The sequence below is a fragment of the Leuciscus leuciscus genome (genome assembly GCF_965113295.1).
Source record: "Leuciscus leuciscus genome assembly, chromosome: 4".
NCBI lineage: Eukaryota > Metazoa > Chordata > Actinopteri > Cypriniformes > Leuciscidae > Leuciscus > Leuciscus leuciscus.
The window spans coordinates 20,111,806-20,180,555 of record NC_138728.1 but is presented as its reverse complement, the minus strand read 5'-3'; the positions used below and the strand labels follow the sequence as shown (position 1 = coordinate 20,180,555).

Here is a 68,750-nt window from a genome sequence, read left to right as displayed (position 1 = left end):
AGGTTTAAGTGTATGTCAATGTAGAATGTATGTTGGATGTTGTAAACAGTAACTACAGAGGGGTGTACTACAAAGTGAGGTTAATGGGTTAGCTAGGTATGTTGAGCCAAAAGCCAGAATTTTTTATGTCACAAAGGGGGCTCTCTTAACCTGGCTATATCACCATGGTAACTTATGCTGCACACTCTGAGGTTATGTTCAGAGTTTATGATTGAAATCGGCTATAAAACGCACCTTCCTGTCACAAATCATTTTCCTGATGATAATCTCTATGACCAATATATATTCTCAGCTGAGGGAATAAGTTATATATGCAAACTTGCTGAGCCGTACGTTAATGCCACTAAATTAAGTCCTGCAAGTACAGTCCCACAAACTTCATACACCACATTGCCATGGGACCCTACATGCATTCAGTTCATGATGCAGATTATTTCCCCCATTTGTTTCTATTAACACTTTAAATTTTACACAGGATATCATCCACAAACTAAAAGAAAAACCGAAGGCTCAGCAACTACAGATCACTATGGATGATCTTTTATGCTTGGTCCTGATTTGCTGCCATGACTATTTTACACTTTGCAGCTAATAGAAAACCGATTAGAAAAACTGATTAGTCTATTGTATTTTATCAGATAATATTAAATCAATACAATTAATTTCACTTTGATTTGGTCAAAAACTAAAGTGATTTTCATGCGATGGTCTGCCGAATATTATTGCATTATTTATCGCAATATTCGCAATATCGCATTTTGTTTTAAGTAGAATACTGCATTTTATGGGTTGTTTTCGACATTTAAAGGTATTTTAACAGGTAAAAAGGGCTGGATTGGTTGGTACACAGCAAGTAAAATAATGCAGAGTCATAAGGATAATTGCAAAAGAGATCATGCCTTTATTTTATATATAGCTCATCTATTTTATAGATAGTTGTGCGCTTAACTTGGTCTAGATTAGCAATGGTTATCATAAACAGGCACAGGTCATGTCTTGTTTATATACTGCTGTAAGACACGGCTAGCCATGGTAGGACGTTAACTGACCAGGCTAGTCTAAAGAGCTACAACTTACCTAAAGTTACCCCCGAATCAGCCCCTCGCTCGTTATAACTTAAAAAGGACCGGTTCGTGGCTAATCAAGCCATGTCTATTTAGCCAGAAGGCTTAGCTAGCTATCTCTATGCTAGTTAACGTAAATATGGCTAACGTTAGCGTAGTTCGCGTAAGCTAATGTTAATATCTTACCTTGAAATGGCGACCGGGATCTCTTCTTATTTTGTGAATCCATTCACGGCAAAGAACAGGATCTTTGGGGAAACGATGGAAGGTTTGACCTGTATAGGATTTCTTTCTTTTGGAAGAAGTACATTTGGGAACACAACAATGCGGCAGCATTGTAGGCAGAGTGCGAATTACCCCACCATAATTGGGGGGTACTGCTCCTTTACTTCTTTTATGACCATCATGGTCCACTACCATATCAATCCCCACCGTGATCGCCTAGTGCAACATGTGTTGTGCAACACACATACAAGGTTTAAACATGCGACAAACTGATAATCAGTAGGCTAGAATATCTCATTGTTATTATATATCCAAAAGAGAACTGTTGTGATCAACTCCCAAAAGTTCGAAGTTAAGTGCACTGAAATACCATTCTAATTACTAGTAAAAGTAATACCTTTACAAGATGCCTATTGCCTATTTCAGGGTTTTTCCTGGTTCAAAATGAGGTGGAGGTGGTAAAATCATAATAATGTATTTTAATAATAAGATAATTAAATGTGTATTTTTTTGTAGATCATCATATAGCCTAATGTGTTTCCCACATTTTTTTGTTGGTGGAGCTTGGTATCTCTAGGGGGGTCCGGGGTAATGCCCCAACCCCCCCCCCCCCCCGCCCGTAAGAAAACTTTGTACATTTTAAAGATAAATTCATTAATCTGGTGCACTCAATTGAGTCACCCGAATCCACTATTAAAAATAAATAATCCACCCGCAAACCGCCTATATTTAGATATCTGCATCTGATCATCACATTACAATTATTCAAATTCTCAGTGTTAAGCATGATAATATGGTAACATATCACACTGAAGTAGGCTGATTTAAAATGAACATTTATTTAAAATAAAAGTTCTTCTTTTGGCAAAATTACATTTCCTTAATAGCCTAAACAGAGGCTTTACTCCCTTCAAGCTTAAATTGTCAATGTTTCATTACATCACTGTTTGAAAAGACTCAGAATAATTTTTTGTACCTTTATAAAGGGCATTTTCCCCTAATTTTATTAAATGTATGCTCCATCTTTCATTTCAAATTCTTAAATTTGATAAATATATTCAATTAAAATAATTTGACAATAGGCTGTTACCAATAAAATTAAATAATTTACATTGAAAAATTATAACTGTATTAAATTAGATTATTTTAAATATTTTTGAATATACAAATAAGGAATGTTGAAAAGAATGATACTTTATGAAACTTTAGCGTTTTGTCATTCAACGTTGACACTTGCTTGAGAAGTTGAAGTCGTTCTCTATCTCCGTTGCTTCTAGCCACGGTGGTTAAAAATGGTACGGTCCACAATAGGGGTGTCTGAAATCGCTTTACATTAAAATGTTCCTACAGTGAAAATAGGAGTTGACTTGTATTGTAACTGTAATTATATTTTTTCACAATATCAGAAAAATTATCTGACCCCCCCAAAACTGATATTTCTACCCCCCAGTACCCCCTGTAATTCGAACTATGATTGTAGGTAACGTTATGACAGTACGTTATGACAGTTGGCCTACAGAGGGCCAACGTTACTTCCGTCCACTACAGCCTCGTTTTGGTTTAAGATGGTGATGTAGGTGAATAAGGCGAATTCCGGAACAGATGAAAGGTTTGTTGTCCACACAGGTACCGCCATGATGACAGATGCCCGCTGCGCTCTGTCACTGAACTTCCGGTTTAGAGTGTACCCCCTAGCCTCGTTTTGGTTTTCAAGATGGAGGCGCGGTGAATAAGGGGAATGCAATGCATATTTTTTCGAGTAGTGCAATTCAACAAGCTTTTTTGTTTCAAAAACATTTGTCATTATTTTACTTCCATAGTGGAACTAACTGATCACAGTTTAGGTGAATATTTTTAACACAATTTAAATCTTTAAATTGCGCAAACACTGCCTGTAGAAAGTTTGTGCACCTCAAATTTAGTTTGTTTTCGGCTGCTGTGAATGTTAAAATTTTTTAGCGTGCTTTATCAATTTTAATCTCAAATCGCTTACATTGTATCCCTTATGCTGAATTCCTGCATCAACTCAGTTAACCAAAAATAACCTGCAGGGAACGTTCTGGGAACGTTCTCTTTAGGTTATAAAAACAAATCCAAAAAATAACCTGCAGGGAACGTTCTGGGAGTGGGAACGTTCTCTTTAGGTTATAAAATAATGCCCAAAATAACTGGCAGGGAACGTTCTGGGAATTAGGTTACAAAAAAAATTACCATTTTCCCCCAAAAAATAACCAAACAGGAACGTTCTGTGTTAACTTTTGCCTTAATGTTAAAATATTTGTCATTTACCTGACCAAAAGTAGTTTTTTTTCTTCCAAAATATCGGTAAGGATATTTGAAAACTTAAAGAAATATAGCTAGTATTACACTGATGATTTTACACAAAACCAGATAACTAACCAACACTCCGTATATAAATGATCAACTATCCTGTCCATTCAGTTTATTGACAGAACAATTGAATTCACATTAGTCATGAAAATTGGTTAGACGTCTATTACATTTTCACTGACAGCTCAAATTATACCTTCTTTTATCCTAGGCATCAGGGCTGTGTTTGGACGACTATTAGACGTCTTTTGCCGGGCTCCATTACTTACTTTCTTTTGCCGAAGGTGCCCAGTAACTTCTCAGGCTTGTATCACCCTGTGACAGACATGACTTGCCTGCTCTCAAGCCCTGCCTCTAACAGCATTTGATCTGCAGTGCTTCTTAAGGAAAGGTTGGTGTATCCTTTGGAGACTGTCTCGCTGATTCGTGGAAACATGTTTTCAAGATAGTTCACACCCATCAGTTCATGGGAATAACGTCAAGCTCCTTCTGTGGGGCTTTCAGTGGATGAAGATAGAAGAATATGCATAAGGTGGGCATTTGCTGATGTACCTACTTTGGGAAACTTTTAACTCGGCAAAGGGGGTTGGCAAACATGAATCCTTAGTTGCAATATTTTTTGGGATTGGTTGGGCTTTTTGTGGTTTTTAGTGTGCATTATAAGACAAGCAAATATATTCATTACCATATTGGTCTTTTTAATGACAAATGAATGCTTTCTTAACTCTCGATTTCCTTCACGCCCTCTCCTAACCAGGTTCAGCTGAATGTCAAACCAGACATTGCAAACCAGCCCGGCTGCTGTCTGGTGACAGATATGGTGAGTTACTAATGAATACTTAGAACTGACGTCTTTCCCAGCCTTGCTAAACCTTTTTAGGACTGCCCTGAATATGCCGTTGGATTATTTTAATTCTGATTGCCCAATGATGCTATATTTTGGATATATAGAGGTTCAGTCCAAAAATAAAACTTGACAGTGAATGAGTTTCAAATGGTGGCATAGAAAGCTTGCTGCTGGGTATTTAAAGCATCTGCCCCCTTCTCTCTCTACCTTGTCCACAGACGTCGTTAATCATTAACTGGCCAAGCTGGGTTTTTTTCTTTGTTTTTCTTTTTTTATATATTAGTAGACACTTGTTTTTGCATCTGGCTTTTTTGCGCTAATACTTGGGTTGATGATAAGTCAGATTAGATCTTTTCAAAAGCTGCTTGCTGCACACTGCCCCAAATCTTACGACCAACTGCAATTTTCAGACGCCATCTTTATTTTTGTAGCTCAACTATCATCGAATGGAAAGCACAGAATTGTGGGATATCAAAAGCAAGGCAAGTTTATTTATATAGCACATTTCATACACAATGGCAATTCAAAGTGCTTTACATAGAAGAAATTAAAATAATAAAAAGAAATAAGAATAATTAAAACAGTTTAGAGAAATAAAATAAAATACAGTACAGTACAAACAGTCGGACGAACAGTGGCACAGTGCTCATTCAGTAAATGCATAGCTAAACATAAGTGTTTTAAGTCTGGATTTGAATGTGACTACTGTAGGAGCACATCTGAATCTCTTCTGGAAGCTGGTTCCAGCTGCGGCTGGCATAATAGCTGAAAGCAGACTCACCATGCTTAGAGTGAACCCTTGGTATTTCTAGCTGATATGATCCTAATGATCTGAGTGATCTGTTGGGTTTATATTCAGTGAGCATATCTGCAATGTATTGAGGTCCTAGGCCATTGAATGATTTATATACCAGTAATAATACTTTAAAATCAATCCTAAATCTAACTGGGAGCCAGTGTAAAGACCTGAGGACTGGTGTGATATGTTCATATTTTCTGGTTCTGCTCAGAATCCTAGCGGCAGCGTTCTGTATGAGCTGCAACTGTCTTATGGTCTTTTTGGGAAGGCCAGTGAGGAGTCCATTACAATAATCCACCCTGCTGGTGATGAAAGTATGAACAAGTTTCTCTAAGTCTTGTCTGGAAACAAAGCATCTAATTCTTGCAATATTTTTCAGATGATAGTATTCTGATTTAGTTATTGCTTTGACATGACTACTGAAACTAAGGTCTGACTCTAGTGTCACACCAAGATTCCTGACTTGATTTTTAGTTGTTTGACCCCTAGAGTGAAGGTATGCGTTCACCTTGAGAACTTCATCTTTGTTTCCAAACGCAATGACTTCAGTTTAGTCTTTGTTTAACTGAAGAAAGTTTTGGCACATCCAACTGTTGACTTCATCAATGCATTGGCACAGGGAGTCAATGGGGCTGTAATCGTTAGGCGATAGGGCTAAGTAGATCTGTGTGTCGTCTGCATAGCTGTGGTAAGCAATTTGGTTCTTTCTCATTATTTGGCTCATTGGGAGCATATACAGGTTGAACAAGAGTGGCGCAAGAATTGAGCCTTGAGGGACTCCGCATGTCATGGATGTCCACTCAGACTTATGGTCTCCTATATTCACATAATAACCTCTCCCATCTAAGTATGACCTGAACCATTTTAGGACTATCCCAGAAAGCCCCACCCAGTTTTCCAGCCTGTCAAGAAGTATGTTGTGATCGACAGTGTCAAATGCAGCACTGAGGTCGAGTAGTACCAGCACGGATAATTTGCCTGAATCAGTATTTAAGCGAATATCGTTTATTATCTTTATGAGCGCTGTCTTTGTCCTGTGGTGCGGTCCGAAACCAGATTGAAAATTGTCAAAGTATCCATTCGAGCTTAAGAATTCGTTCAGCTGATTGAAGACAACTTTTCCAATGATGTTGATGTTTTAAGGTGCTGTACGGTTTCTTCCAAAATTTTGCCATCAATTTCTTTTAAATCAGACATAGTAACTACTTTCTCAGGTGGTCTGATCTGTCTGACCCCAGCGTAACTCAAGGATGTGCTGATCACCTTTCTGATATTATTGATTTTCTCAGAGAAGAAAGAAGCAAACTCACTGCACTTGCTGTTTGAGAGCATTTCACTGGGAATCTGGCTTGGGGGATTTGTCAGTCTCTCTACAGTAGCAAAAAGAGTGCGTGTTGTTTAAATGGCTGTTTATAATATTTGAGAAGAAAGTCTGTCTAGCTTTGCCTAGTTCCATATTGAAAGCATGAAGGCTGTCTTTGTAGATGTTATAATGGACTACAAGTTTTGTCTTCCGCCACATGCGCTCTGCTTTTCTGCAAAATCTATGCTGCCTTCAAAAATCAATCAGATGAAGGTATCCCAGGAGACAGGAAGTGAATATGGCAAATAACATTGTATTTGAATGTGCCGTGATGCCTTCCTTCCTTGGAATGTGTCCTCCGAAGGCAGCATTTATCAGTTTTCAGACGCAGCCCTTGACTACATGATCAAAACCATTTGATAAACCACTAAAAGTTTCTTTCCAGCACATGTAAGTCTTCCAAGATGTCTGTTAAAAAGTGCTTAATCTGGAAAGCATCTGTCTAAAAACATCTGATAAACATTTTTAATCAATTTATTCTCTAAATAAAACTTTTCTAAAAGGTTTTTTTCTAAAATGTTTTAGAGACATATTGATGATGAGCAAACGCTATAAAAAATCTAATCGCATATCAAATAGGCATCTCTGTGATGGGTGATGTGTTTTGTCATTGATCAATATACACATAAAGACCATGATGTAAAAACAATATAAAAAATTTATTAATTTTCTGATAACTAAAGGAGTAGAGTGGGGTAAAGTACAATAGATGGAGGTTGATCAAATATGTGCAATTGAGATGGTATTTCATTGACTGCAAAGGGAAAAGTCCTTAACAGGAGTCTGTTTGTGGGAGGAGCTTGTCACATGTTGTCTGCACCATGGGCGGAGCCTGTTTGTGGTCGATTTGTGTCATTCCAGACATGTGTCTGTTGTGGGTTTGTTGACTGCAATGTTTGGTTCAGCTGATCAGTGTGCAGATGCACCAACTGTACAGGTATGTAGGAAGCTTCTGGACTGTCTCTTTCTCGATGTCTTAACCTGTGGGTTAGAGGGTGAAAACAATTCAATAAGAAGCTAAAAAATAAATAAAAAAAACATTCCATAATAGATTTTATAAAACATACCTCCACCTCCACCAGATAAGGAATACACCTGCTGCTGCCAGGCAGATGATAATTATGCTTGTAACTCCAGCTACTTTTGCTGAGTGTTAAAGAAAGAAAGAAAGAAAGAAAGAAAGAAAGAAAGAAAGAAAGAAAGAAAGAAAGAAAGAAAGAAAGAAAGAAAGAAAGAAAGAAAGAAACCATTTTTAAAAAAATACAATGAAGAGCACAAAGTGGAGAAATATTGAATATTATTTGTTTGAGGAAATAAACAGCAGTAAATGGCACTCACATGTGTAATGCCCAATGGTGGCTTCCGCTTTTTCAGTTACTAAATTAAAGAAATTTTAATGGGTTAGTTTGTTAAAAAAAAAAAATTATGTTATCAGTTCCTCACACTTATGTTGTTCCAAACCCAAATTACTTTCTTTCATTCAAAATTATGAATAATGTATGCTTTTGTGGAAAAAGCATGAACAGAGCATGGCCAAAAGCTGTAGAGCTCCAAAAGGATGAACCCACCATAAACATATAGCTCTTATTATGTCTTCTGAGGCCATTTATCAGCTTTCTGTGACGGACAGACATATTATTTTTCGCTTAACATCTTCTCTCTATTATATATTTAATCTCATGAGCACTTACTTATGTTTTTACATCCAGTGTGATGCATTACATGCAAGAGCAAATTATGTCAAATGTGTCTTCATCTTCTATGTTTTAGGCTATGTTCACACTTAGCGTCTTTTTTGACAAGAAAAAGTTGACAACGGCGTTTTTTTAGCAAAAAAAAACGCTGGCAGCGTTCGGTTACAAATAGCAGCCGAGCGCGTCTTTTGTTGCTATAACAAGAGCTGGAACAGTAGCCTAGTGCTGTGTGATGCAAAAAATGTCGAGAAAGAGAAAGTTGGCTCTTGCGTTGGCTTTTGAAGTTACCGGGGAGGAGAATGTCGGTTCACAAAGACGTTTGTGGGTGCACGACAGACAGTTGTTCTTGTTGTTATGGAAACGTCAGGTCTCGCTACTCGCTTGTCATTGGTCAGCTGTCAAAAAGGCGCTTGACGTAGGGCGTTCTTTTCAGAAAAGTTGAACTTTTTTCAACTTAAAAAGACGCTCTGAGCTGCAGAAAAAGACGCCGGCGGTGGCGTCTAAAAAAGCGCTCAGGACTTTTTTGAAAAAACGGTTTACTCCATAGGGTTATAATGTAGAACAGACGCTGGCAGTTTGAAAAAAGACGCTAAGTGTGAACATAGCCTTAATATGCACATATGTAATTTACATTAAATAGCTATAGCAGAGGGGAAGATTTCCCATGAATAACAACTTGAATTTCTGTCTGCTCGTGTGTGTCACGGCGGGTTGCAGGAAGGCAGACATATATGAGGATATATTTTAAATTCAAAGGTTTAATTTAATTAAACACAGGACAGAAGAACAGGTAACAACACACACTTAATATAACGGAGATCAGACAAAGACTGACTGAACAGACGGAACTTAAATACAAACACAGATGACATTGATTAATGGAACACAGGTGATACAGATGATGATGATTAACTAAACACTGAACCGAATGCTAATGCCAAAGCCAAATGAAAACAGGAACCAAGCAAAACACAAACTGAAAGTCCAAATAAGCACTGACACGTGACAGTATGGCTTCTGAATACGATGCGCGCATACGATGGACACTTTACTATCACGTGAGGCCACTGGAGAATAGGGCTGAAACAATTAGTCGACATTGTCGACAAAATATCTTTGTTGTCGAGTAGTCGTTTGATCTCACATGCTAATTTAAGGGCCTGCAATATCGCGATTTGACCGCTACGGCGCTGTAGCGCTAGAGTGTATTGCAGTCGTTACAAATGCTATTGCGGTACAAGAAAACAGTACGATATGTTATTGTATGGTAAAGCATCTAAGTGTAGAAAGTATGGAGAAATGATTGATGTTGTACAACAGAGTGTGGGTAGATGGAATAATACTAGGGAGTTGGAAGGAGGCTATAATAATTCCAAAAAGGAAACCCGGAAAAGATGCCAGTAGACCTGGAAGCTATAGACCAATTGCCTTGACATCTCATATCTGTAAGATAATGGAATGTATGGTAAATGAGAGGTTAACATACTTCTTGTAGGAAAGAGAAATGGTGGCTTCATATCAAAGCGGTTTCAGGAAAGGAAGGAGTATTATAGATCCAGTGTTGGGGCTAGAAGATGAAATAAGGAAAGCTCAAGTAAATAAGGAGACAATGGTTGCAGTATTTTTCGACGTGGAAAAGGCATATGATATGTTATGGAAGGAAGGGTTGCTAATTAAATTGAACTTAATGGGTGTTGGAGGGAGAATATTTAATTGGATTATGGACTTTTTAAATGAAAGAACTATTTAGGTGAAGATAGGAGCAGAATTATCTAGCCAATATACTGTGGAGAACGGAACACCGCAGGGGAGTGTAATAAGTCCAACTTTATTTCCCATTATGATAAATGATGTATTTGTAAACATTCCAACTGATATGGGGAGATCATTGTTTGCAAATGATGAAGCATGTGGAATATGTAGTTAAGAAAATGCAAGATGGAATTAATCAAGTCGAAAAGTGGGGAACAAAATGGGGATTTAAGTTTTCAGTGGAAAAACTAAAGTTATGTTCTTTACAAGAAAGAAAGTCAGAGAATGGTATTTGAAATTGTACGGAAATAATTTAGAGAGAGTTGAAAGAATTCGTTTTTTGGGAGTGTATTTTGATGTGAGATTAACATGGAGGGAGCATATTAGATATGTAGTTGATAAGTGTAAAAAAGTTCTAAATGTCATGAGGTGTATTGCAGGATTGGGGTGGGGAGCTGAGGTAGCATCGCTGAAATGCATATATATAGCCTTAATAAGATCAAGGTTAGACTACGGAAGTATTGTATATGGTTCAGCAGCTAAATCTGTGTTAGCAGACTTGGATGTAATACAAGCTCGGGCTTTAAGAGTGTGCGTAGGTGGTTAGAACCTCCCCAGTATGTGGTCTCCAAGTTGAAGCAATTGAAATGCCATTGTGGTTGAGGAGGAAGCAACTGGGGGCTAATTATTGGGTCAATTTAAGAGGGCATGGAGATAGTCATCCAGCAAAAAGGGTGCTTCAGACATGCTGGGAGAAGGAGACAACACGAAAAAACAGGTTTTGGGTGGACAGGGGATCAAATGGCAAAGGATACAGGGGTATATGATAAAGAGTTTGGCACAAATGTGGCGTGGCCTATTAGACCTGTCTGGGAATTAGAAATACCATGTGTAGATTTGGAATTACTTAAGATTAAATGCAATACTAAAAATGCCGATTTAACTAGTGTATATTATAGCTATAGGGAAAGTAAGTATTAGGAAAGTATTTAGATTTTCACAGATGGGTCAAAGGACATGCAAACAGATGCAACAGGATCTGCAGTTGTTGTTCCTAGATATCAGGTGGAACTTAGTAAAAGAACATCTGATTGTCTGAGTGTCTTTGCAGTTGAACTGTTTGCCATATTGATGGCGTTGGAATGGACAGAACATATTAATGAGAATGAGATCTTAATATGTAGTGACTCTATGGCAGCTCTTATAAGCATGAAGACAGGTACAACTAGAAGTCACCTAGACCTGCTGTATGAAGTGTTATTTACGAACTCAAGAATAGTTAGGCAGGGGGAAAATGTGGGTCCCTGCACAATCAGGAATTCAGGGAAATGAGAAAGCGGATAAGGTGGCAAAAGAAGCAGTTAAAAAAGGAGATGTTGAAGTCAACATTAAATGATCAAAATTTAGAGGGGAAAGGCATAGTGTGGAGAAGTACAGTAAATCAACAATGGCAAGAGAGCTGGGATAATGAAACAAATGGGAGACATTTACACGAAATCCAAAGCAAAGTAGGTATATCAAGAAGTAGGGGAACAAACAGGAAAGAGCATTGAGAATTGGGCATAGCAATCTTAATGGCACACTTTTAATTACAGGAAAACATCCTACAGGAATGTGTGTACAATGTCAGGAGGCTGAAACAGTAGAACATATTCTTACAACATGCAGGGAATTTACTCAGGAAAGACAAGAAATGATAACAGTTAAAAAAAATAGGACGGGTAGATAATACAGTTAAAAGTTTATTGGAGTATGGAGAAAGTGTGGAGGGTAGGAAATGGATATTTGGTTTTCTGGGGATGACTGGATTAGATAGGCGGATTTAGTATGAATGAAAACAAAGGGTAAATAAAACCGAAAGGTGGCAGTAATGCAACTCAAAGGATGCCAGCTGGCGTAAAAACCCTAAGAAGAAGAAGAAGAAGAAGAAAACAGCGCGAATTATGACGGAGTGCAAACGAATCCGAACTACCAAGGTGTGTGAAAGTTTCACAAAACTTCAAACCAAGTGTGCAATACATGCAAGGTGGAACTTGCTTTTCACCGGACCACAACATGCATGTTAAAGCACTTAAAGAGGAAACACCCCGGCACAAGAGGAGCCGGTGAGAGGTGAGTGTTCTCCAGCTGGAGCTAAATAACTAGCAGTAAATCTCTTTATTAGAGAATGCAATACTACTAATAACAGTAATAATATTAACAGTAATAATATAATTGCAGTAATGTGATGATTTATTTTTGCATAGAATAAAGCTTGATCGAGCTTAGGAGTCAGGGCTGTTTTTATTATTGTAACACTATTAACGTTAGGTATCACAGGCTTATCACTTGCCTGTATTTTGTTCCATATTCATGAAGACTTACAAAAGGAGATGTTATGAAGAATATCATGCCAGTTACTTTTTCATACTGTAGGCCTAAATTAAAAGGTGAATGAGAATGTCTCTGTCAGATCAATTGTCATGTCAAATACTTATAATAATTGTTTGCAGATTAAGTTTGTCTGTAATGTGTAATGTGATAAATTTTTGTTTATTTTGTTTTCTATTGAAAGAGAACAGAATATTTAAACAATGCTTAGAGAGCATTTGTGTGTGATTTGAGTTGGACAGAAATCTGAAAACTTAAAGAGAATGACCTGTTTAGTTGGCTCAAAGTTCATTAAAACAACCATTTCAAAAGCTGAAGTGATTTTCTTTATATTATAGTTAGAATATGTATAACTCAGTGTTTTAACTAATTGAAAAAGCTGAATAATCGTTCCAAACTTACTGATTAGTCGACGAAATAATCGACGATTAGTCGTTCTAATAATCGTTAGTACGTAATTAAAAAACAAACATAATTTTTGCGCTCGTGAAGTAATTACTTATTCAAAATAAGTACCTACTCAAGAAAGTATGCGATTTCAGAAGCAGCCATACTGTTGTAATAAAAATGAAGCTGGTTGAGATAATGTCTAGAGCTGTAATCTAGGCTACTTTGAAGAATCCCAAATATAAGAGTTTGTATTTGTTTAACACGTAGTCACTGCATAATACCTAATTCCATGTATGTGATTTTATTTTTAATGATTTTACTATTATTCTAATCTAATACAATAGAATAGAATATAAAAGTTAGAGGATATTGACTCTATGGATAACTACAAGCAAAGAAATTACCTTCAGAAACAGTTGAGGTGTTCACACATACAGTGACTCCTAATAAAAATGGGAGAAGGACAGAATTACAACGAGACTGAGTTTTGACAGAGTGAGTGCAATAACATGAGGGTGAGAGAAGTTTGGCATTATTATTATTATTATTATTATAGAAAAATCTGTCAGAAATATTGCAATAGTGGTGATTAACTCTTTAGTTCATGGATTGAAAGCCAACATGTTGTGGTAAATAAAGCACCATGGTATAACAATACTACGCATGTTTTAAAGAGAGAAACCCGTATTTTAGAGCGTAATGGAAACAAACTAATTTAGAGGTCTTTAGAATCGCGTGGAAAGACAGTATGTCACGTTATAAAAAGGCCCTAAAAGCGGCCAGGGCTGAGCACCTCCGCAAACTAATAGAAAACAACCAAAATAATCCAAGGTTTTTATTTAACACCGTGGCTAAACTAACAAATAAACAGACGTCACCCGAACAAAATATCCCGTTACAGTTCAGTAGTAATGATTTCATGAACTTCTTCACTGAGAAAATAGAAAGCATCAGAACCACAATTGTAAACGTTCAATCTTCAATCGCGCCTTATAATTCAGCTTCAATTATCACCCCGCAAGAACAATTACAGTGCTTTACAACTATAGAACAAAAAGAGTTAAATAAACTTATCACTTCATCTAAAACAACAACATGTTTATTATATCCTATACCAACTAAACTACTGAAAGAAGTGTTACCTGTAGTGGAAGAGCCTCTCCTCAATATTATTAACTCGTCTTTATCTCTAGGTCATGTTCCAAGAACATTTAAACTGGCAGTTATAAAACCTCTCATTAAGAAACCACAATTAGATCATAATAATCTAGCAAATTATAGACCCATTTCAAATCTTCCATTTATGTCTAAAATATTAGAAAAAGTGGTGTCCGCTCAACTGGGCTCTTTCTTGCAACAAAATGATATCTATGAAAAGTTTCAGTCTGGATTCAGACCGCATCATAGCACTGAAACTGCGCTCGTTAAAATCACAAATGATTTACTTTTAGCTTCTGACCAAGGCTGTATCTCAATACTAGTTTTACTTGATCTTAGTGCTGCGTTCGATACTATAGATCACACAATACTCTTAGATCGACTACAAAATTATACTGGTGTTCAAGGACAAGCACTGAGCTGGTTCAAATCATACCTATCTGACCGCTACCATTTTGTCTATTTAAATGGAGAAAAATCGATCATAACTCCAGTAAACTATGGAGTGCCGCAGGGATCTGTGTTAGGCCCTCTGTTATTTTCAATATATATGATGCCACTTGGAAATATTATAAGGAAACATGGAATTAGTTTCCATTGTTATGCTGATGACACTCAAATATATATTTCATCAAGGCCGGATGAAAACGCTAAATTTTCCAAATTGACAGAGTGTGTTAAAGATATAAAAGATTGGATGACGCGTAATTTTCTTTTATTAAATCCAGACAAGACAGAGGTAATACTTATCGGTTCAAAAAACCGCCCACAAAACCTCGCACAATACAACTTTAACATCATAGGATGTCCTGTTACTTTATCCGCTACAGTAAAAGACCTGGGTGTTATACTCGATTGCAACCTGTCTTTTGAAAATCATATTTCATATGTTACAAAAACAGCCTTTTTCCACCTTAGAAACATTGCTAAGCTACGTAATATGCTATCAGTTTCTGATGCAGAAAAGTTAGTTCATGCATTCATGACCTCGAGACTGGATTACTGTAATGCCTTATTAGCTGGTTGTCCTGCATCCTCAATAAACAAGCTACAGTTAGTCCAAAATGCCGCCGCTAGAGTTCTTACGAGATCAAGAAAATATGATCATATAACACCGATTTTATCATCACTGCATTGGTTACCTATAAAGTTCCGTATTAATTACAAGGTATTGCTACTGACTTATAAAGCCCTAAACGGCTTAGCTCCAGTCTATTTAACGGATCTTCTATCGCCCTATAATCCATCGCGCTCTTTAAGATCACTAAATTCAAGGCTTTTGGTCATACCTAGGATATTCAGAACCACCAAAGGAGGGAGAGCATTTTCACATTTGGCTCCAAAACTCTGGAATAGTCTTCCTGATACTGTTCGTTGCTCAGACTCGCTCTCCCAGTTTAAAACTAGATTAAAGTCGCATCTCTTCAGCCAGGCATTCATATAATCCTACAGTTCAAACTACAATCCGGCCTCTAGCTCATAAATGCCAGAGGAGAACTGGCCCCCGACTGAGCCTGGGTTCTCCCAAGGTTTTTTTTCTCCATTAGGTCACCTGATGGAGTTTTAGGACACCATTAGGTCACTTGATGGAGTTTTTCGGTTCCTTGCCACTGTTGCCTTTGGCTTGCTCAGTTGGGGATATTTTGGGGATATTTAATTTAATTTTATCAATCAATAAATTCCTCTTGAAACAAACTTTGTTGTATTATTTAAATTGAATACTGTGAAGCTGCTTTGATACAATCTGTATTGTGAAAAGCGCTATACAAATAAACTTGACTTGACTTAATCGACCATGTCAAAGACTTCTTCATAGTGTTAGTCCTGTTAACATCCAAGGGGTAATTTCATTAGGAATGTTTAAAGGAGCAGCAGCAAAAAAAAAAAAAGAACAAAAAAAAAGAGCAATTTATTGTAAAAGTTAGAAAGTAAAAAGTAAAACAAAAAAATGGTCATGAAATATGAATGTTTTGGCACAATACTTTACAACAATACAAGTGGACTTCATTAAAATAATAATAAAATGATGGCCTAAATTATAAAAAATGTAGGTCTACGATATGATCCCTTTAAAGGTATAGTTCACTCCTAAGTAAATACTCACCATCATGTGAGAATCCACTTACTTATCACAGGAGGAGAAATTTAGCAATGTATACAGCATTTTTGAAAAATTAACACTATATGAGTAGATGACCATGGCTGACAAAATAGCATCATAAAATCAGTCAATAAGATTCTTCTTCTAAGTCTCATGAAGTCATATTTTGCTTTATGTTAGGAGCAGCTTGGATGTTCTGCTGTTAATAACTCTCCCTCAAAAGTAATTTAAAGGTCCCATGACATGAAAATTTCACTTTATGAGGTTTTTTAACATTAATATGAGTTCCCCTAGCCTGCCTATGGTCCCCCAGTGACTAGACATTTTGATAGGTGTAAACCAAGCCCTGGGTATTGTAGATTTAAAAATCATGGTTTCCCCTTTATGGTTGAATCACGGAAGCTACACCAGTTATCTTCGCCAAGAGATTCAATTTATTATGTATCATGTGTCAGACAGAGAGAAACAAGCATATAAGAATAAGGCTACATGAGAGGTCTTCATCCCAGATTTCTCTGTTCCCCATTTCTTTATCTTCTCATCCCATCATACTAGATGTAAATGGTTTCTCTGGCTTTATGTTTCTCTGCCCTCATACCTCTCTGTCTCTAAGCCTATACCCCTACTTCTCTGAGGTTATGCCTTAAGATAGAGCTTATATACATTACAGAGCAGCTTCCTTTTAAGGTAACAAACTATGTTGCTTATGCTTTAAAAATGGAACGTATATGTCATACGAACACATGGCACAATTCACTTCCATATTAAGAAACTATCTCTGTTGTTTACATCTGCATCAGTTGAAAACATGTTACATGCACACCCTCTACAAAATATAGCTCAACCACCTGTCTCATGTGACATGATCTTCACAATGTTCCATGCTATCTATAGTCTCCTCATGCACTGAACACATGCATAACTCTGGCTTGACAAAATACATTATGAAATTATAAATAAAGGAAAAATAATACAAATACATAACATTAAACAGTAAATTTTTAGTCTTCAGTATTTTTGAGAAAATGAAAGCTCAGACGGGCGAATCTAGAAATCTTCCCCTTATGTCGTCATAAGGGGAAAGGTTACCTCCCCTTTCTCTTCTTTGCCTGCAAAGAGAATTTGGCCCGCCCATGAGAAAATTAGCTGCGCGAAACGCGATATCATGGCATCATGGCTTGCAAACGAGCGAAGCATGGCAGTTGCTCAGTGTTTGGATGTACAAATGAACACAAAAGTATTTTTTTTTTGTTCCTTCATACGAGCCTCTGAAGAACCAGTGGGTTATGTGAATTTCTGATGTGTAATTGTTCAAGTTCAGACAGATCATCTTTCTCTCAAACTCGTTCAATACTGTTTATGCATCAGTAAATCAAGCCAGTGACTAAAATATCAACTTCACATCGTTTCTCTTGGTTGGATGAAAATAATCTTATTTAAACTGTGATTAAAATATATACAGAAAGCGATCAAAGAACAATCCCTTTCCAATCGCCCAAGCTGTCAATCACACAGCGCGAGTTTTTCTGGACACTTGCCAAAACTCGTTATGAAATCAATGACTCTGTTACGCTGCACAAGGAATCTCTTACTGTACTTAGCCTACCTCATGTTTGCATTGGTGAAATCATTAGTGAGAGTGCAGAAACTGCGTTGCAATGATAAGATCTTCATTAACGCGATCAACGGGCTGTCGTCTGCTCAATGCTCATCACTGCAACCTTTTATGTGATGGGAATAGATCTAAATACTTAAACTTCTCAAGATGTGTTAATCTCGATAGCTGTAATAGTAAAAACGTATAATAGCTATAATAGTAAAAGAATTTGAGAGAGTTCCACATTTAAAGGTGCATTAAGCAACTTTTCATGTTAAAAATACCCGTTTTCTAACCCATACATGCTTAAACAATTGCCTGATGGGCTGAATGAGCCCTTCTCTGATCACTGAGATTGTCTCTATAATCCTGTAAAGTAAAATAAATAAGAGGGATTCGGGCCGGAATTTTAGACTGGGCGTGACGTCATGCGCGTTCACGGCACGCTCACCTGGCTGTCTGGCAGGTTTGTGTATTCGCCGCCATTCTCCGTAGAAGATGGATTCTAAGAGACCGGCTTGTAGTTCATTTCAAACACCAACGCAAACTCCACGTAAGATAAAAAAAAGAAAACTTTTGTCCGTGAGCGTGCACACTTCTGGCTGCAGTTTCGCTTGCCGCCAGAGGGGGCATAGTTCTGCAAAAACTCAGAGACTTGCACAATGCACCTTTAATGCTAGCTATTTCATATGCAAGCATGTCAGCCAATCACAGCAGTGGGCGTTTACACTGAAGTCTCACAGCAGATATGCCCCTTCAAACAGTGCTTTCAAATCAGAGGCTAAAACCAGGCTAGGAAAAATGCCTTTTATTTCAAAACTATTACACAATTTTTTATCTTAAAAACATACTAACATTATAAGGGCACCCCAGGAAACATTATAAAATAATAAAATAATCCATGTCATGGGACCTTTAATAACATTCCCTAGCTCGAAAGTCAAATGAGTTTTGAAAAACATGATGGTGAGCAAATTTTGGGTGACTTATTCCTTACTTACTGGGATCTGCAGTGTTTTTGTCATTGTTTATTTAAGATTTATTTTTGCCTTTATATAGTATAGCTGGAAAGAGGATAGAAGTGAAGTGGAAGAGAGGGGGGATAGGGTTGGGAAAGACCAACAACACTGCTACATGTTGGAGCCAATCCCAGCACCAGGACACACATCTTTTATAATTCTAAGGGGGGTTTGCAGTTGAAACTGGGACATTTCCCAGTGACCATTCTTGACGTGTGATGTAGCTAGAAAAAAAATTACGGACCTCACAATCTACGAATCAGGCAATCCCGTGTGAAAATGACACCACCACATGACCCAATTACAGCGACACACTGCCTGGATAGCCAAATCCAACAACCGTGCAAAGAAAATGGAGCTTAAACGCAAATAAGGAGCAGAGAGGGAGTGGAATAAAAAAAGGCCACAAATGCAGCAAGGTGCTAAAAAATCACAGCCATGTTTAAGGGAGCAGGTCGATCAGAATTACCTACACACACGCTGCACACATCTACAGCATGGCTAGCTATCACCTAATAAGTCCACTTTGTGCAAGCGATGTTGCAACATCTTAGAAAATGACAAACTAGCACACTGTTTGAGATATGGGGATACAGTATTTTCTAATAAAAAAATTTACCAGGAATTTCCATTTTAAGGACTCAAATTTAAGGACATAAAGTCTTACATGGTACAAGAAAGTCGGAGCACTGCCCACAAGGCCTAACTTTTCGTTTCAGTTGTGTGTGGTTAGTTATATACATTGCAGGTTTTGCAATATGGAGGTACATTTTTTCTGCATAACAGGAAGTAAGATCTAGTCTGGTTTACATCCTGTTCTGCTTCAAATTAAAGTTCAACTAAAGTCTTCATATACCAAAAAATATTTCATCTCAGTAATCACTAAATAATGACTAAACAATCCCCACAGGAGTCACTAAACAAGACGAAAACTATTTTGATTTTGAAAAACATATTTCGATTTTAACTACGTAGAAAATTGGCATACAGTGTGCTCAAAAGGATCTATTTACTTTTATACTTTCATTGTTAAAAATATTGAAAAGCAGATTCAAAGGACTTATGTAGATCAGGCAATGGTGCAAACACACACACAAAAAAAAGAATTACTTTAGTCTCTTTTAACTAAAAAAAATATATTCTTGTCAGAATATCCTCTCAAATGCAGGGGTTGGCAATGCCTTTGGCTGATTACAATTACCATTGCCATGATTGCCAGAGAGTGCACTCAACATCTTTTTCATATAGTTTAGGCTACGTTCATACGTTCATAGTTTAGGTGTGTTTGCATAAAAAGGAGAGTCAATGGCTTAATTTAAATATTGACAATTTCAGCACTGCACCAACTAAACTGCATTGTAGATGGTTAGTTAATAATAGTAATAGTAAATGGTAAGTATTACAATGATGTACCATGTGCAAAAGTGGTGCAACTATTTAGTGAATTTTACTGTATAAGCATTAGTAGCTCTAGCTCTATCATTTATGTTTTTCCAAACCTCTATGACTTTTTTTTTAAACTTGTTGTGACACATCTTGCAGTAGGAAGTTTGAATATGTGCATGAGCTAATAAAGAGCTTAACAAATCTTGGTTATTATTTACTGTGGAAAAGAGCAGTGTGAACATTCTTCTAAACTTCTCTTTTTGGGTTCTATGGAAGAAAGAAAGTCATGCTGGTTTGGAACAACACGAAGGTGAGTAAATAATGACCGGATGTTATTTTTTTAGGTGAACTATTCCATTAATGTTAGTCCCATGCATTTCAACCCATCACAGTGAACGGCTTCACCTGTTTTTGTAGTGAAAGGGCTTGACGGGGTATGTGATGATGTTGTTGTCATATAATCTCTGCTTGTGAAGCTGCTGGATGTTGAATTTGTTGAAGTAATTTCATTGGTTGTTGTAAAAGGCTCTGCCTCTTTTGTGGTGCTCTTCAAAGTTGTCTGGTGTGTAGTTCTTCTTGTTTTGTTTGTGACAACTTCATTTGTTGTTGTCAAAGTTATATGCCCTGTTGTGTGTCATATCATAAACATAAATGTGGTTCTACCCAAAAATATCAACACATACAAGCATAATATAACATATTTACCTGTGGTTGGCATGCTTGTGCCAAGAACTGTGGGATTCTTTAATTCTGTTCTTTCTGTGGTGGATGTTGTAGTCTCTGCTGAAGCAAATAAATAATAAAGGACACTTTAGTCTTGAGCCAATCTTGGTAAGTCATAGGGTTTAAAAGTATTGTGTGCAATTTTTTGTTGTTGTTAAAATACGTTTTAGCATAAATTACAAACTTCACTTTTCACTTCAACAACAGACAAAGAAAGACAGGGAGGAATTGGTACTTAAGATTGTACTTACTTGTCACAGGTGGCTTTTTGGGATCAGCTGCAAAGAAGGAATAATAAAATCACCACATTGATCATCTGATTTCTGTTAGGATGTAAAACTAAACCAATTTATACATTTTAGAATCATCAGAGGAAAATGTGATGTTTCCTAATGGTGACGTGAGTGGTTGCCAAGGCATTGTTATGAAATTACTAAGGTGTTCCAAGTGTTTTTTAGCCTGTCGTTATTGTCGTTATTTGTTTTGAGTGGTTTTCAAATGCCAATTCACTCTGCACCAACAGACGGCAACCAATGACAACGGTGACATGTAATCTGGTGACTGTCGGCATTAGTCGATGCAGTGTGAATTAGCCTTAAAGAGTTAGTTCACCCACATTTTTTTAATTCTGTCATTAATCACTCACCCTCATATCGTTCCAAACTCTTTTAATGAAACCTGAGGGATTTCTGTCCCTTCATTTACAGTCTATGCAACTACCAATTTGATTCTTCAAAAAGTTCATAAAGAGATTGTAAAACTAATCCATATGAATTGAGCGGTTTAGTCCATCGCAAAGAGACACGATCGCTTTATATGATGAAAAATGATGTCGCAATGTTTATATGTGAATAAAAGTCTAAATTCAATCTGTTCATCATATATAGCAATCCAGTCTCTTCAGAAATTTGGACTAAACCGCTCAATTCATATGGATTAGTTTTATGATTGTATTATGAACCTTTTTAAGTGACAAAGAGGTAGTTGCGGGGACTGTCAATGGAGGGATAGAAATCTTTCAGAATACATTAAAAAGATCTTCATTTGTGTTTCAAAGATGAACAAAAGTCTTATGGTTTTGGAATGACATTAGGGTGACTTCTTTTTTTTCTTTTTTTTTTTTTTTGGGTGAACTAACCCTTAAGGTTCAGCAAAAGTGCTCTAGGCCCTGTTTACACCTGGTATTAAGATGCATTTTGGTCGACGCTAAATACAGGTGTAAATGGCGTCTCAAATGTTTTGAGGCAGTCCACTTTCGATAAATTCCAGAGGTAGATTGCTTTCGTAGTGTAAACACTCATGTGGAATTGAACATTTGGTTGATTTCGAACAAATCTATAGCCAGAAACTTTTGACTCGAGTATTTTACTTTCAGCGGTTAAGAGTGTTGAGAAAAATACACTGCAGAGGAGGCTAGTAACAAATCATTGTAGATATGTAAATTATGTGATGTTAGTTTGAACTGTTACCACTGATAATGTACCAAATACCTTAATTAAGGAGAGTGGAGATATTGAATATTTGATCACCAACAAATTTGCCAAGCTACCATTCGAACAGCAGCTACATATTTTAAAAAAGAAAGAAAGAAAGAAAGACTCCATGCCTAAGTTGGATATAGGCTACAGAAATCAGCTTCACTAAATGTCTGAACGTGCTCTTTTAACACGGACATTTAAAGGGACAGAAGGATGAATTTTTGCTTCAAATGACAGGCTAGGTAATTGAAATTATATTTATATTATTTTGCAGTAAATGTGTAATTTTCTGTACATTTTATGTCTAAAGTAAACCATTTTAAAGGCACAGTATGTGAGATTGACAACTAGCGGTTGAAATTGGTACTGCAGTCCAAATTCAAAATAATGGAGAAACTTAAGGACACGCAACAGGAACGATCGCAATTGACTAAGAAAGGCGAGGAGATCTCTGACCCAGTTTTCCAGTCTGATTTGACAGATTTTGCAGAAAATTGTATAGTGTATGATGGGCACAGACTCTGATTAGTATTTTGATAATTCAGTGGCTTTAATTATTAATTTGCCAAAACAACTAAGAAAAAATTTTTTAGAAGTAATCCATCTAGTATCTAGATCCTCGCACATGACATTCAAAGTAAAAAATAAATATAAAATAATAGAAGTCGTGGCCACAAATTAAGAATTCTGCCCCATTATTTAATCATTTGTTCCCTCATTTTATTTATATAGTGGTCATGATTTAGCTAAAGTAAAAAAAGGGAGCGGACATGTCATGAGCCCTGGACATCTCTCTGCAATAAGCAAGAATCTTACGTATGCACACAAGGGGAAGCTTGGTATCCCAGTACGTGGTGCCATCTTCCTTTTTTTTACAGGTGATCAGGTTGGATGTTCCTGCTTTCCTCACGTATCCCTCTGCACACCGAATGCGAATTCTCGCTGAAACATTATGTTTCTCATTAAAAAGAACTGCGTGGCTGGAGACATTCCAGGGTTCACAGAAATCTGAGACAAAGTAAGGATAATGTCACAAAAATATCACACATACAATCAAAGAAACTCAGATAAAATCCCATTAATCATTATTGCATTGATATTATAAATAATTGATTCTCTATAATGTGCACAAAGCAAGATGCACAATCCATGTTAACGGAAAATACCAGTGAGTTTATGGCATAGTTTCTCTCTTTTTCCCCTTTCAGTTTTTCTTTTAAGGAAGAGTTTGGAGCTTGGAATAGAGGGAAAAAGTATACAATATCTACAGTTTTTATAATCCTTCACATATTAGTGCTACAAAAATGGAAACATTTTAAGACAGACCGAAACTGGATTTTGACCCGATGGAAACTGTATTGTATTGTACGGAACCATACCTCGTTAATAAAAATAAAAGAGTTTACACATTTTGGAATACATCACAGCTTTCTGTACACATGGAATACACATGTCTTTCCTGTATCTCAAACAGTAAAACGTTGGCGCTTGCAACGCCAAGGTCATGGGTTCGATTCCCAGGGAAAGCAAGAATAGATAAGAATGTAAATGTGTACCTTGAAATGCAATGTAAGTCGCTTTGGATAAAAGCGTCTGCCAAATGCATAAATGTTAATGCATAAATGTCACACAGCTTTCTGGCATCAGGTAAGTGAATACTGAAAGTCAGAGTGGTATACTGTGTACACATTTCTTCACAGAATGTTGTTTAAATGTAATGCATTGGAGCAGGCAGCATTATCACAGTCTTTAGGTTAGTTTTGGTGCTCTCTCAATTCACATGTGGAGAAGTCATTTACATCAAAGTCTGAAAGCCATGTAGCAAAAATCAGCCCAATATTGTAAGGTTGAACTGTAACCTCTGTGTTTTTCCAGAGTTTGCTTTGATTTGTGTAAAAAAAAATAATAATAATTTTGGTTTTCCGAACTGGAGCACACCAGAGAAACAAACCTGAGTACATTTTTTAAAAAAAGAAAAAAAGAAAAGGGGTTCAGTTGTGATCTTAGCTCTTCCTGATCACATGGAAAATATGTTATTACTTTTTACTTGATGGTTACACTACATGGTATATATTTATTATTATTAAATAAAAAAAATAAAAAAATCTAGAAAATTGTATAAAAAAGTCTGTTTAAAATAATTTGAAACCAACATGAAGTCTGAAAACAACATATGGTTCAGAGGAAGGTCATGATAAAACAAAATAATTGTGATACAAAAACCCTTGAGCACATTTTGCTGTGCAAAAACTCTCCAGTACATTTTTGGACAAGACAGTGCACATAGCTGTTCAAAAAGGAGAGAATAAAGTTACAGTTAGGAGGGGTATGTTATTCCTCTAATGGAATGAGGAAATAGTGAAAAAATAATCATTTATCATCCACCTAAATATAATTAAAAACAGCCCTGAAACACAATCACTTCAAAAATAGTGCTTATCTCACTAGTGTTTAGTGACTGAGTAATCTCACTGAATTGGAAACAAGCCTAAATTTCGAAAAACATAACCAGTATTAAAAAGGATACAGTACTGTGGGGGGTGGGAGCATTTGTGTAATAGTGCTTTCGCAATCTCTCTGACCAATCTTGAACCACTATGCAATACCACAAACTGAGAATCAGAATGGGGAAGAAAGGTGATTTAAAGGAGTCAGCAGTTTCTGAAATACTCATACCAGCTTGTCTGGCACCAACAACCATTCCACGTTCAAATTCACTTCAAGGATTAGTTCACTTCAGAATAAAAGTTTCCTGATAATTTACTCACCCCCACGTCATCTTTCTTTCTTCAGTCGGAAAGAAATTAAGATTTTTGAGGAAAACATTCCAGGATTTTTCACCATATAGCGGACTTCAATGAGGTCCAATGAGTTGAAGGTCCAAATTGCTGTTTCAATGCAGCTTCAAAGGGCTCTAAACGATCCCAGCCATGGAATAAGGGTTTTATCTAAAATGTATATCAATGTTTTTTCTGATTGTTTCGCTAGATAAGACCCTTATTCCTGGACTGGGATTGTGTAAAGCCCTTTGAAGCTGCATTGAAACTGCAATTTGGATCTTCAACTCGTTGGACCCCATTGAAGTCCGCTATATGGTGAAAAATCCTGGAATGTTTTCCACAAAAACCTTAATTTCTTTCCGACTGAAGAAAGAAAGATGACGTGGGGGTGAGTAAATTATCAGGAAATTTTAATTCTGAAGTGAACTAATCCTTGAAGTGAATTTGAACGTGGAATGGTTGTTGGTGCCAGACAAGCTGGTCTGAGTATTTCAGAAACTGCTGATCTCCTGGGATTTTCACACACAATCATCTCTAGGGTTTACAGAGAACGGTCCGAAAAAGAGAAAATATCCAGTGACTGGCAGTTCTGTTGGTGAAAATACCTAGTTGATGCCAGAGGTCAGAGGAGAATGACCAGACTGGTTCGAGCTGATAGAAAGGCAACAGTAACTCAAATAAGCACTCGTTACGACAGAGGTTTGCAGAAGAACATCTCTGAACACACAACATGCCGAACCTTCAAGCAGAAGAGCTACAGCAGCAGAAGATCACACCTAGTGCCACTATCAGCTGAGAACAGGCTACAATTCACACAGGCTCACCAAAATTGTTGCCCATGTTGCTGACCATGTCCATCTCTTTATAACCACAGTGTACTCATCTTCTGATGGCTACTTCCAGCAGGATAATGCATGTCACAAAGCTCAAATCATCTCAAACTGGTTTCTTGAACATGAAAATAAGTTCTGTGATGGAAAGACCTTTAAGTTGTCTTCCATCACTGTTTTTACTGTGTTCTTACTGTTCCTTTGCATTTTATAATACTAACATGGGGTTTGCTATTTTATATTTCCTGTTTTAGCTGAGTGGGCATGGCCTTAAAGAAAGTGCGAACTGGAGGGAAGCACTCAGCTTAGCTATTTATGGAAAAGTTTTGCTTGTAATAAACATCTTTTTGGATGCTAACGCCGCTCCAACGTTTACACCTTGGTGCGATTCTCCTTGTGATCGCTCTGGTCACACAAGTTCACTAACCTCAAATGGCCTCCACAGTCACCAGATTGCAATCCAACAGAGAACTTTTGGGATCATGTGCAGCTGGAGATTCACATCAGGGATGTGCAGCTGACAAATCTGCAGGAACTGTGTAATGCTATTAATATGAAACAAAATCTTTGAGGAATGTTTCCAGAAACTTGTTGAATCTATGCCACTAAGGCAGTTAAAGGCAAAATACTATACTAGCAAGAGTGTATACAATGTTTTACATCAAGGGTATGATACAAATACATGATGGTATGTCTAGAGTGTATAAAGATTTACTTTATGAATTGACTTTTTCACCCACGCAAGTAGGTTTTTTTCCCTCAATGGAACACAAAAGAATGATAAGGGCTTTCGCATCCGGAGGAACATTTTCATAGTTCCTAGAACTATTTGCAGAAGTACCCGGATTTTGCCGTGTTCACACTGTAGGACCTAGGAACGATTTTAGTTCTATGACATTGGGCATCAACCACACACCATACGCTAATACTTTTTCATATACTGTCTACTTACTTTGTATAACAGTTCTATCCAATAATGTATTAGAAAGGACTATTAAACAGACCATAAACAAATGGAGAATAGGAGCGCTGTGTGCTCAGGCTCTAGCGTTCTCAGCGCCGTCAAAATAAAAGTCACAACAACCAGCGCGGCATACGTCACTTCAGAGTTCCTACTGGTGGTGCAAATGCAACCAGTAAAATGGAAATCATTAGTTCTCAGGGAACCACCCTGGAGGCTAGTTCCTAGAAATAAGTTCCTAGAACTACCCGGTGCGAAAGCCTAACCCTAACCCTAAGCCTAACTACACGGTTTACTATATCTGAAAAGTTACAAAAGGACCAAAAACATTAAAAATGATTCCACTAAAAAGTAGCTATCACTATTGCACAAAACCAATATTTTTTTAACACTGTTTTAAAGGTGAACTGAAGGAGATGTCATTTGTGATGACAAATTGTCACTTCCTGTGACGGATCAAAAACTCGCCACACAAACACACCACATCCTTTGTGCACATTTCTTGTAATATCAATTCCAAAAAAGGCTGCTCTGATGACTCTTTAACTCCTGAACATGAATAGAACAACTGACAACTGTGCTATTCTCTGCTGCTGTGTTAATAATTCCAAGGTAATCTAGCAAATTATAAATGAGTTTTGTTATTTAGGGTTCAGTGGGTGAAAATATTAAAGATGTGGGCTTATAACGGAAACCATATACAAACCTCAGTTATTTTTATTATTACTAAATTTTGAACCACACGTCATCACTATTCTCCCCTTAATCAAGATTTTCTTATACATGATTAACCTCAGTATACCACTAGTTTAGTCAAAAAGATTTGTGAACAACAACTTAAATTTAGTTATGTTTGTCACACAAAGACATTATAGCTTCAGAAAACAAGTCATGCACTCACTGGCATCTTTATTAGGTACACTCGCTAGTATCAGGTTGGACCCCTTTTGCTTTTAGAACTGCCTTAATTCTTCATGGCATAGATTCAACATTGTGCTGGAAACATTTCTCAAAAAATGTTGGTCTATATTGCATTATAGTATCAGGCAGCTGTTACAGATTTGTCAGCTGCACATACCTAGTTAATATCAATACCTGAACATACATAGTTCACAATAGAGGAACTTTGGGATGTGGTGGAACGGGAGATTCACATCATGATGGAGATTGGATTGAGATCTGTTGACTGTGGAGGCTGTTTGAGTTAAGTGAACTCACTATCATGTTCAAGAAACCAGTTTGAGATGATTTGAGCTTTGTGACATGCATTATCCTGCTGGAAGTAGCCATCAGAAGATGAGTACACTGTGGTTATAAATAGGTGGTCATGGTCAGCAATAATACTCAGGTTGGCTGTGGCGTTTAAACAATGCTCAATTGGCACTAAGTGGGCCAAAAAATCCCTCACACTATTACAACAGCACCACCAGCCTGAACCGTTGATACAAAGCGGTATGGATCTATGCTTTCATGTTGTTTATGCCAAATTCTGACCCTGAATGTTGCAGCTGAAATCGACACCAATGTTTTTCCTATCTTCTATTGTCCAATTTTGGCGAGCCGTATGAATAGTAAGCTCATTTTCCTGTTCTTAGCTGACAAGAGTGGCACTCGGTGTGTCTTCTGCTGCTGTAGCACAGGTGAATAGGTGTACCTAAGTGGCCAGTGAGTGTATGTACTTCATATATGCTTTTTTGAAGCTTGACAGACATGGTATGAACTATTGTTGTATTAAAAAGGAGGTAACACTTTCCAATAAGGTCTCATTTGTTAACATTAGTTAATGTATTAAATGAAATCACTGATACCACCTTTAATATTAATAATCAATGCTGTAAAGGTTTTCTTAATTCTTAGTTCATGTTAACTAAAATAGTTAACGAATTAAACCTTATTGTAAAGTGTTCCCAAAAAGGACTCTTCGAAATTATAATTTTGTGTTCAAAATAAACAATACTTGCATACAGGTTTAAAAGAACATGAGGACAAGTAAATAATGATACAACTTTCTTTTTGGGGGGAACTATTAGCTTAAATCTAATACATATTGTAATGTAACAATATAAACTCCCAATTTCTGAATAATTAGCTCAAGATCCAAGATTTTTACCAATTAATTAATTATTTATTTATTTTTTCATTATAATAAGTTAAGACCAATCAGCACGAATGGTCACAGCCTACTGAAAACCATTTCGGATCAAATTCAGCAGTCTTTTAATCAGGCATTTTCCCTTCCAATTCTTCCCAGTATTGAAAAAGTACAATATTTAAGAATAAATAAACAAACAAGTAAGCTGCAAATAATATAGACTAATTATTATAGGACATCAATAAGGCTATCTGGGAGACTGTCACGAGAAGGAGTTTTCGATTCTTCATATTTCAGTTAAAGTTTCTTCTAGTTTCTTTTTCCAAGACGTGGTTTCGTTTTTTTGTTTTTTGTTTTACTTGAAGGCCATGTGATGCACGAGCAATTAAAGAAAAACGTTTTTTTTTGTTGTTTTTTTGCCAAGCAATTCAATTTAGTAGGTTGTAGAGTCCACAGTTACAAAGTAACGCTAAACCTCAACATATGTGCTATAACCTATGCAATAACGCAGTTCAGGTTTGCCAGACATATAAATGTATTATTTGTTCCCGTGATGTTCCTCAACTTACCGCTTGCTCTGGCAATAGTATTATGCTGATGAGCGGCCGTCATTAAAATCAATATAACCAGCATATGCATGTCCACTTGTCCCGGTGAATTCAGAAGAATGCAGACGGGTAAATCCTCACGAATGTGTATGAAATCGCACCGCCAGACAGAGTGGTGCGACATCTGAGTGGGTTTGAAAGGAAACGTCACTTTCTGTCCGCACCATCTTTCACTTTCACTTTGTGGGCGCGCCCGTGCGAACTACGTTGTTCCCGCAGCAGGACTACAAGGCACTTTAGCCTACGCTTTAAATGGACATGAAGAGTAGGCAACACAGTTAAGGACAAGTAGCCTAAATGTTTTACTCTTGTTGTGAGTGTAACCTACTGTAAACGAACGCCTGCACAATGCTGTCACGATCATGCCCCTGTCACGACGCTCAGTGCACGTCTTTTTCCTATGGGTTAAATGTAAGGCTCGATTGTGAAATAGCAATTATAAAGAATGGACCAATCACAATTGATTATGCAAGTACATGAGAGAAGGAGAACCAATCCATCCGAAAGTTATTGCAGCAGTTATTTACATACTATTCCTGTTTAGTTTAATAAGACTATCTATCTGATCTATCGTAGATGCAACAAAAAAGTAAGGGGTCAATATTATCTAAAAGCATTATGATCTGGTATAACAAATCTGTTTTTTTTTACTTTTTTTTATTTTTATTTTCAATTTTTTGCTGTCATTATGGAGACATTATGGATTTGTTTGAAAAAAAAAAAAGTTCATGCTAAAATACCTTTAATTTTTTTTTCAAACAAATCTATACTCCATAATGACAGCAAAAAAAAAAAAACCCCAAAAAAAGATTTGTTATAACAAGGCTATATATCAAAAAAATATTAAAGCCACACCGTGGACTTTGTGACCTAAAGAGTTGACGCATACAAGTTATTTTAAATGATTCCTCAGGCCAATATACAGCGTTTGACACTATTAATGCTCCGAGCGGGGCTGCCCTCTTGAAATACCGCCTATGTAAGTTTGGAGAAGACGGACCGTCGTTGGCCAGGTCATGTGACCTGGAGAACGTATCGCTTTACGGCCATCACGTGACCATAGGCTCTGATATACTCATGGAGCAGACTTTTGCGACAGTGCTGCGGCGCTTGTGGCCTCTAGGGGCGCTAGACGTGAAAGTTACAGGTCTAGCGCCCCTAGCGCCCGCAAAAGTTCCGCGGTGTGGCTTTAATAATAATTAAAATTGTAAAATATTCAGACCCTTTGTGCTAAGATACTTAAAATTTAGCTAAGGTGCACCATACTTTGACATGCGCTGCATCTGAATTCGAATACTTCCCTACTATCTGAAAACCAGTATATGCCAGTAGAGTAGTCTGTCCAAATACATTGTATAATACAATGATGGAGTCCAGCTGTGGCAAATTCAATTGATTTATGACATGATTTGGAAAGGCACACACCTGTCTATAAGGGCTGTGTCCGAAAGCTGAAAAATGCTCCGCAGCATGGCAATGTCCAAATCCAATGATTATGTAACTTTCTGTCTATTGAGATACCTTAAATTTTTTAAGGCAACATAGATGTATCATATATTCTTCATTGTCTATGATATCTCACTATCTCGTGCGTTTCGATTCCATGACAGTTGAGCGAAAAAATAAAAATGGCATTCAATTTGGGCTGGTGGTCAGTTTGTGAGTAAAAGTATATGTTTTACCAACTTTTTCCACTTTTGATGTAATTTCTATCGAGAAACAGTGGTAACGAAGGAAACGGAAAGCGCCACCTACTGTCAGAGAGTGAATTTGCATTTTCATTCAGTCTGTCTGCTGTTTTTGTTTGTGCAGTTTAATGTAGCATATTTATTTCACAAAGATAAAGTTAGACCATTCTGTTTTTGCTTTAAATCTTGAAATTCTACAATCTAATTTAAATTAAAAAAAAAAACTGCTCATGCTACATGTGTGCAGCATCTTTGTTTGGATCATGATTAATGCAGTGCTTGCCTCGACCAGATCACAAAACTCACGGTTTGGATCCCATTATGGTTTTTGAGTTATGGATCGGATAATTTTTCAGATCAGCAAGGGAAAAAAGGGCCATTTCAAGTGGCTACAAATAAGTTCCAGGCCCCAGTTTGGCCTGTAATATAGCAAATAAACGACAAATACATTTGCTAAAAAAATTTTTTTTAAAAACTGCAGCCGGCATCAGGACAGATCCCAAGAGATGTCAGACAGGTTAAGGTCCAGCCAGAGAAACGGCAGCACTAAAACATATTGGCAATGATACAAGTGCAGAAATAAGATATTATGAAGCGGAAACAAGAGGGGAGTAGAGACAATGAGCGGACGCCAGTGAGTATCTGCACTCATTCTTGTGGCACCATCAGTCATGATATAATTTCAATGACTTCCAGAACAATTAGTCACCTGGAATTTTAAGCTCAAGTGACTGGCCTAAAAGATATTTGAGATTTGAGATATTGGTTGTAGACTTAAAATATTAAAATATACTTAGAAAATTAAGCTCTGTCCCCTTTGAAACTTGAACTCTTGGGTTGCCTTATGGAACAAAAATATATGGAAATATACTGCAAAGTATAATGTGATATATTACATAATAGATTTCCATATGGGAAACTAGTGCTTATATTTTTCAATATACTGCAATATATGCTTTGAACATGTATGGCGTTGATACATAGGCTATAAAATATTTAGAAATGCATTACATGTAATATTCAATATTCAAAGTTTTATCCTTTATTATGTACATATATTGCACATACATGTTCCCATATAAATGTGAATGTATGTGTACACATTCACGGAATGAGTTACAATCAGTGGTTACAGACTTTTAGTTCCCAGCATGCTTTGCTTCTGACTGTTAAAGGAGAGTAAATGTTAAAATTAAGTGTCAATATTAAATATAGTGTTCAATATTTTATAGAGGGGAGATACATACTTCCGAGTCTACCATACATAAGTTTAATTCTTAATCACTGTTATAATAGAGGTGAAAACTGGCAGAACGGTAAGTTATTGAACTAATATTCATTTTCATGTTGTCCCACGGATAAAAATGTAAGTGCATTTTTCATATTTTGCTAATTATCTGGCAGATAATTTAACTTGTTTTATGTAAAATGCATCTTTAAATAAGACAACAACAACAAAAAAACTCCAAGAAAAAGCATTTTTTTTGGCAGCGTGAATGAATCTGCAGTGATACAGGATGCCACTAGAGGCGCCAGAACGCTTGTTTACACGTTTGTGAGCTCTTCATACTCTTCAAAATACTTTATTTGATTTTGTTTACCCTATTGTACTCTTATTTAGATTTGTATATTATTACCTTCCTGACACTTTTTTAAATATATTTTTGCAGATATTTTTCTTCTTTTCTTGTTCTGTTTCTGTTTTATTTCATATACATTATTATTTAATATTTGCATATGAACGAAAGTCCATGAATAATGTTGATGTTTATTTAAAAAGCAAGGCTCCGCACAATAAAAGAAAGAAAGAAAAAAAAACTACAGTGAAAGAAAACGAGATTAATGATATACGTGACGCGAGTGCGTTTGGCCATTCTCTGGTTTGGCCACAGTCTGTGATGTCATCCATCCGCGACATCATTCTTGTAGCATGATATGCTAACCGACAGTGCAGAACGAGTAGAGCATTTATTTTCGTAAAAGGTGTGTATCTAGCTTCAGATATTTGAACATTTAAAATGCATGAGTGGTTTAAGCTTAGACATGAATCATTTGGTATATTTATATAGTACAATAAGCGTTGCAAGCCGTTTGGAAGTGAATGCTAAATGCATAAATAATACTTGACTGTAAGAACCATGTTTTATCATTTTTGTAACGGAAGTTCTAACTGTAGGTTAATTTTGAATGTGGTTTTATGTTTAAAATACATATAGACGTCTAACTGACAACTTGTGTGATACTTTAGCTTCTTTTACATTGCAGACTGATGTTTGGAACACGTTTATATGTATAATCCTGTTTCATGTTTGTGTATTTCAGTGTTTTTATTTGGGAAGGAGGTAAAATGTCTTTATATGATGATTTGGGGGTCGCAACGAGCGACACTAAAACAGAAGGATGGTCTAAAAACTTTAAACTGCTTCAGTCTCAGCTGAAAGTGAAGAAAGCTGCATTGACACAAGCAAAGGTGGGTCAGTGTTTATGCCACAAGCCTGACAATAATACAGTGAAAATATTAGGGAATTTTAAAATGGTTTTCCATGAAAAAATCCGAAATGTCTTGATTTATTTTGTTTCTATTGTTGGTTAGATTTAAAATATTTAATTGGCTAAAAATGGATCATTGTGAGTAATGTCTCTATCATATATTGTGTTATTTACAATATAATAAAATATATCATACAGATAGTTTTGTACATGATTATCCAGTAACTACAAATAACTTGAAAAGTTCTGGAAATTAATTCTTGAGTCATGGAAAGTCGAAAAGTGTGACGGATAAATTAAACTTGACTTCTTTTGCAGACTCAGAGGACGAGACAGTCAAATGTTCTAGCTCCGGTTATCGATCTAAAGAGAGGAAGTTCAGCAGATGACAGACAGATCTCTGATACACCTCCACACATCGCTGCAGGGATGAAGGTAAACACTGTGTATATTACCGTCTGATTATGCACGATTTAGGGAATTTTTTTAAAGCTCCAGTTTTAGATGTGTTGGCTTTAGTGGCCAACAAAATTGTGTTTATGTATCAATGGCCCTGTTTACACCTGGGGCCTGTTTCAATAAAGAGGTTCAACCAACTCTGAGTTAAAACTTGAACTCTGAGTTGACTTACCCTGAGATGGGAAACTCTGAGTTTTTGGTTTCAGAACAGCTGAAATGAGTTAGTTCAATCAACTCTGAGTTGACTGACTCTGAGTTAAGCGCGTGCACCACAACTATAAAAAGCCATTATCAATGGAGCACAGATATTATGAGTCACCATGGCAACAGCGCCAGACAAAAAGAGGTCTGCATATTTCTTCACATTTTAATTACTGTTTTAATTACCAAGTAATCTAAATACTGTAATTTAATTAAAGGGATTACTCTTAATTCTTCTGTAATTTAAAGTTAAATCTGATGTAATTGTATTAGACTATAGAACAATTCTGTATAGGCTATTTAACATACATTTTTAAAAGTTAGATTTTTAATGTAACCTTCTCCCTCTACATACTTTGGTCAATTCAAGAATAATTCATGCAATTGTTTATTTGAAAGCATTAAAAGTGCTGTTTCTTGTCTCTCCTTGTATTGTTCAAGTGTTTAAGGTTGACATGGAATTTAGTAATTAGTAATAAGTAGACCAATAATTTCTAAAGATAGTCATTATTACATTAATCTAATTACAATGTTGAAGATGTCATTTGTAGTTAGTAATACAAGTAACTTGCCCAACTGTTATAATATCAGAGGTGAAACTGGAAGAACAGTATGTTATTCAACCTAATTTTAATTTTCATGTAGGGGCAATCCTGCAGGTATTAAAAGAACATGGCAGCAGCTGAAATTTAAATATAAAAACATAATTCAGTCAAGTAAGGCCTACTGCAGTGTAGGCTACCTGGCTTTACAAACATGTGACATATTAAATAACTAAAGCATCCAGTGTCTAGCAGTGCAGCAGCATTTTTGGCTGAGGGAATTCCTGGACGGACTTTAGAGCCAGTCACTCCCAAAGATCCAAGGGCCTTCATAAAATGTAAGAGGTTTACATATGTGTTATTTTTGATATAGGCTATTTTTGATATTTCCATTTATTTTACTTTGGGTTAGGATTTTTGTTGGTCCCAATAGATTCTGATGGTTATATCTGTCTTTTGGAGCCTCCTGTCCCAACAGAAACCCAGGTAGTTGTAAGTTGCCTACTCAATACACCAGAAATTATGACAAATAGTGTTATAAAGTGTACTCAACCAAATGCTCATCACATGGGGATAAAGAGTTTCTGCTGCTACAGAGAGGCCTACAGAGGTAATGTTAACATTATGTGTCTACACATTCTTTCACATTTTTATGTGGAGTAGCCTATAGAATCTACATTTACGCATTTGGCAGACGCTTTTATCCAAAGCGACTTACATTGCATTATCCTATACATTTATACATAGGTATGTGCAATCCCCTGGGATCAAACCCACAACCTTGCGTTGTTAACGCAGTGCTCTTACCACTGAGCTACAGGAAAGCTACTTTTCAATCTAAGTCTAAATCTAAGTTTAAATCTAAGTATAAACGGGTATTCTTATCTCTCCCCGCGCCCCCAGAGTGTGGAAGAACAGCAGGAGGACGGTCCATCAACTTCTGTTGCACAGATGAACAGTTCAGTGATTTCCAGTAAATGCCACAGTTTAATTCTGTAGAATTTGTTTAGAACTACATTATGTAACTCTAATATACTACTGTGTTTTCAGTTGCCAGTTAAGGAGTTATATAGACTTCATCTTATAAAAATAAAAAAAGCAATATTTTATTTATTAATAAAAGATTAATTTTATTAATAAAAATGTACTGAAAGAATGAATGAGGTGTTTAAACACCACTTCCTCTTTAAAAAGGGGAGGAGACCGAAAGAAACTCTGGGTTTACTGAAGAAAACCTGCTCCCGACCAGGTTAGGTTCACAGAGTAAGTTACCATGGTAACTGACTCTGAGTATAAGTTACCTCTCTTTCTGAAACAGGCTTGACTTACTCTGCTTTCTCAGGTTTAACATACCTCCCATTCTGAAACAGAAAACTCAGAGTTTCCCTCATTTCAGGGTTAACATACTCAGAGTTTTCACTTAACCTCCTTTCTGAAACAGGCCCCTGGTATTAAGATGCATTTTGGTCAATCATCGGATGACAAGTACACGAGGGAGACACTTACCAGTTTACACCTGGTGTTTTAATCTGTCTCTTTTGTCCACTTTCAACCACTTCTGTCCTGATGTCTTCAAGGGGAGCATCTATGGGCGGCTAAATGTATGGTTTTTTTCAGATCTTTAGATCTAATGGACTATATAAGCTTGCACAATTTACATATGAATGCGAACGGAGACGATGGAGAAATGCCCAAAGAGCATCAGCTTTAGTTTCTGCTCTTAAAGCGGCAAGACCACGCCGAACACGGTGAGTGTTAGAAATCAGGAATGGTGTGAGAACATTGTGCTTGGTAAGTTTTTCATCTGCAAACTGTTGGAAATGTCAGAAGCGAAGACCAGGAGACTTGGTTGTATCTTCAGCAGGATTCTTAATTAAGAACGGCACGGCAAAGTTCTTTTTCGTTCTTCGTTTAGTGGTAAAACGAAGTTCAAAATACGTGAGCAGCGATATACTGTTATCGAACGTACAACGCCGCCCACACTGCTGAGAAAGCAAGGGTTAGATGAAAATGTAAATATATGCCGTGCTTTCCTCTCAATAACAAAATAAACACACAATAAAAGTGAGAAAACGGCGCACATTTTAATAAAGCATTAGAAAAGCATCTGATCTTAGCAACGTGGATATGTTTATTTGCACAAACTCTACGGCACTCCATTAAAGTCACGTCACGTTATTTATATAGCACATATACTATATATTGCTTCAAATCAAGCAGCTTTGTTGTATTAAACATTGACAACCAATGTCAGTGTATCATTTCATCAGAAGAACTTAATTCTCTACTATAAAGCAGCTCCTTCAGTGTGTTAATGTTTTCACTAACAGATGTCTGACCTCGGCCGATTGAACAGGCCAATCAACCAGAAAGAAGGCGGAGCCTCCACACACACCTATCCATTGTGTAATCTCCACGGACCAATGATAGAACAAAGCTGTTTAGCAGCCGGAACTAACTTTGGCAAGCTGTTTTTCGTTTCGGCCCAGTTTTGTTCGAAATTACGTCACATCAGTTTGTTCTTCGATTTCGCTTGAAGTATATCGGGGCCTTCAGGGAGCTGGACATTGTATTTTATAGGCCTTGAGTGGGCACTCCTGTATTAGTTCTTTTCAAAACTACAACTGTTGACACGTACGACAAGTTATGGTAACATGTCGTACAAATTACATGAACAGAAAACCATGTAGCATAAGAGTGGAATTTCTGAAAGACAATGGCGCCTGAATAACTGTGAAGTCCGTTTCCTGTGGAGTCCACTTCCCACGTAGAGTCGCTCAGAATCTCCACTGAAACAGGAAGCTAAGGCGGGACATATTGAATGGCTCCTCCCCCTCTTCAAATAGCCAATAGCGTTTAGTTTACTTCACAGATTGCAAGTCGTACTTGACAGCACCATGGAGGCGAATCAGAGCACTTATGATACGTTGGATTCAATAGTAGAGTTGAGAATAAATTCTAGCCATTTCATTCTTAACCAACTGGACAACGGACAAGTTGGACAACAAAATAAAACTTGAGCGTTTGAGCAACCGAACACCAACCCATATTGCTCCGTGACGTGTCAACTGTCTCTTTGGCTAGCTGTTATTTATAGCATAGGGAGCGGGACGCTTTAGATTCTGGAGAGCATTTGATTGGACAGAAGATGTGATGAGAAGCTGAAGAAAAATCCGTTATCCATTTTAGCGGAAGTGAGAGACTGTAAGTTTTGAATGCTTATATCTCCTCAATGCAAATTTTGTCATTTTTTTGGAACACACCAGCTTATTCATAACCTTAAGGCTAACATATTCACTAAAAGCTAAAAAACGTAAATTTTTATTTAAGGGGGCCTTTAAACATGGTGATCATATAGTGTTTTTCTTGACCTAGACTTAATAGATTCGACACCTATGGACCAGTGAGGTGGGGACAAGAAAACCTTTGAGGAAGTCTTCACCGAGGCCTGTTGGACTTCGGTTCCTCCCTGGGCTCCTCACTGGTCTGTGTGTCCTAGTCCATCCCTGTAGTTGATTTTCAAACTTTAAAGTGAGACATCCTCCAATGAAAGAAGATGTCAGAAGACATCATGACCCATAGAGAGCGGATAAGTGACTGGAGTGTGCTGTAGTATAGTTTTAAGGCTGTGAGTGTACCTAACAATCGGAGGAAGTGATAGTAAAAGAGTCTGTCAACTTTGCTGTAAATTATTGGGGAAATTGAGCACTCATCGCCCAAATGGTTAACACCGCAGCAAGCTGCCCCACGAGTTTAATGATTAGGGGACGGGCTGCTTCAGAGCAGCAAGCAGACTGAGTAGAAGCATTGTTTAACATTGTTTATTTCTCTTAATTTCTTTTTGTTTTTCCTACACTCTTTCATCCCATGTCCAGGTTTACCGCAGTAATGACAACTGCTCTCATTTAAGACATTTAAGTTTTTGTTGGTTCTCTGTGTTTACCTTATTCAATGATGCTGCTGCAATCTTTACTTTGTTTTGACATCAGTGTCTCTTTCCAAAGTAGCTATCCTGTCCGAGTTGTTTCGCAGGGTTCTATTGGATCATGTGAAGTCTAAGAAAGGTAGTGCTTTTCTGTATTCTGATAAAAGCCTGTGGTGGAAATTCCCCTATAAGTCAGGCCACTCAATAGTAAAATCTCCATGATCTTCTATCCAAATCTACCCCTTACAAGTACGGCATAACCTCCGTTGGGCAGCGACCTGCTGGAAACCTTCGGTTCAACCTCTTACATCCTTAAACCGATAACACTCTTTTGAAACCATTACTTTTGTTCTCCTTCACTACTCCCTCTGCCAGAAACAACATATCTTTGACAATCTGTTTTCAAAACATGCAACGGTTACACACATATGTCTATTATGTCAAAAACAAATGACATTCTCATGAGTAGAAAGTCAAGTAAGGATTATTTAAGGAAGCATTGATTGAAATCATATAAGAAAAATATTTCTCTTGCAACCCATCAAACCACAGCTGTGTAACAGTTTGTCTTGTTTATTTCACTCCTGTGTGTTTTTCATGTGCTTCAGTTCAGTCTTGATCTCCTGCTGCTTAGTCTCCTTGGTTACAGATTACGTGCAGCTGTCTGTCGTTCCCTGTGTGTTTATACAACGTTTATTTCAATTCATTGTCGTTTCTCGTCAATGTAAGTGTGTTTTCCCCTGCGTTAATCCTGTTTCTGAGTATTTGATATTAAAACCTGTTTCCTTGAAGTATTCCTCGTCGTGAGAGTTTCTATTCACCTATTCTATTCAAATGCTACTCCTCCTAGAGATCTGTCTATCTCCGTCCGTCCGTCTGTCCGTCCTAACTAGCTAGCTAACTTTTAAAACGACTAAACTAAAAACTAAAACTATTACAAACTGAAAAACTTAGAGCTTTTAAAACTACTTCAAACTTTCTGGCTTGGATTTTTTAAGCCTACTTTAAAGTTTGTCTTTTCAAACTTTACTATCTAGTTTTTATTTTAGTATGATTGCCATTACTAAATAAAAAATATTTAAAAATAATAAGATATAGGCCTATTACTCTTGTAATATTACTATTAAAATATTTAAGAAATGTATTATAATAACAATAATACATGTATTTTACAGTTCAACTGTAAAATTACAATAATAACATTTATGGGTGTCTTAATTACTTAATTTTCAAATGTTAACCCATCAAGCTTTAATTTAGTCAGAAAACCCTTGGAACTTAGAAAGCCCTTCACACTTCTCTTTTGTTGACAGCAGCAGGTTGAAAAGCACTTCTCATTACACTTTTATGAAGATGGTTGATGCGTTCCCAAAGCGACCCAAACTCAGAGCAGATGCAGAGATCACTGAAAACACCGGATAATTACCTACTTGCATGTTAAAGATCAATTAATTGATTAATCTTGCAGCCCTACAGGCACCTCTATGCTTTTAAAAAGGTGACATCACAGCATTTGATCTGTTAAAATCACAACCCTTCCTCCCAGTAATATGTTACATTAAAAAATTTATGAGGATTTCTCACTAAGTGGTTCATTATACTAAGATGCTGTTCTTAGAACATTAGGTTTCATTGACTATGTCTGTGTGTGTCCTTTTTAGGACTCTGTGTCAGGTGGGTTTTCATCCGGAGATGTGCTGATTCCATTAGCTGATGAGTATGACCCCATGTTTCCCAACGACTATGAGAAAGTGGTGAAGAGACACAGAGAGGAACGACAAAGACAGAGAGAGCAGGAGCGACAGAAGGAGATTGAGGAGAGAGAGAAGTATGCATCCACTATTGAAGAAAAATGCGATAACTCGTTAAATAATGCGATATACGATAATGCTTTGAGTGTGTAAAATACATTTTTCATTTTATTTCATTATATTTAAAAACTGAAAATGATATAACCAATATACATGTTTTACATTCTATTTTTTTTAAGAGAAGAAAGCATCTCTACAACTTCTGAAAGTCAACAACAGGGTTTTACTGTAGCGTTACATAAAAAGTAAGTGTCATTTTAACGTCAGTGCAAACGCAGGGTTTCAGGTAGGCCTACATTAGGTTTATTTAACGACAGAAATTGAATTATCAAATGTAAAAATAAAACACTGCTTCACTGTATGAATTAAATATAGACTGATTCTTATTAAAGTTGCAAAATGAATTCAGTCAAAAGCAGTGAGTGATTTTCTCTTTGTCTGTTGTTTGATTAACAATAATCACACAGACAGAAGTAGGTTTGTTAGGTACACTTTAAGAGCTGCACGGATCCAATATATTGTTATATGCACGCTTTTTTTCTCAACTGTTTACTCCACTTACTAAATAACTGATTGTTTTTACGTTAATACTCACCAAGAAGGCCTTTTGACAATGTTGTGTGTATTATTTGGTTATATAAACTGTGGAATAGAACTGAAATCAGTATTATGCTGTCTGAGAGGCGGCTTTCTGTGCGCGTGTGTAGGCATGCCAGATGTAAGTAACAGTCATGTGTCTAGTCTATTCTCTTATGTCTGCATCAACCTAAAACTTTGAGTTTTTGTAATCTTTTGAAGTATTAAAACCATTCAGTTACTGTTAGCCATTGCGATATGCATATCGCGATATGTACATTTGCGATATTCCGATAATTTATATATCATGCAGAAGGGCTGCACAATTAATCGAATTTCTAATCGCAATTACGATTATGGATGCCACGATTACGTGAGAGGGAATCACAACTACTTAAGAGAACCCAGCACAATAGGAACTATCAGTGACGTAAGTGTACGCTAGTTGGTCCAACACCCGCGAAACACCGGCACCCGCCATTTTTAAAAAGCCATGTACACAGCCCATTTACTTCATAAACTAACTCTATGAACATGAAAAACAGTGATAGTCCTTTACGCTAAGGAGAAAATCCAACACAACTTTTGAGTCGACCAAGCAAAACATGATTATGTATTTCTGCTCAGCTAGCGACATTGAGCATCAACCACCCGGCAAACGCTAACACTTTTTCATATACTGTCTACTTTGTATAACAGTTCTATCTAATAATATATTAGACAGGACTGTTAAACAGATAGTAAACTAGTGAAGACGGAGAATGGGAGCACTGTGAGCTCAGGCTCTGGCGTTGTCAGCGCAGTCAAAATAAGTCACAACAACAAGCGCGGCTTACGTCACTTCAGAGTTCCTACTGGCAGTGCGAATGCTACCAGGGAAACGGCCACAGGGGAACATTAGTTCTCTGGGAACCACCCCGGTGGCTAGTTTTGCTATATAACTATGCATATTTTTCCTTCTTTTTTTTTTTTTAAGAAGAAGAAACTAAACCATTGTTTAGTTGACATTTGAGGCTTAATGCTATACAGAAGCAATACAAGTTTTTCAGGAAGAGTTTTTCCAGCTTGTTTTTTATTTTTATATAAAAATATGGCACACAGTTGCTTCAAGCAATGGTATAACGCTATTTAAAACATCATTCAATGTAAATTGTGAAAAATTGTGACTGTTCCTTTAAATGCTCAAGCTGATGGGTTCTGATTGGCTGTCAATGTTCTTATAATTTATCAGCTGGAAAAATCGTTCTGAAAGGGATTCCAACTTTATTGTTCTTCTGATGTTATGGTTGTTGTTATAGTTGTGGTGTGGACTTCCCTATTCTCACAGAACTAGAACAATTGAAGAGTTCAGATGCAAAAGCCTCTAAATGCCATCTGAAATTTTCTTATAGAATGATAATTTTTATCAAGCTTGTATATTTTAATTCAATAATTTCCCTTAAATGGCAATGAAGATTACCTATTAATTGTATTATAAGTGAAATTACTGAACTTAAATACACAAGCTTGATAAAAATGATCATTATATAAGAAAATTTCAGATGGCATTTAGAGGCTTTTGCATCTGAACTCTTCAATTATTAAAACACACAATTCCAATCAGTTTTACAAATTGAGCCATGAGCTGGTGGTTCGGAACAGGTTTGTAAAAATCAGGGGGTTTTGTTAGCTATTAAGATTACACAGAACTAAATGTATTTGATTTTTTTTCTCCATAAAATCTTATTTTTGCTACCTGTCTGAACACAGCCTTAAACATTTGCCTGATCTGCACAGATCAGTGTTGTTTTGTTGTCCATTGTGTTGTGACCATTTTGCCCCTGTCTGTTAGGAAACGTAAAGAGAGGCATGAAGGAGGGGGAGCTCCAAGCGGATTTTCACGTTTCCCGAATCCCGAAGGCGAATCAGATGAGGAGGAGGATTTTGAGAGAGAAAAGAGGAAGAGGAGTGAGTTCCCAATGAAACATTTCTTCATCTCAATTTCTTTTATATCGAATTGATTGTATATTGACAATTGTGATTAGATTATCCAAGATGTTAATACCATGTTTAAACAAGGGCCCTTGGTATAATCTTCTGTGTGGTTATAAGATGTCGTTCATATGGCATACAGGTATGGGTGGAGCTGCCATCGCCCCTCCGACATCACTAATGGATCGAGAATGTAAGTACATCCCATAGACCTTTTAAGAACCTTTATTTTCCTGTTTTGCCACATTTGAAATCAATATACACTGATGAGCCAAAGCATTATGTCCAGTCACAGGTGAAGCAAATATCGTTGATCATCTCCTAACGAGGACACATATTAAGGTCTGGGTAGATTAAATGGTAAGCAAACAATCCGTTCTCGTAAACAGTGTGTTGGATGCAGGAGAAATGGGCAGGGATAAAGATATGATCTGCACACTGCACAAATTGTTCAGGAATGAACAATTGAGCATCTGTGGGATGTGCTGGACCAACAACTTTGATCCACAGCGGCTCCACCTCACAACCTGCAGGACTTGAAGGATCTGCTGCTAAAGTCTTTGTGCTAGATGCCACAGGACACAGGGCAACGCTCGGAGAACTAACAGCATTTTAGGCATGTGGTCATAATGTTTTGGCTCATCTGTGTATGATTTTGTGTGTTTTCGCTTTGTCTCTGATAGGTTGCAGCTTTACACAGTCTTTAATCCAGTTGTGGGAAATGTGAGTAAGTAACAAAACTGCATTTGTTGTCATGACAGCATCATATTCATATGATGAAGAAGGTCGCCAGAGGTCGAAAGCTGCCATCCCACCTCCTGTGTTTGATGACTTGGATAGACCGCGATCTCCCCCTGGACCAACTAATTCATTCCTGGCCAACATGGGGTAAGAGTCCTTTCATGCACTCAGAAACAAAGAATCCTCCGTAGACGCATAAAGTCATTATGATTTATAAATATGTTATTGTTGCACTGATTGGATGAACGCTTTGGTTCTGATTTACACCAGAGAATTTTCATTTCCAGAAAATTTAGATCCACAAAAACTTTTTTATATATATATTTCAAGTAATTTTGATTTCCCCCAAAAATTGTTTCAACAGAAGAATCTAAATGTTACTAGAAATAAGGATATGTAAGAAAATGTTCATTTGAATTTAATCTAAATTATTTAAATTTTTAACAAGGACATTTTTATCATTAAATTTACAATCAGAACATTTAACCAATAATATTTAATTTAAATGATTTTTTAGATTCAGATTTTACAAGAAAATAGTAGATTTAACTAAATATATTTGAAATTTAGCATTTAGATTTAACCAGAACATTTTGATTTAACCAATAAATAAATCTTATATTTAAAAAATAATAATAATAATGTATTGTAAAGAATTTAGACTTAACCAAAGGGTTTAGATTTGATCAAAAATGTTTTGATTTAACAAAATAATGAATAAATCTTGTAATATTTAATATAAATCAAGATTTAATCAATGAATTTAGATTTCCAAATAACTTATTTTAAAGAAAATTAATTTAAATCTATAAATTAAAGTCCAGTGTCTGTCTGTGTGTTTTTCAGTGGTACCGTGGCTCATAAAATCATGCAGAAGTATGGATTCCGCGAAGGACAGGGTCTGGGGAAACACGAGCAAGGGTTGAGCACGGCGCTGTCAGTGGAGAAAACCAGCAAGCGTGGGGGCAAGATTATTATTGGAGACTCAACGGAAAAGAGTGAGATCACATCCACACACCCACACACAAACACAAACACAGCAACCATGTACAAGCTCTCACATCAAGGATTCTTTTTTTTTTTTTCTGTTCCTTTTTATTTGTTTGAGTGTCATGTTTGTTTTCAATTCCATGAGTTGTCATTTGCGCAACCATGTACCCACTGTGTGAGTGTATCATTTGGTTCATTCACATTTGTTTGTGTTTGTTTCAGCATCAGCATCCAGTCAGAATTTGCCTGATCCACATGGCTCTAATTCAGGTTTGATTTTATTTTATTTCCTGTTTCCCATATCAATCATTGACGTACAACAGTTGTTTGTTTGCATCTGTATGTGTCTTCACCACCCACATGAACACATCTGTGATCAATTTGTCATAAGGAAACTTAATTTGTCCCCCTCATGCCTGTTATGTAAACAGTGGCAACAGTAACTTCCCTAACATAAGCAAACAGGAGTTATAGTAAAAATTTTTAGATATTTCTATCTCTTTATTTTAATCATTTGAACCGTTTCAAGGCTTGTTTCCCTTTTCACTACATGACCTCAAAGGAAGCATCATATTTAATCATTCCCATTTATATGCACCAGTATAACAATACATAGTCATAAACAGCAATATTTACATGCATATACAGTACCATTCAAAAGTTTGGGGTCAGTGAAAATATTTTTTTGAAATAAATTATTACTGTTTTCAGCAAGGAGGCATTAAAATCAGAGTGGACATTCATTAAAAGAAGCTGACTTTTCTTTTACATGAAGTTTTGAAATAAATGTAAATTGAAATATGATATTTGTTTTATAGCTGATCCCTCAAAGAAAAACGATACCAACCCTCTTACAGAGATTCTCAAATGTCCAACAAAGGTGGTGTTGCTGCGGGTAAGCTGTGTCAGTCAGTCTAAATTAAATTGAACTTCATAAATGTGTGTTTTGGAAAGCTTATTGAGACTGTTCAAGTGAAATGCATGGGAGACTAGAATGCTGATTGATTTCAATAGTTTGACATTAGCATGTTGCTAAGCTAATAAGACAATAGTCTATAAGAATAATATTGCATAAAATAATTGTAATACAAGACCTTTTTATTTATCTTTTTTATTGAGACACTTTATTTATTGAAATATAAGTATCTCCTATCATTTTTCAACATTTTTCACATCTTTGTATGAATTTCCTTTTTTGTGATGATACATGCAATTTTTCCTTAAAGTCAAGTCCCAGCAAAAAATGCCTCTAATTAATATATCAAATAAATAACAATTGAAAAGCAATTGTTTTTTCCATTTATGTTGAAGCACTTCAATTATTTGCTTCATTACCAGAATCCCCAATTAACTTCTCACTTCAATACAGTGGCGGTGAAATTATTTGTTTGTCATTTTCGGTGCAATATTTGCTGCCGGTCCTAGTTTATTTCTGCCCTCTTTTGACTTTATATTGAATGAGATGCTCAGGACAATTTAGTCAAAATCATTTGTTGCTTAATCTGCACATAAAAACTGTATGTGTGTAGAACATGGTTGGAAGGGGAGAGGTGGACGAAGACCTGGAAGGCGAGACTAAAGAAGAGTGTGAGAAATATGGCAAAGTCACCAAGTGCGTCATCTTTGAGGTGAGGGTCATGTCGAGCAAGTTTTCCTTCTTGTGTATGTAAGCTGCAGATGTCATATTTCTCTGACATGAAACCTGTGTGTCTGGCTTTTGTTTTCAGATCTCAGGTGTGACTGACGATGAGGCCGTCCGCATTTTCTTGGAGTTCGAACGGGTCGAATCGGCTATTAAAGGTGAGCGATTAAAGGACAAACTTGAAGTGTGTGTGTAGATGGTCTTTATTTCAAGTGCCCCAGATCTTGCTTAATAAAGCAGGTAAGTGTGTGAGGACTGTCCCTTAGGTGTTACATCACCTGGCTGGTTACATCACTTCCTCAAGGGATTGCAGACCCAACCAGTTTTTACTCAGTCACTTTCAAACACTGACCGAAATATTAACAAGCTTGAAATTACTCATCCTTCAAAACGTTGTTATCCTCAGAAAGGACAGTTTTAAATTAATAACTTTATTTGTATATATTTATATTATATTAGTGTGTGTGTGTGTGTACATATATATATGTATGTGTGTGTGTGTATATATATATGTATGTATGTGTGTATGTATGTGTGTATATATGTATGCATACATACATGCGCGCACACACACACACACACATGTCTGGTTCACTATCTTTATGGGGACTCTCCATAGACTTAATGGTTTTTATACTGTACAAACTGTATATTCTATCTCCTTACACTAACCCTACCCATCACAGAAAACTTTCTGCATTTTTACATTTCCAAAAAAACTCATTCTGTATGATTTATAAGCTTGTGTAGAATGTATACCCATGGTGACCTCAATTTAGGTCCCCACTGTGACATGAGTCCCCATGAGTCTGTGTGCATTCAGGTTGAAGTCCCCACCGGGATAGAAAAACATAAACATGTACACACACACACACACACACACACACACACTACCGGTCAAAAGTTTGGAAGCATTACTATTTTTAATGTTTTTGAAAGAGGTCTCTAATGCTCATCTAGCCTGCATTTATTTGATCAAAAATACAAGAAAAAACTGTTATACTGTGAAATTTTATTTCAGTTGAAGTTATTTGTTTTCTATATATATAAATATAAATATAAATCAAGCCTGAAAAAACACTCAGAGTCTGGTATCACCTGTTTCACTTCCCAGGGTAGGGCTGAAGTTTGAACAATGCAACAAATACTATAACTGTTGTTGGAAAGGCTTTTGTTTTTGCTGCTTGTTTATACTGTTCTTTTTTTTTTTAAAGCCGTGGATTTCCCCTTGGGTTTTATTTTAATTTTATTTTTAGTAGGGATATTTTTGATCATATACCATATCATTATCAAGATGCCACTATCTTTCCGGTTTTAAAAGGGTTTAATGCTCATCGTCTCTGATGATATCACATGGGGAAAAACCAAAACAATTTTAATAATAGATTTAGCAGCAAAGCATATGTTCTTATTCCTCTTCTGCTTTTTGTGGTTGGTTGTCTGGGTCAGCTGTTAGAACCATATATTTTATATAAATAAAAAGTCTCAATATTCCTGGTGTAAATTTCTGCTCAATAAATATTTCTTATCAATGTTGAAATCAGTTGAGCTGCTTAATATTGTTTTAGTTAAAACCACAACTTTAGTTTGTTTTTTTTCAAGTTCAAAAGAACAGCATTTATTTTAAACAATCTTTTGTAACATTATAAATGTATTTACTGTCCTTTTTGATCAGTTTAATGCATCCTTGCTGAATAAAAGTATTAATTTCTTAAACTTTCTGACCCCAAGCTTTTGAATGGTTATATTCTTTTTGTTTTTAGCTACAAATCAAAATTTTGAAAGATCATCACATAACATGAGCAGTTGCCATTTTTATTTTCAAAAACATTTGCCTGTAACAGGATGACAAATGTAACTGGAAAAACACAGAACAGGAAATGAAATAACATCCTGGCAACGCTTTGTTATATTGAAACGAAGCTCAGTATCTTATCACGAGACGATGGCCCTAGAGTCGGTGTAATGTTTTAGGACAGTGCCATCAGCTGGTCAGAAGTTATAAACAATGGTAAATCTATCCATAGCCTTTGAATTTCTTGTCCTAAAGTCACAGATGTTATAACCAAACAGTTCTATTTCAAATAACAATGTGCAGTTTGTGCTCATGGCCTCATAATTGCAGCTTTATTAGAAATTGTCTTATATATTTTTAGAAAAAAATTGTCTTATAAATCTTATAAATTAAATAATTTAGATTTAATAGCATTTAATATAATCGTTCATTTGTGTCATGATGCAGTTCAATAGTATATTTACAGTTCAACTGCATATACATTTTTTGGTCTTTTTGAATGTCGACTTAACGGTATTGTGTGCTGCTGTTGTTGTTGTTTCCCCTTCTCAGCTGTGGTGGATCTGAATGGGCGGTACTTTGGAGGTCGGGTGGTGAAGGCCTGTTTTTATAACTTGGATAAGTTCCGTGTTTTAGACCTGGGAGATCAGATGTGAGTGGGAGATCCAGACCTGCACAACCAGGAAAGATTAAACACCAGGAAGAAGTCGTTTCTGTATATAGCATGAGTAATTTTATACACCCTTGTAAAACATTAGCTTATGTGCCCCTTCCCGCAATGCGTTTTGTAATGAGGATTTAATTTGCTCTTTTTTTTTTCTTTTTTTTTTTTCTTCTTGTCTCTCTAACGTCACAGTTAAAAATATCCTTTTGTCCTGTCCTTGTGAATAAGATGTGATGAAGAACCCAGAATTAAAAAAAGCTTTTGGGAGAATAACTTTGAGGGTTGGTTCTGTTTTAAACATAAAATGTGTCTCTTTAAATGTTCAACTTTTTCATATCTCTGCACTTCTAGACTTTTTCACTGTGGTGCTTTCAAAGCAATGGTGCGGGTTTTACGCGAATACCCCAGTAGTTACTACATGGTTTTACAGAAAAGAACAATTGTATACTGATGTTGAATGAGGTGATGAAGATGATGATGTTATAATGAATGAGCCCTGGTTCATGATTTATATAATCAGACATCATGTCCCTGTGCGACTCTAGAAAGTAGGAAACCTACATTCTTCTGTTGTGACATAATGGCGACTCCCATGAGCCCTCACTCTATGATCCACACACTATTGATAGACTTCAAGTATTAAACTATTTCTTAATGTGTGTCTTGACCCTAACGGAAATAGGGTTTTGTGCGTTACTCAATAAAAGGTGACTTCAGTACATGCCAAGTTTTTCAGAAGCGTCTCTGTAGGATGTTTCAAATGCCTATAAATCCATCACCTAAATAATATTTGTGTGTATTATCAGATAACTATGCATGATAGTGTATTTTCATGCAGAGTGTGTACGGATGTGTGTTAGACTGGGTCAGTGATGGTGTGATGTTCTGGTTTGGTGAGAAGGACGCACTTACGCAATACGAAAGTGCTGGGGAATAAAGTAAAGAATAGACTGAACTCCATGAGGATTGAGTCAAACAGAACAGATCCTCATCAAATGACTCTTATATGAGCAGCAGAGAGTCTGAAACATGTCAGAACAGGGTTAAGCTGTTCAGGTCACAAGTTCAGCACTGGGAATTGAGCCGGTACGCTGTGTAAAAGTGCTAAAGGCATTACGGATGGGTTGTAGATGGGTTATGGCTTTGTTTGGATTAGTACTTTTTTAAGTTCAAGTTCAAAATTAATTTAGCCATTTCAACATTACAGTTGATAGGAATTTGTCTTGGTATGCTCACATATAGCCTACAACTTAATTAACAACAATACACTGACACGACAACAACACATTCCACACATATACCCCCCAATAAGATCAAATACACAGACATGAACAACACATATTGCACATTAAGTGTGTCAGCGGGTTATGAACCAGTCCATAAGTGCTTGGTGCACAAGGCAAATATATTAATAAAGCATAAGGAGTTAAGATTGGGGTAAGTAAAGATGAGTGGTGGGGTGGAAAACATCCAACTAGTTCATGAACTCAATTTAATAGAAGCATTCAATGTTCTAGCTTCAGACCATGTTTAAATAACGTATGGCTTGGAGGTACTATCTCTGAAGCGTGATGTTCTACTGATGATGCTTCTGTACCTCTTCCCCGAGAGTGAACAAGTGATGTGCTGGGTGATAGGGGTCAGTGGTGATATTTCTCGCCGCCTTAATAATTCGGGAGTCGTAGTGTGAGGCTATGGTAGGCAGACTACAGCCAATGATCTTGGAGGCTCTTCTCACTACTTTCTAGCTGTTCCTTACCCTGACTGGGCGCATTACCGTACCAGGACAGGATAGAGAAGGTCAGCACACCTTCTATGGCGGCTCTGTAGAAATGAGTCATGCCTTTCTGGCTAACCCCAAATTTCTCTGATGGGCTTTGCTTACAATGAGACTGATATCCAGGTCCCATGAGAGGGATTGGTGAATAGTGGTGCCCAAGAAACAGAAGGAAGAGACACTCTCAACAACCTGATCATTGATGGAGAGGGGAAGGTGCCGAACTGCCTTCTTCCTAAAGTCCACTATCATCTCTTTAGTTTTAGATGTATTGAGGATTAAGTTATCGACCTCAAATTTACAATTGTTCATACTTATGGTTAGGGGTTTAAAAATCAAACCCCAGATCCTACTCATATTTGTGCTGCGGACATGTATGATAGTTCAGATCGTGCTGCTTGTTGAAAGAATTCTTACTGGTTGGTAGGTGATCAAATACTTATGCCATGCAATAAATTGCAAATTAATTATTTAAAAATCATACAATGTGATATTCTGGATTTTTGTTTTAGATTCCGTCACTCACAGTTGAAGAGTACCTATGATAAAAAAAAAATTACAGACCTCTACATGCTTTGTAAGTGGGAAAACCTGCAAAATCGGCAGTGTATCAAATACTTGTTCTCCCCGCTGTAAATTAATAAAATGGTAAAGCTAATATGCACTTTTCTATTTAAGCTAAGCTTTAAAATATTTTATTGGGTAGAAATTGAGTAAAAAATATTTTTTAAAGTCCCTATCCTTAACCCTTATTCACTAAAACATGAACAACTGGAAAGGTCATGGGGCCTTTGAATGCTGTTGTAGACAATGAGGGACTGAAGACATGTAATATGTGGTTTCATAAGGACAAAGACTTCTGGCTTTATTACTGCCAGTGCCAACCAATGAGATGGTCGCCACACCCCTTCATTCATCCTAGCATGTGTGGGGAAATAATCGTAGAGGTGGATAAATATATTTACAGTTGTGGTTTAAACAGCTTAATGACATACTATTTTAGGTTTGGCCACTTTTAAATTTTTTTTTTTTTTTTTTTTTTACAGGCAAAATGCTTAAATTAAGGGCACTATTCCCCATCATGATGTTCCTAACTTGTTTGCATTTCTTTTTTTCTGTGGAAAACAAATGTTTGTTTTCTTTTCCTTTTGTTTTGTTTGTCTCATTGTTTTGTTTGTCTCATATCTAAGTATTTTGTTTGTCTCAGTGTTGTCTTTTTGTTTGTTTTATGTCTCAGTGTTGTGTTTTTCGTTTGTCTCATGTCTCAGTGTTTTGTTAATCTTATGTCTTGGTTTTGTTTTTAATTTTTTCTCATGTCTCTATACACTATACACTCACCTAAAGGATTATTAGGAACACCATACTAATACTGTGTTTGACCCCCTTTCGCCTTCAGAACTGCCTTAATTCTACGTGGCATTGATTCAACAAGGTGCTGAAAGCATTCTTTAGAAATGTTGGCCCATATTGATAGGATAGCATCTTGCATTTGATGGAGATTTGTGGGATGCACATCCAGGGCACGAAGCTCCCGTTCCACCACATCCCAAAGATGCTCTATTGGGTTGAGATCTGGTGACTGTGGGGGCCATTTTAGTACAGTGAACTCATTGTCATGTTCAAGAAACCAATTTGAAATGATTCGAGCTTTGTGACATGGTGCATTATCCTGCTGGAAGTAGCCATCAGAGGATGGGTACATGGTGGTCATAAAGGGATGGACATGGTCAGAAACAATGCTCAGGTAGGCCTTGGCATTTAAACGATGCCCAATTGGCACTAAGGGGCCTAAAGTGTGCCAAGAAAACATCCCCCACACCATTACACCACCACCACCAGCCTGCACAGTGGTAACAAGGCATGATGGATCCATGTTCTCATTCTGTTTACGCCAAATTCTGACTCTACCGTCTGAATGTCTCAACAGAAATCGAGACTCATCAGACCAGGCAACATTTTTCCAGTCTTCAACTGTTCAATTTTGGTGAGCTTGTGCAAATTGTAGCCTCTTTTTCCTATTTGTAGTGGAGATGAGTGGTACGCGGTGGGGTCTTCTGCTCTTGTAGCCCATCCGCCTCAAGGTTGTGCGTGTTGTGGCTTCACAAATGCTTTGCTGCATACCTCGGTTGTAACGAGTGGTTATTTCAGTCAAAGTTGCTCTTCTATCAGCTTGAATCAGTCGGCCCATTCTCCTCTGACCTCTAGCATCGACAAGGCATTTTCGCCCACAGGACTGCCGCATACTGGATGTTTTTCCCTTTTCACAACATTCTTTGTAAACCCTAGAAATGGTTGTGCGTGAAAATACCAGTAACTGAGCAGATTGTGAAATACTCAGACCGGCCCGTCTGGCACCAACAACCATGCCACGCTCAAAATTGCTTAAATCACCTTTCTTTCCCATTCTGACATTCAGTTTGGAGTTCAGAAGATTGTCTTGACCAGGACCACACCCCTAAATGCATTGAAGCAACTGCCATGTGATTGGTTGATTAGATAATTGCATTAATGAGAAATTGAACAGGTGTTCCTAATAATCCTTTAGGTGAGTGTATAGTATGCGAAAACAGTTCGCCATATGTCCGAATAAATAGTATTTGAAAAACAGTAGGTGAAAAGTCCATGGATGACCTACTACTTCCAGCGAGATTTTGAAGTGCTCATTCGATGGACATTTTACTCTCCCACTGGAGAGAATTGAATGGCAGTGAAGCGACCATAGGGAAGCGAGGTAACTGACGCTGGTAGGTCATGTGATTATGACATCATGGCAGATGTAGTACTTCTGGATTACATTCATACTACCCACATTCATACTATATAGAACATAATTTTTTTTTTAATGGACGCAAAGTACAAATTAAAATGTAGTACTCAGTAAGCGATTTCGGACGACGCCGTCAGTGTTTTGTTTTTTGTTTGTCTCATGTTTCAGTTTTTTGTTTTTTGTCTCATGTCTCAGTGTTTTGTTTTGTTTGTCGTGTCTTTGTGTTTTGTGTCATGTCTTGTTTTGTCTGTGTTTTGTGTCATGTCCGTTTGTCAGTGTTTTGTTTTATTTGTCTGTCTCAGTGTTTTGTCTGTATCAGTTTGTTTTGTTTGTCTCATGCCTCAGATTTGTTTTGTTTGTTTGTCATGTTTTGTTTTGTTTGTGTCATGTCTGTTTTGTCTTGTCTCAGTGTTGTCATGTGTCTGTGTTTTGTTTATCTGATGTCTGTGTTTTGTGGTTTGTTGATCTTATGTCTCTGTTTTTGTGTTTGGTTTTGTTTGTCTCGTGTCTCAGTGTTTTGTTTTGTTTTGTTTGTCCCATGTCTCAGTATTTTTGTTTTTTGTTTGTCTCACGTCTCAGTGCTTTGTGTTGTCTCATGTCTGTTGTTTTTTTGTCTTGTGTCTCAGTGTTTTGTGTTTTTGTTTTGTTTCTCGTGTCTGTTTTTGTTTGGACCCAATTGGCTTGCATTGTATGGACAAAAACGGTTCTAATACATCATATTTTGTGTTCCACAGAAGAAATAGTCTTACAAGTTTGTAACCAGATAAGAGTGAGTAAATAGTGTCAGAATACTTTTTTTTTTTGGTGAAGTATACCTTTAAGTCTGAAGTCTTACCTTTATTTCACACTTTGATCTCATGTTCATTGCATGCTTAACTACACTAGGGAGGTTGCTTACTTGCTGTCTATTTTGATTTGCGAAGACTGCTTGTACGTGTTGTGTGAGAGTAGGGATTGGGTTACTAGTTCCGTTTACAGTAAACAGCACATCAGGACACCAGTCTGAACCCTGTTTACTTGGAAGTGATTCCCACTTTAACTTGCGAAATTAATTTATGATGCATGACTCTATTTTAATCACTGTACAGTAACGTCTGGGGAGTTCCATAAAAAACACACCTGAAGTACACTAAATTCATTAATGTGCACAAGCTACCATATAAATTCATTTCTTTGTACACTTATTAGAAAATATAATCTCAAAGGCTCTGCAAGAGAATTTTTCCTTTTTTTTCCCTTTAATAAAAGGTTAATTCATTGCACTATAACATTATGTGTGTGTATAAATGTGTACACTACTGTGTGTGTGTGTTTCATGTTCTCTCTGCCGGTCTATTCCTGGTTTTGACATCTTATCCTTGTGAAGAGTGAATCAGCTTGAGGGACAACTTCAGTATAACTGCGTCACACTTGCTTTTCTCACTCTGCTATTTTATTTTCGCTATTAGCGAGTCGGTCAACACTTCACACTGGATCCCAAGAAACGTGTGTACTGTTTAGTGTTTACTTGAGACTTAAATTTCCTGTTGTAGGCCTACATGCCTGCTTCAAATAAGATTCTGTAATAACAATCTCTTTATAAGTCTAAATTTCAAAATCTCACATGAAACATGTTCTACGATGTGTTATTTTGTGTATAAGTTAAACGACAGCTCTAGCAGTGAATGAAAAGCCATTACCGCTATGAGAGTTAACCCAAATTCCAGTAATATAATATCCTGCGTGGAGCTGTCTGAGAGTGTTACCTCATTAATGAGAAAGATTTTTTTTTTTTTTGAGTGTTCGGATAAGATGTTATGAGTGATTGTTGTGCTTTGCTATTTATAGGATGCTCTCGGTTGTTTAGGTGGTTGCTAATTGGCCGAAGTAAAAAAAAAAAATTCGTCTGAATATCAACGTGTGAAATTTAGTCAGCTGAAACAGTTTTGAGGATCTATTTTTGTGTCCCTGGAAAATAGTGATCCATGACAATAGTGATCTAGTGATGTATTATGTTGAATATTTTTGTGTCTATTTGTTAATGAGGGATTTGTGTACACACTCATGTTTTTTTCGATTTGTGGAAGTTATAGTTTTTATTCTAAAGTAAAAAGATAAAGTTAGACCCTGGGGTAAGATGACCCCCTCTGAATTGGCACAGAAGGACCTGAGTGTCATGTTGTTACTAGTGCTATTATTTTTTAAATGTAATTCTTATTGTAATTAATGGGGCGTATGTGACGTATCTTAAATTAAAATATGGACAATTAAATATGTAAATATTCATATGCTTAAATAAGTCACAAAATAATTTTACCTTTCAGATGAGTCTCTTTTACTGCACTGTAAAAAGTGAACAGTTGTCTTAACTTAAAAAAGTGAGAACGTGGAATTGTCGAGTTCACATAACTTTTACGCATTGTTTATTAAAGTCCCCCGTGGTGAAAAATCTTTTCTTTTTTTTTTACGTGTATATGTCTATGTGGTGTTTTTAAAATGCTTTAAGACAAACTATGTGCAAATTCATAAATCAACACCATTGCTGAGTATTTTCTCCTTAAAACTGCAGTGAACCAAAGAGTCTAAAAAATGTGGTTTGACATTTTAAATATATTTGATTTAGTATTTTACATTTATGACTCTTACAAAAACATAATATATAAAAAAATTATGAATATCAAAAGTCATTTATACATTGTAGCTAAATGACCAAATATTTCTTATTTCCTATAATAACATATTGGCTGATGCATAATCTGCACAGGCTAAACTTGCTGTATCTAAATATGTTACAATTTAAAAGAAAATGCACATTGTTCTTAAGAGGGGTATCTTCCCACATGCTACCCTATCATGCATATCCCTAGAAAGGCTGAAGTTTAATGTAATCTAAATCTTTTTCTGTCTTTTTTTTTATCTCACCACCTGCCAAAGGTAATAATCTGCTTGTTTTAGCAAAAAAAAAAAAAAAAAATCTTTGAGAGCTCATGCAGCCAGACAGAGTTATCTGGAACTGGGTCATACAGCAGCCAAATGAAAACAGGTTCACTGTGCAGTAACAAAGGCTTTAAGACTGGGAAATCACGAGAAGCTGACATGAAGCTTGAGGAAAAACTAAACTGTTCTAACGTGACTTGCAATTAACTTTATTTCTTTGGGTATCGCATTTCTGTAAGAGAATGGATTAGAAGAATTGTTTTCCGATACTAAACGTTAAATAATGGTCACGCGAGAAACAAAAATCTCCTTTTTTGTCATGTTTTCCTACTTAACGCAGTAATATTTGCTAAAGGAGAGTAGATGTGAGGCTGGCACAGTGATGTCACTACCACAGTTTTCATCATGTACGTGCAGATGTGCGAGTCACCAACAGCTCGGCATTTTAGGGAAGATCTCAGAACCAACAAAGGCTTTTTAAACAGAGGATTAAATGCATCGCAGTCATTTTTCTCGATACGTGCATTATGCCCTCTTATGAGCTATAGCATAGCGTATTAAAAGGCTTTTTTATTATAAAATAACTTTTTATTTAAATTTGTTTAGGCTATTTAAATATAGGCCTATATCAATATATATATATATAGATATATAGGGAATAAAATAGCGTAGGCTACTGCAAACAGATATCTCTCAAATCACGGTTGCTGTAGGCTAAATGCCCTACAAATCAATAAACGTTAGAAATTACACGTTAATTAAATTAAATTTGATTTGATTTCTTTTTAATTCAGAAGTTAACAACCTACAGATCCGGAAATAGGCTACAAAAGAATAGGCTACCATATAATTTTACAATCAACACTTGACCGTTATTTTATTAAGGGAAATAATATTTTTTCAAAAAATCAACAAGCCAATGATTTACAGCTTGAAGGTGCTGTAATTGCAGGGATTTATGATTGAAGATTGATGGATTGATGCAGTGACTCCCCGCACGTAGGCATCTGTGGTGTGGGGATGCCCACTCGATGCGTGACCTGCATCTTTGATGCTTTTGAGCACTGCCTTTCTTTCCCTTTTACTATTATCTATATCATTAGCATCCAGAAAACAATTATGTAATATAAAAAATAATAATTTTCATATTATTAAAATGCATGGATGAACACGAATAGCATAGTTGTGTATCATTATTTGTTTTATGTTTTAACCAATGTTTTGCATTTGGCCGCAGGGTGGCGCACGTGAACGCGCTCACTGATAGACACGCCTCCGAGGTGACGTTACCCCTGCGTGTCGCCGGTTCCGTATTTAAAGCGCAGAGGATGAGAAACGTGATGTGAGAGATTACCGGAAAGCAGAGAGAGGAGGTGTTCTACATTATAACCGATACAAATATTCAAACAGCTTTTAAAGAAGAATAGTTACAAAAGAAGGGCATCTTAATTCTTACGTGTTTGTTTATTTTCTCTAAACTAAACTACATTTTTTGGGAATTCCCGAAGCCGGTGTTTCCTGCCGCAGTTTTCTTGCTGATATTTTTCCATCCTAAAGGAATGCCAAGGGAACTGACTCAAAACAGGATCCAAAAAATCTGGATTCCCTCTAAGGATGACAAACCTTCAATGCCCCGCATACGTAAGTAGATTATTTTCACTTTTTCTTTCATATTAAAAATGGTGAGCAGCACAACATTTCTGTCCAGTATTGCCATAATGTTTCTGCACATAGGGCATACATACATACTATTAGTAGTAGTAGTAGTAAGCCTAGTAGTCTAGTAGTAGTAGAAGTAGTTGTAGTATAAGACCTAATATTATAATTTCAACGGTAAAGTGCACTTTACATTTAATAAAGTGAAATACTTGGTTAATATAAATGAACATGTGACTTAACTGTAACGAGCACTTTAATTTCATGTGCATTGAAACAGAGACACTTTAAGGTGATGGTCATCGGTAGCCATGACAACAGAATTAACTGGTTCTATGCACATTCTTGATTCTCGATTCTAAGAGCCTCGCGTGATTCGGTTGTCATGGAAACCCTCGCGCATCGCCTTTGTAAAGACTTTCTAACTCAATGGTTCACTGATGACGACATCATGCATTGAATCGAGCTCTGAATGGGATTCGACCTAGGAATGTGGGAATATTGCGTTTTTCATTCATAGTGGGCTATGATTGGTCGAATATATTTACCTGCGATTGGCGTGAGCATGATGATGACTATCAGATGCTTATGAATTACTCTTCATTACAAGTGCATATTAATATGATGCGTCAATGATATCACTGTGGCCTTAGGCAACATTTACTGCAATAAATAGTAAATATACACAAGAACTCACGTTTTGTGTGGGGATGTGTGAAAGAAAGTGAACAATTACAAGAAGTAGCCTATAGCCTAATAATAATATGAGCTCTATTTCGTCTAAATATTAATATAATAAAGCATTTCATTTTATTCGATAAAACAGATTCAATATAAACAATCTGATTTTAATTATTTATTTAATGATATATTGTAAAGTTTTTTTTTTTTTTTTTTTTTGCATGGTAGTATTTTTTGTATCACTTTGAATTTATGCAGATTTTAAAGCAAAAAATAGATAGGATCCAGAACAGTGTTTTTTAATATCTGTTTTACAATATATTGTAGAATATAATGAGAATATAAAGAATAATGAGAATTATAAACACACTCACATTTACTTGGCTATCTAAATGGGAACATTCCATAGACGTAATGTTTTTTACACTGTACAAACTGTATATTTTATCCCCTTACACTAACCCTACCTCTAGACCTACCCATCACAAAAAACTTTCTGCAACTTAACATTTCTAAAAAAAACTTTAAATACAATATTTTTATACCATATTTACAAATGAGGACGTCCCTAAAGGAAGGTTTTTGGAGATTTTGCCAGGTTTTGGTCACTTCTGGGAACAAATTTGTCCCCAAAATGTAGTTAAGTAGACACACACACACACACACACACACACACACACACACACACACACACAATGTGTGTTAAATTTGAGGTTAAACTTTCTTAACAGTCAAATAACATTAACACATGTCTAAAATGTTAATAGCTCTAAGAATAGGCTTCAAAAAATATAATAATATAATTTAATAAAAATGTAATTTTAGTTCTGGGGTGAATCATGACCTAGACATGAGCAGTTTCTGTCTGCTCAGTGTACGTGGACAGCCAGTGAAAGCCTAATACGATCATTGTCTCTCTCTGCTGACTGAGCTGAGTTTGAGGATCTTCTTAAGGATGTTCTGAAGGATTAACCCCGACTGCGCTGGTTCACACTGCCCATTCATGTGGCCACCTGCCAATGGACATCAATAATTCAATGAGAAAAACAGCTGTGTCCTTTCTCTCTCCCTGTTAGGGATCACTCTAACCCATAAATGATATGATGAAGTAAGAAACACAATCAAAATATACTAAATTGCTTGAATCCTAGCCTAATGCACAACTGCGTAAATGCATATATTTTGTGGCAATTCCCATGAAACATAAGACATACTCACAAACATTTACTTTCTAGACGATTTATGTGTCTGTGTGTGTACGAGAAAGTAAGACTTATCTGCGTCCGACCCATCTTTCTGCTGGCGGCGTGGAATGTGCACGTGCATTTAAGTGTAGTAAATGTTTAGTTTTTAAAATGCTTCTGTGCGCACATGACCCGGCCCATGGCTGTGCTGTTTGATTGGCTGGCGAGGAGGGTCGCTAACAGGTTCCAGGGCACGTGCTGAGAAATCATGCGGGCAACCACTGGAGTGAGATTGAAAGAAAAAAAGTGCTTTTCCCTTTTCATTCCCTTTAAAACCCTTAAAATATAGGCTAATGGCATTTCTGTTGTTTAAGCAAAGTGTGACCATGTATTTCACTTCATCTTTGTATTTCAGCACATGGAGGCCCCCACCTGGCAAACCCTCCAACGGTGATAGTGATGGTCGGGCTTCCTGCTCGGGGCAAAACCTACATCTCAAGGAAACTCACACGCTACCTCAACTGGATTGGTATTCCCACAAAAGGTACAAAATCCACAAAAATATATCACAATAAGCAGCAGTGGAAATAAAATAAAACACTTTTATCACTGTAGTTCATTTTACATTAATATAATATATTAGCTTTATTTATTTCACCTATTCACAATAGTAACATTTTGCTGGAATTCTTATTTGTTGAATTTGTGTATTTTTAGTCTTTAATGTTGGCGAGTATCGTCGAGAAGCGGTGAAACACTTCAGCTCCTACGATTTCTTCAAATCAGACAATGAGGATGCTGTAAAAATTCGACAGTGAGTTGTGTGCTGAAGCTACTCAATACCATTATATACAAATCATTTATATATATATATATATATATATATATACTGTATATATATATATACTGTATATATATATAGTAATTTTTATAGATATATATATGGCAATATAAATGGAGTAATCCATATATAAATGGATATATAGAGTAATTTAATTTTGTTTTGTCCCCAGGCAGTGTGCTTTAGCCGCTCTGAGAGATGTCAAGATTTATCTCACTGAGGAGGAAGGTCAAGTGGCTGTAAGTATCTGCTGCAAATGCATAAACAGTTTAGACACGCTAAAAGACGAGTAGATCATCACCGTCGTATCTTTCCACAGGTTTTTGATGCTACAAACACAACCAGAGAGCGGCGGGATATAATCCTGGAGTTTGGTGCCGAAAATGGCTTCAAGGTCAGTCGTATTCTCTTGAAGATTGCTTTTGAGGACAATTACAGTGATGAAGAAGACCACTAATACAAATGTACTTTGCAGATTTTCTTCATTGAGTCTGTTTGTGAGGACCCAAATGTAATCGCCTGTAATATTTTGGTAAGTCGTATGATAAAGATTGTTTAGCCTTATATGTATTTAGTGAGATAACTAGTAATAATCAAACCTGCAAAACCTCTAAACAATACAATCCCTAAACAGGAAGTGAAGGTGTCATGTCCTGACTACCAAGATTGCAACAAGACGGATGCCGTGGAGGACTTTAAGAAAAGAATTGAATGTTACAGAGTGAACTATCAGCCGCTTGACCCTGACCAATATGACAGGTACACAACCTATATACTTTCTTTGGCGCTGACTTTGTGTCTTTAATATCACAGGCTTAACCACTTTTCCTTGATTATCCTCAGGAATTTGTCTTTCATCAAAGTCATTGACGTCGGTCGCAGATTCCTGGTCAACCGTATTCAAGACCACATCCAGAGTCGGATCGTCTACTACCTGATGAACATCCACGTGCAGCCGCGGTCTATTTATTTGTGCCGTCACGGCGAGAGCCAACACAACTTGCAGGGCCGACTGGGAGGAGACTCTGGGCTGTCTACACGTGGACGAAAGGTACTATGCTCTTAAATCTTGGAAAAGAATGAACATAATGCAGCACGAGGGTAGTTACTTTTAAATAGCCCTTGCCTCATTATAAAATTACGTATAACTTCACAAGCCTTTATAAACAGTCATTTTCTGCCATGAAGCTCAGTTTGGTGCCAAGGATGGTATTTGTAAAGTTTAAAAACAGTGCGTTCTAGTACAGAGTACTACTAAATTACCCATGTGTCCAATTTGTCCAAACTCCCCAGAATAATAAATCGTCCCACTCTGTAGTTTGCAGGAGCTCTTGCTAACTTTGTGGAGGAGCAGAACTTGAAGGACTTGAAGGTTTGGACAAGCCAGCTGCGTCGTAGTATCCAAACCGCCGAGGCCCTCAATGTGCCATACGAGCAATGGAAAGGCCTGAATGAGATTGATGCTGTAAGTTCTCACGCATTCATCTCTGGTTTGGTTTTTCGGCTACGTTACTCGATTTCATTCCCATTAAACGTGTGTATGGTGTCTGCAGGGTGTGTGTGAGGAGATGACCTATGAAGAAGTAAGGGAGAGGTTTCCAGAAGAGTTTGCTCTGAGAGATCAGGACAAATACTACTACCGCTACCCCTCCGGAGAGGTACAAACAGATGAAACACCTTCATTTTAATATGACAAAGTAGAAGAAAGTGTCCTTTAATTAAACGCTTGTGTTTCCCCAGTCATATCAGGACTTGGTTCAGCGGGTGGAACCATTGATCATGGAACTGGAACGACAGGAGAACGTTCTCGTCATCTGTCACCAGGCTGTGATGCGCTGCCTACTCGCCTACTTCCTGGATAAAAGTGCAGGTGAGATTCTTAAATGAATAGATCACGCAGAAATGAATTTCATGCCATGAATTACTAACGCTCAAGTCATTCCAAACTCATTTGACTTTCTTTCTTCAATGGAACACAATAGGAGAAGTTCAGCATATTGTCCCACATACTCTTTTTCACACTAATGGAAGTGGAAGTTGAAGAGAATGGGAGGGCTGTTGAGCTTCGAAAGTAGTCCAAATGACTTCTGAAATCATTTGTAGGTTCATGTGAGGAACAGACTGAAATTAAGCTGTTGTTCTGCTCCTCATTGAATGAAAAAAAAGGTACTTTAGCATACATTTAAAAGGGTACTTATTATGGAAAGAATACACTTTAGTAATATACTTTGAAAGAATATACTTAAGTAGCCTATAAACTGAATGTAACGTTAATTGTATTTAAATGAAAATTATATTAAATGCAGTTAGCTGAACTTTCAAGTGCTTTTTTATTCCACTTAAGTTGGACTTGAGCACGTTTTTTTATATGGAATTAATTATATAATTACTTCTATTGTCTTTGAAATATGGATAAAGTGCACTGCAAACATGTACTTGAATGTCATCTCTATTGAAACTTGTGTCATGTACATTGGCAACGAAGTTGCAATTGAGAACATATATGAACTTAAAATGTAAAATTGAATAACACACTACAGTTCAAATTATAATCAAGAACTTTACATGTGCTTTAGTATGTTAGTCACATCAAAATATGTGTACTTCTATAAAGCATGACAAAACAAAAGAGCCACAAACTTGCGCAGTTATAAAGTATACTTAAGTGTGTTATTAAGAAACAGTCATAAAACTCTTTGTGTACACTTAAGTTGGCTTTTATTTGATTAATAATTTATTATCGTCAAATACAGTTTTTTTAATGTACTTTTAAGATTTGAAGTACACTACAAGTGCACATTCAATTAAGCACACTCAAGCACACTTATTATTCACAGTGGTCAGGTTTGATGTTTTCTTAAAACTTTGGCCTGTTAATGATACTAAGCTATTATATGACTTCAGGGGCCAGTTGCATACACATAGCTTCTATATTAAGACCATGTCCTAGGAACTAGTCTGACCAACTAGCAGTTAGCCAAGGGGTAATTAGACTTATTTTTTTCAGATTCAAATTAGGCCGATTTACATTTTTATGTAGCTGTTATGACCAGGCTTAAAGAAAAAAATGAGATGATTAACTTAAGATTAGTCTAAGCATTTTATTCAGCCAGCCCAGAAGTCATACGGACTACTTTAATTTTGTTAAGCTTTATGTTTTTGAGTGTGATAGCATCAATAACTTTCATAGTATGGAAAAGAGCAGCATTGAACATTCATCAAAATGTCTCTATTTGTGTTTCATGTAAGAAAAAGTCAGATTTGGTGAACTATCCCTTTAAATTCATCCCCTCATCTTCATCAGCTGACACTTTTCCGTCCTCAGTAGAAGTGCAGGTTACACTGTAGTTTAGGGTCCAATTCTCACTATTAACTAGTTGCTTATTAGCATGCATATTACTAGGATATTGGCTGTTTATTAGTACTTATAAAGCACATATTAATGCCTTATTCTGCATAACCATATTCTACATCACTTAATCCTACCCAATACCTAAACTTAACAACCACCTTACTAACTATTAATAAGCAGTAATTAGGAGTTTATTGAGCCTAAGTCGTAGTTAATAGTGAGAATTGGACCCTATTCTAAAGTGTGACCAAAGTGCAATCATACTAACCTTTAATTTCCTGTTGGCAGATGAGATGCCATACCTGAAGTGTCCACTCCACACAGTCCTGAAGCTGACCCCAGTGGCTTATGGTAAGATTTTTTAGCTTATTATCTCTGACATATCTAATCCGAATAATATTGAAAAGTATAATGCTAACTAATTGTGTTATTTTTGGTATTTTAAAGGGTGCAAGGTTGAATCTATCTCTCTGAATGTGGAGGCAGTGAACACGCATAGAGACAGACCAGAGGTAAGCACAAACTCACACACTTGCATATACATACACATAAAAGCTGTACCATTTCAGCTTCTGATATCTTCTTCTGTATTCTCTCTCTCACTAGGAGGTGAAGAGAGGCCCGAGCACTCTGATAAGGAGAAACAGTGTGACCCCTCTCACCAGCCCTGAACCCAATAAAAAGCCTCGCATTGAGGGTCTTGATGACCCGATCGTCAGAGAAGTGACGCCCGCCCAACTGACCCTGTGTTCAACATCACACACCACTCTCGCTCTCTCCACACAGGTGAGCCAGTTCCTGTTCTTAGATCTATAACCTGTGTCATGTCTTCACTCTCATAACCCTATAGTGACATATTAATCATTTCATGCTTCGCCCTTTCACATTCTCTTCCTGATTCCTTCTATTTATCCTTCCTCATTCTCCTTTATGTGCTACAGCACTGGCTTAGTGAAGCTTGTCTGTAAGTATTTCTGTTTCTTTCTTATCTTCTTTAAATAATTTCACCTCGTCTAACCTTTCCAACTTGACTTCCACATACTTGCGCCACATCCTTAATGGGCCATAAAGTATAATACAATTTTCTTAAATAGGTGTATCGACTTTTAAACGCAACAAGAAAACATTTCTCATATCTTTCGTTGTTGACATCCAATCAAACTCAAACTATATCTTAGTGCAAATGTCACTTAGTTATTTACTGAAACTACGCTGCAAAAAGGGGCCAATCAGAAGTCTTTGTGATTATGATGTCACAAGTTAATTAACATAAGACAACCTTCATTTACATAACATTACCTATTCAGTATTTTACAACTTGGCCCGCCCTGATGAACGTTATTGTGAACCAGGGCATAAAGATTAGCCAATCATAACTGACCTTATTTTCATATATAAGTCTTAAAGGTACAGTAGCAATCTTGTTTATTTTAGAGAGAGGGTGGAAAATGGCCACGTAAGACCAAATTACAACTAATTATGCTGTAATCTTACAATATGGGTCATTTAAAGGTGGTATTGATGAAGAAATACATGTACACAAGCACAGTAGTTACACATCACTTCATGTTTATATCTTCATTTATATGTAGATACCAGCTTTCTCATTTGTTCTACAAATGGTCACAGTCTGTCTCTTGCTCATCTTTTCCATGCTCAAAGGCGCACTTTTTTACATTACCTACAAGTGGTTTCAGTGCTGCTCTTTCAGAGGTAATGCTCACAGAACCTAATAATGTAGAGTAGCTAAATAGTATAGCAATTTGTGAATTTGGGACGAAATCTACAGAAATCCTGCAGAATACATTTGAATGTGGTAAAATGTTTTAAATGGAGGTAGAATTACACTTTTGAGCCCTGTTTATAACTGGTATTAACATCTGGTACTTACATTTAGTGCTTGCTAACCATCCGAAACATGTCAATATCAAAATACCAGGTGTAAACTGGGTTATTACTAGCAAATTAGCCAAATATTCAATAAACAAATGCGAAAGGCGTGCAAAATATGTAGAGCTTGCATTCATTGTTCGAATTCTCTGAAAATATTTGAGTGCAGATTCCATGTAGACTTGTATAACAATAATAGCAAGTTTCTGTTATGCTAATTGCTAAATGCTATTAGCTAGCTTGTTGAGTAGACCAACTGTTCAGTAATTAACCGAATGTTCTTCTTAATTTTTTTCGCAGAACCTGAAAAAATGCTCTATGGAGTGCCACGAACCCCCTCAGCGCTGCCTGTGACATTGTTCGGCTATATTGCTTTACTCAGCGCGGACGAGTTTCCGGCCAGACTGCTTCCTCTTTTCCTCTCACAGAGGAGTGTGCATCCTTCTCCCAAAAAATAGACACTGAGTGCCACCTGGGTTTTTCTATTCGTCTATGAATTGAACCAGTGTGGAGTTTAATGTTTTCTATGTGTGTTTTGTGTATGAAGAGAAATCGGAGCCCAGTGGCAGGGATTAAACATTCGGCTAAGTGATGTTGTGAACCGCCCCCACATTTTTGGACACTATTCCCTGTTTACGTAACAGGATACCACTTGTAGATATTTTTATTCTAGTCTCGACTAGTTTTTTAACACTGACGGTAAGAATATGCCCTGAACTTTGAAGGATGATACTAAAACAGACCAAAGATCTCCTGCAGATGCTTGCGGGCTGATTTATGTCTATTCTGCACTCACTTTCAAAGATATGCTGCAAATTAATTGCACATTACAATTGCACATTTAGATTAGTTGCATCTTCTGAGTGCAACAATGAATCTTACCGTTTTTTATGCTGCTGGCAGTTTTGAAGGCTGTTTAAAAGTTCTCATGTTGTCCACTGCAGTTTCAGATGATTTGTGTTATGGATTGTGAGTGCTTTTTTGTGTGTTTCTAAGACCTGGTGACAAGGTCACTGTGCGAGGTTATAAAAACAGGGTGTTTTATGCATCTTTGGATGGGACAAAGTGAAACAGTGTTTATATTTGTTGTTTATAATTAATGTATTTTATGGCGTGACGCATATCAGATACATTTTTATACTGCTTATTGATTGATTCCCTAGAGTGCCTAGTGCTTGAGCGATCAAGCCAGACCTGCTTTTTGTACATTCTACTATGAGAATTATATTTTAAAAAAATAACATTTGAAAGAAATTAATTAGTTTTTTTTATTTATTTCAGTTTCACTTTTGTTAGCATGTCTCAGCCTGAACAAGAGATTAAACTAGTATTTGATCATTTGTGTACAGATGTACCCTTGTAATTCAAATGTTTACGGTTTGAATTATTAGGAACAGAGTCCAATTTTAACTCTTCGAATCTAAGTACCAGCTTTAACTGTAAATGTATGGTTTCTATGTTTTCTATTCATCACACAACTATAGGTGCAATGTTGTACATTGGCTCGAAATGGTAATTCATTTGTTCGCTTCTGATACTTGAAACTTATTTTGTAATATCTTTCCTTTTTTTGTTAAAATAATATTTATTTATTTGTACTAGACTTTGTGTTATTAAGCACTTTGTTCATTGCTGAGTTTGTATAGCATATCATCAAGTCTAATAGTCTCTTTCTAAAGGAAAGTGAATCATTTATATGCATTTACTGAATCAATAAACTGTCTAAAAGAGGATTTGTGGGTGTTTATTTGTTTTCACAGAACTGCATTTCCTTATCTTGACATTTTTCCATAAATGGTCAGATACAGGGTGACGGTTTCCCATCTGTTTTTATTTAGTTACAAAGTATCAGTCAGTCCTCATCCACATCCGCCTCATTTCTAATGAGCACTATCTATGTTTTATGGCCCTCTGGACTCTTTGCTTTGCTTACCTGTTGGAACAGATATTAACTGTTGCCCTCAATGGAAACTCATTGTATAACCAGTCAGCCTTTCATTTACCATTCAAATGATTGTGAGATGATGCAATTTACATGTCACTTTAGTCACAAGGCATCTGTCACATGCCAACTTTTCCCTGCAGCAGGAAGGCAATATTAGATTAAACCTAAAAACATTGGATAACATTTGTATAAACAGTTTAATAACCAGTGTAAACAAAAACAGCCACTGGTAACAGGATCAGCACAGATGGGATTTTAGTTATAAAAAACATTAAAACATGATATCTTTGCATGGATAAAATATTTAGTTAATTCTCAGGAAAATAAATTGAGTTTATTTTAAATCGTTGTATTTGTATATGTTTATTTAACTTTCATTAATAAAAAACGTAATATGTATTTTATTTAGAACATTATATGCTACATTATATATTTGATTCCTTTTAAATAAAAGTTTTCATGAACAAAAAAAAAAAATTATACCAAAAAAAAAATTAAGTATTTTCACCCAGAAATTGCTATAGAAATTCACAATTATTTACAAAGAAACAGCAAGTAATACAATGAATTAAATATGACATTTTGAAGTAGAAAGACTTAATTTTCTTGTAAAACATAGTCAAATAATCTTTGTTTTTATTTTCAACATAGACATTTTTTTTTAAAAACTTTGCATGG

General features: G+C 36.5%; 3 protein-coding genes across 15 annotated transcripts; 2 read left to right on the top strand and 1 right to left on the bottom strand.

The window, feature by feature from the left end:
* Positions 1-7,269: 7,269 nt before the first annotated feature.
* Positions 7,270-30,115, bottom strand: il15ra (interleukin 15 receptor subunit alpha). 10 transcript variants are annotated; one of them, XM_082168312.1, is made up of 9 exons: positions 29,530-30,115; positions 23,114-23,305; positions 21,071-21,097; positions 20,802-20,879; positions 20,502-20,720; positions 13,240-13,278; positions 7,968-8,006; positions 7,703-7,775; positions 7,270-7,610 (listed from the first exon to the last, which is right to left on the bottom strand). In XM_082168312.1, the coding sequence occupies exons 1-9, from the start codon at positions 29,690-29,692 to the stop codon at positions 7,433-7,435; spliced, it is 1,008 nt and encodes a 335-aa protein (XP_082024438.1). In that variant the 5' UTR covers positions 29,693-30,115; the 3' UTR covers positions 7,270-7,432. The 10 variants fall into 10 exon arrangements, with proteins under 10 accessions (XP_082024438.1, XP_082024437.1, XP_082024435.1 ...); XM_082168311.1 differs by having other exon boundaries at positions 7,697-7,775; positions 20,802-20,876; positions 29,530-30,102; XM_082168309.1 differs by having other exon boundaries at positions 7,697-7,775; positions 29,530-30,092.
* Positions 30,116-33,125: 3,010 nt separating this feature from the next.
* On the top strand, positions 33,126-49,336 carry rbm17 (RNA binding motif protein 17). Of its 2 annotated transcripts, XM_082168280.1 has the most exons (14): positions 33,126-33,239; positions 33,579-33,726; positions 34,065-34,181; positions 40,535-40,701; positions 40,864-40,929; positions 43,092-43,207; positions 43,374-43,424; positions 43,993-44,119; positions 44,819-44,970; positions 45,185-45,232; positions 45,781-45,857; positions 46,492-46,590; positions 46,690-46,762; positions 48,952-49,336. In XM_082168280.1, exons 2-14 carry the CDS (start codon positions 33,604-33,606, stop codon positions 49,053-49,055), a joined length of 1,320 nt encoding a protein of 439 aa, XP_082024406.1. In that variant the 5' UTR covers positions 33,126-33,239; positions 33,579-33,603; the 3' UTR covers positions 49,056-49,336. The 2 variants fall into 2 exon arrangements, with proteins under 2 accessions (XP_082024406.1, XP_082024407.1); XM_082168281.1 differs by lacking the exon at positions 40,864-40,929.
* Positions 49,337-57,853: 8,517 nt separating this feature from the next.
* On the top strand, positions 57,854-67,858 carry pfkfb3 (6-phosphofructo-2-kinase/fructose-2,6-biphosphatase 3). 3 transcript variants are annotated; one of them, XM_082166485.1, is made up of 16 exons: positions 57,854-58,164; positions 60,460-60,588; positions 60,762-60,858; positions 61,058-61,124; positions 61,205-61,279; positions 61,361-61,417; positions 61,520-61,644; positions 61,729-61,936; positions 62,204-62,350; positions 62,439-62,543; positions 62,626-62,755; positions 64,526-64,588; positions 64,685-64,749; positions 64,844-65,023; positions 65,179-65,201; positions 65,900-66,402. In XM_082166485.1, exons 1-16 carry the CDS (start codon positions 58,083-58,085, stop codon positions 65,952-65,954), a joined length of 1,608 nt encoding a protein of 535 aa, XP_082022611.1. In that variant the 5' UTR covers positions 57,854-58,082; the 3' UTR covers positions 65,955-66,402. The 3 variants fall into 3 exon arrangements, with proteins under 3 accessions (XP_082022611.1, XP_082022610.1, XP_082022609.1); XM_082166484.1 differs by lacking the exon at positions 65,900-66,402 and adding an exon at positions 66,428-67,858 and having other exon boundaries at positions 57,855-58,164; XM_082166483.1 differs by lacking the exons at positions 65,179-65,201; positions 65,900-66,402 and adding an exon at positions 66,428-67,858 and having other exon boundaries at positions 57,856-58,164.
* Positions 67,859-68,750: the final 892 nt, after the last annotated feature.

Coding starts and splice junctions, on each gene's coding strand:
- pfkfb3 (XM_082166485.1), top strand. CDS start 58,083: ATGCCAAGGGAACTGACTCAAAACAGGATCCAAAAAATCTGGATTCCC. Junction 58,165..60,459: donor ACCTTCAATGCCCCGCATAC/GTAAGTAGATTA, acceptor TTTGTATTTCAG/CACATGGAGGCCCCCACCTG. Junction 61,280..61,360: donor GTGCCGAAAATGGCTTCAAG/GTCAGTCGTATT, acceptor TGTACTTTGCAG/ATTTTCTTCATTGAGTCTGT.
- il15ra (XM_082168309.1), bottom strand. CDS start 29,692: ATGTCGCACCACTCTGTCTGGCGGTGCGATTTCATACACATTCGTGAG. Junction 23,306..29,529: donor TACTATTGCCAGAGCAAGCG/GTAAGTTGAGGA, acceptor ACTTTGTCTCAG/ATTTCTGTGAACCCTGGAAT. Junction 20,721..20,801: donor CACAAGCATGCCAACCACAG/GTAAATATGTTA, acceptor GACACACAACAG/GGCATATAACTTTGACAACA.
- rbm17 (XM_082168280.1), top strand. CDS start 33,604: ATGTCTTTATATGATGATTTGGGGGTCGCAACGAGCGACACTAAAACA. Junction 40,702..40,863: donor GAGATTGAGGAGAGAGAGAA/GTATGCATCCAC, acceptor ATTTTTTTTAAG/AGAAGAAAGCATCTCTACAA. Junction 44,120..44,818: donor TCATTCCTGGCCAACATGGG/GTAAGAGTCCTT, acceptor TGTGTTTTTCAG/TGGTACCGTGGCTCATAAAA.